The sequence below is a fragment of the Rattus rattus genome, chromosome 12 (genome assembly GCF_011064425.1).
Source record: "Rattus rattus isolate New Zealand chromosome 12, Rrattus_CSIRO_v1, whole genome shotgun sequence".
Classification (NCBI taxonomy): Eukaryota; Metazoa; Chordata; class Mammalia; order Rodentia; family Muridae; genus Rattus; species Rattus rattus.
Genome location: NC_046165.1, coordinates 55,834,701 through 55,906,789, shown reverse-complemented (window position 1 = coordinate 55,906,789; position 72,089 = coordinate 55,834,701). Strand labels below are relative to the sequence as shown.

Below are 72,089 nucleotides of genomic sequence, written 5' to 3'. Positions count from 1 at the left end.
TCATTCCTAGTGTATTTTATCACAGCAATAGTGAACATAAGGAAGATAATCTCACAGTTTCCAGAAACAATGCCTTTATTTTGTAACTTCTCAGTAAACAACACCTTGTGTTTTAAGATGTAGCCTTCTGAAAGTGCGTGGATTTGTTTGTTATAGACATGGCATTATACTGGGGAATCAGAGGACACGGCTCTTTCTCTTTGATCATGCATTTTTTTTTGCCTTCACTGTCTGTCTCCTGCTCTGCACTGGTCAATTTCAGGATTCATGGATGCCTTGAAAAATGTCACCAAAAAAGAATAAAAAGGAAAGAGTCGAGCTAAAGAAGGTCCTTTTAGCATGATAAAATTACTAACTTGTTGTTCCAGGCTCTACCATAATTGCTAAGGGATGGCTTAATGGTTAGAGGTACTTGACGACAAGCTTGATAACCTGAGTTCAATCTCCAGGGTCCTACATGTTAGAAGGAGAGAACTGACTCTTGAAAAATGTCCTCCGACCTACACACACACACACGCGCACGCGCACACACACAGACACACACCACACAACACATCACACCACAGCCCTCAGAGGCACTCATATATGCAATTACACACACATACACAAATAAATAAATACCTGTAATAATATAGCAATTATTGGCAATTTAGGACATGGGTCCTAGTGTTACAATTTACTTTTGAGGAAAATGAAGCACAGAGAACTTACTGAGCTTAACCTTATTTATGTAAATAGCATAGCTGAGAGCCATTTGCTGGCTTTCTCATCCTCAGCTACCCACTGAGCTACCCCCAGTGCCCCTTAATGACCTATAAATAATGCAGGTAATGAAAGACTACATCCCAATTTCCTCTTTCTATAAATTATATGCTCCTCTGCACTAGTTCTGATAAATAAATGGCCTAAAGTGCAGATGCAAAAGTTAAGTATTCAAGATTAAATATCCAAGACTTCAGAGTTGGCATGGAGGGAGGAGTGTGCTCAAGCATGCGTACCATGCAGCTAAGAGCTTAATGCAGCCCCTCAGCCATGCACATACATTATTGCTGCAACTTTCCCCAGTTTATGTGTTCAGTTCCTTTGTTGCTACTCCATGTCTTATTTCTATTCTGCTCATGGTCTGAAGAGATCCCACACTCAACCCATTTGTTTCGTAGCTGGAGGTGGATGAGAAGACCAACTCCCCATTCTAGACATCCTGCAGAATCTCATTTTGCTTACATATCATCCCCAAATTTCGATTCAGTGAATTCCAAGGCAGAAATCTCTAGAAATCTCAATAGATTGTGCTAGCTCAAAGTCAATACAGTAAAAATCAGAACTACAGTCACGCTGCATTTATGCCAATGAAGGCACACAATCAATGAAACCAAAGAAATGAATGAGAAATATACATTGTGTTGGAATTTAGGACCAACTCCTGCTCAGTGGGTTTTTCATCCAATGTGTAATATCAGGAGGCTTAAGGCTGAAGATCCATTAGCCTGTGTGTTGACATTGACATTTTAGTGATGCTAATGATATTTCACTCACCACAAATATTGGTTTCTAGGACTCCTAGACCTATCTTTGTAATAGTATTCATTTTGCTCCTTAGCATGTAGACTAGTTCTCCAGGACTATAGTAATACTGGAGTGAGATGCATGTGTTTATCAATCTAGGATATTAATAGTGTTTGGAAAGCTTTAATTCTTGTTGTCAGTCCCTGCCTCTGTAGTGATGATGACTTGCAAAATCATTTTAATGATCTCATTGAATAAGCAATAACAAGAAATACAAACGACTTGGCAAATGCAGAACACAATCACAATTTAGACGGGGGTCTACTAATTGGAAACCACAAAATATGCACATTTGATTTGCCTGTACGGAAACAAATTTTGATTGTTTGATTTAGGGACGGAGTTGGGGCATGTGATGAGCGACCTTATGTGGTTTAGGATTTGGGTTCTGGGGCCAGGGCTCATTTTCAGCTTTGTCACTTATTAGGTAAGTGTCCTGGAGTGATGACCTCTGACAGCCCCACATTCCTATGTTATAAAATGAAGATAAATCCTCCCCCGATGTCTCTTCCCCTTTTCTCCTCTTGTAGATGAACTTGTAAGGGCTGAATGAGATAACCTAGGTAAAGTGTCCAGCACTTCTGTTCCTCCTACTGTTCTAAGTCTGTAGGATAAATTGCTTAGAGAGGCTTGTTCAATGTAAGAGACAGACAACTGGTCCATTATGCTAAAAGTGCTATAAAGGAGAAGCCCCTCTGGTGCCAGTCCTTCTCATCTGGCTGCTGTGTTTAGAATAAAATGTGCCTAGAATAGCACGAGCACATCAGTCAGGCTCACTTTGGAACCTGCTTCATATCAAGCCATTGCACGCTCATGGTAATAGGGAAATTTAACTGCAACAAGCATGAAAACGTATTGTACTGGAAGCAACACGGGGTAAATATCAGTTCTTTAGTGCTGAGCTCTCTGTCTATTTGCTCTCCAGCAAGTCATGGAACATCTCCCAGTGTTTGTGTCCTTGTCTACAAATGAGGAATATGGTTCAGTGACTTCCCCAGTTGGATCCACTGTTTAACTATGAAGTCAAATTCCTGCATGGAAGAGGAATTTCTGTCATGCAGCAGATGAGACTGCTGCCCTGGGAGAATCGTACATAAGCTTTTACAAGAGGTGGCCACTTGGTCTCTACCATTTCCTAAATGAGTATTTAGTTTAGACAGTTACTGGGATCCCATGCAGATGGTAGCATGGTGGAGGGTTGCCCAGTGAACTATTTCCAAACAGGACTGTTCTACATATCCAGCCCTATTTCTCTTCCAGCCCCATTTTTCTTACAGTATTATTAATGTTCAAGATCTTGCAACCTTAGTAATAATTCTTTACTTGAAATGGTTTACTCGGTATCTATGCACACTCAAATCTATTTCACAACACATTTTAAAATCTCTCCTTCACAACACATTTTAAAATCTCTCATTACAATCTTTAAATCTAAATGCGTTAACAAATGAGTGGGTTTTCTTTTCATCCTGTGCCACATTAATGATATTCTTTTAGGACCCTGACTGAGTGGGTCCTGAAAGCCTCCAACTATCAGTTATTATAATAATTAGTGATGACAAAGACCACTGGAAACACTGCTGTGTGAGTCCATAGAGTCACAGATAGTGAGCAGACAGTCAGTCCACTGACATGTAGGAGGGAATCTAACAGTACAGAGTAGTGATATATGACCTAGTGACATCAGGGATGGGATTTCTCCTCTCTCTGTACTTGAACTATCTCCTCTTCAAGTGAGGTCAGTAACAGCATGAAAACAGGTAACTTAAAGGACATATTTTTCAGTTCTAAATTCTGTGGTTTTAGTCAATTTGTGTATTGGGATTATAATACTCTCTCAAAGTTATGCTTCGAAACTATGCAGATTTTAGTAACACTAAAATGATTTCTTTGCTCAAAAATAGAACATGATTTATGTATTTCGGTCTCCTCAAATCTGGTGTTCAAATTCTGCACAACATATAATAATCTACCATCAATGTAATACATCTTGTAGTCACTTTTGAAATATAATATTAAATATACAGTGCAGAACTTTAGAGGGTTGGCGAAATTTCTTGTCACATTTATCCACTCTTACTTCTGGCCCTCATCTGTAATCCTAGCACTCTAGAAACTTGAGGCAGGAGAACTGCTCTGAGTTCAAGGCCAGCCTAAATGTGATATCTTGCTATTGGTTGTCAACTTGACAACATCTGGAATTTTCTAAAACCTAAGCAGTTGGGTATATCTATGAGAGATTTTTAATTGAATTATTTGAAATGGAAAGACTCACCCTAAATCCCTATCTTTTGAGATAGGAAGAGCCACTTTGTATCTGAGCCACACATTCTGGTTGCAGCCTATATAAAGGATGTGGAAGAAGGAAGTATTTTACTCTTTTCCTGGTTGTCCTTAATCTCGCTTCACTGGCATTAAAGCCTATTTCTTCAGGATTCCAATGAGTACTGAAGATCAGCTGAGATATCAGCCTTGTGGACTGAACAATGTCTAGATTCTCTGGCTCTCCATTGAACTAATTTAATTACAGCCTGTAAGCTTCTCATCTATCTATCTATCTATCATCTATCTATCTATCTATCTATCTATCTATCTATCTATCTATCTATCACCTATTTATCTATCATCTATCATCTATCTATCTATCTATCTATCTATCTATCTATCTATCTATCTATCTATCTATCTATCTATCGAGATAAATAAATACAGAGAAACAGAAAAAAACAAAGAAACAGAAAGGGAGACAGACAGACAAAGAGACAGACACACACAGAAAGACACATACACAGAGACACAGAGACAAACACAGAGACAAACACACAGAGACAGAGAGAAATACAGAGAGATAGACACAGAGAGATAGACACACACACACACACACACACAGAGAGAGAGAGAGAGAGAGAGAGAGAGAGAGAGAGAGAGAGAGAGAGAGAGAGAGGCGGGGTAGTTTCTCTATAGAGAAACTTTGACTAATACATCAAGCTACATAGTAAGACCCTGTCCTTGAGATGAACACAACTGTTCATTTTCTTGCTTTAGTTTTATGTTATGTGTACAGTTTATGAGATGTATGTGTTATTTATTATTTTTCTATTGCTTTAATTTTGTAATTTTCAAAATTGTTAGAGAGGCTTACAATAAAATATGACCTTATCAACCTACCATTCCTGCCTTCAGTTCTCTTCATATGCACCCCAGTATGTCCTCCTCCCTACTAGATGTCAGTTTTGGTGAAGGAGATCACTCATTCCATCCATAGATCCAACAGTTTGACCAATTAGGGTCTTTCAATTAATTTGCTAATGTTATAGTTAAGTAATTAGTGGCTAATAACTTTGCTGCTAATTCCAGGTAAGATGAAGCTTCTCTGAACAGGGATGAGAGCATTTGAGGTCTATGGGTATAAGCATAGCTATTTAGAAGGCTTTTGACAGCATGACCATTTAGCAACACAACTATGACAGGCTCTACCCTAAGGCATATGGCTCCTTGAGCCATGGGCTTTTGATCAGGATTACAGTATGAGACACAGAATTCTCCTACTGTGAAGCAAACCTTAAATTCAACCTGAAAGCAGTTATTTACCCCCATAACCTTCATACCACTATTGCACAAGTAGGAATGAATACACATCTCGCCTGGCAGGTTGATTCTGTAATATGTAGGGATCAGCACTGGGAAAACCATTGGTGTGTTTTCATCCTGCAGAATCTGTACAGCATTGTGAGAGTCAGCCAGGACAGAGGAGCACTGTGAGAACTAGCCAGTGTAGAGGAGCATTGTGAGAGCCAGCCAGCATGGAGGAGCATTGTGAGAGCCAGCCAATGTGGAGGAGCACTGTGAGAGCCAGCCAGCATGGAAGAGCACTGTGAGAGCCAGCCAGTGTCAAGGAGCACTGTGAGGGCTAGCCAGTACAGAGGAGCACTGTGAGAGCCAACCAGTGTCGAGGAGCACTGTGAGGGCTAGCCAGTACAGAGGAGCACTGTGAGGGCCAGCCAGTGTCGAGGAGCACTGTGAGGGCTAGCCAGTACAGAGGAGCACTGTGAGGGCCAGCCAGTGTCGAGGAGCACTGTGAGGGCTAGCCAGTACAGAGGAGCACTGTGAGGGCCAGCCAGTGTCAAGGAGCACTGTGAGGGCTAGCCAGTACAGAGGAGCACTGTGAGAGCCAACCAGTGTCGAGGAGCACTGTGAGGGCTAGCCAGTATAGAGGAGCACTGTGAGGGCCAGCCAGTGTCGAGGAGCACTGTGAGGGCTAGCCAGTACAGAGGAGCCCTGTGAGGGCCAGCCAGTGTCGAGGAGCACTGTGAAGGCTAGCCAGTACAGAGGAGCACTGAGAGAGCCAGCCAGCATGGAAGAAGCTTCTGGTTTTGTTTGAAAATGACTTCTCTATATTTTGTGGCCAAAATGTACTATTTTGTTCCTATCACCATAAATAAAGCACGGTAGCTTACCTTGTAGTTTGCATCAACATATTAAATATAGATGACAAAATATATGAAAATTTAAATTAAAAATATAAAGTCATATTTTTTTGAAATACACACATCAAAAGAGTTTTCAAAACCAATGGAAAAAAAGAGTCATAAGGCGGGGTTCCTTTCACTAAAGACTTCATCTAGATCAGAGAGCTAGAACATTGATTGCAAGTGAGAAGGAGTTTAGCTTTGAAAAGTCTTAGATGAAAGCTCAGATGTTTTGGGCTAAACTCATGGTGTAGGTCAAATGTCCTTTGACTGTCCTCTCAGAGGCTCAGGTGCTTAGCCATGGTTCTCAGTATGGTGGTGTTAAGACTGTATGACTCTTAAAATGACGAGACTAGCAGAAACAGGTTAGGTCATTGGAGTCTATGCACACAGACGGGATTGACGTGATCTGCTTGGGCCTGGGTCAGTTTTCTTTAAAGTAAGTTTATATCAGAAGCTTGACTCTTTACCCTCTCTGGCTTCCTTTCTTAACATTTGATTTCCATCTCTCCCACCCATGTTTTCCTCATGATTTCATCTGCCATGTGCATACCACTGGATGGCCGTTGTCAGAGCTGATGGTGCTGATTCCATGTTCTTGAATGTATAGAGCTGTGGGTTAAACAATCCTGTGTCCAGACTGGGATATTTTATGATAGCTGTAGAAAACAGACTAAAAGTGACAAATTTGTACAGCATATAGAAGGCATCAATTAGGAGAGAGTGAGTGCCCTGATATAAAACTTTCTGGTGTTGCCCTATGCAAACTGGACAACACTCCTGGTCTGAGCAAATTTATTAAATGAGGAAATGGACAGAAAATAGCACCAAGCTTGGTCATTTTAAAGAACTCCCAACCTGTTAGTTTGGTTTTTGTCCTTTAAGATTGTGCAATTTGTGGCACATAGAAAATGCATCTTCTATGGCAATAAAAGTGTTGTCTGCACACAGTTTAATGCTTAGAAGACTGTGATAACTCTGTAACTTCTAGTCTCATGGGATTCCATGCCAGGTAGAATATCTGCACAGTCACTTCTAACTGTTTTCATATCTTTATCCTTCTTTCTGTGCTTCTTTTAGACTGAAAATCAAAAAATGTTTCATTACTAAGAATTATTATCCTCTCAATTTTTGAGACATAAAAATTAGGAAACTCTTTTGTAAGGCAGTCTGGACACATTGACAGACCTGTGGTTTTCAAGGGCACAAAGTAAACAAGGCCTGTTCATCAGTCATCTCTCCTCCTCCCAGCAGTCAACAGAGTGCCATGATTCTTGTAGGGCCCCTTTAAATAAAGATTTAAAGATATCCACATGTGTTGTTGTAGAAGAATTGGCCCGGCTCATGTTGTTCATGCATCATCCTAAAAGTTCAATATGGCCCTTCTGAAAGACAACTCATAATATTCTAAGGTCTTGCTAAATTAACGAGAATTTCCAGAGTAGATTTTCTGGTAAAGGTTTGTCACTAGTCTTCTTATGTCAGTTTTAGAACTTGGTGTTTTCTAGTGGTGGATTACACAGAATCTAGATACTTCTAGGTGACATGTAAGGTCTTGAGGGGAGTTGTTCCCTTTCCTCATTCAGCCTCATCTCCTCCATGTCCACCAGATCTATTCTTCACAATGCTATTGACCTCTCTGGCTGTCTTTGCACAAATGTTACTCTTCCCTAAGACAGCTCCTGACCTTTGTCATATTTCTAATCTGACAAGGTGACATCAGTCTCATCTTACCCATGAACTCTTTTCTGGTTTTTCTAATCATTGTAAATTATAAGTTTCTTTTTCTTTTTGTATCTGTTACTGAAACTAGGATATGCTGTTTGGATGTGCAAATGCCTATGAGTAGCATGAAATACTCCCTTCGTCACCACAGATGCCAACCCTAAGATTTGGGAGGCATGTACAAGAATACACAGAGCTCCCAGAAACAAAAGGATTAAATTTAAACAGAATGTAATATCCCTAAGTGCCAAATATGGGGAAACCTCAAAAGAACAAGTAATGGCCAAAAAAATTCAGTGGTACAAGTCAGAGACAGAAGTCTTCCTCTCCTGAGGACTCAGCAATCTTAACAATTTACCTCTCTTACTTCTAATCTGAAGTCACAGGAAGTGAATCCTTTGAACATGTTGGGTATATGGCCCTTGTTGTGTAACTTTTCCTCCAAATTGAACCATTTCCTTCTGCAGGGAGAAAGCAGTTTTGAAAGATGCAGGAAGTACATGAAACTCACATGGCTGAGGAAGACTCGAAAATTACAAGATTCACAGGGCATCTCCCTAAGGTTATAAAAGCAGTGAACAGATGCTGGGGAGGACTCATGGCCAGTTGGGCTGCTTGCCAGTCATGCAGGAATGCAGAGAGGCAGGGATGCAGGGCCTTTGAGTCATCCATGCTATTCTTGTAGCCCTTTACCATACTCCAGGATGTAATCCCAATGACTCCACTGATTCACCCATCTAGATATGAATGGATTTATGTCTTTGAGATGTCATTGTAGCCCTATCTAAAGTGAATAGATGTCTATTTGTGTCTCTCTTGGAAAAAATCACACAACAGCTCTTTATATTCTGTGCCCTAATGTCCAGCCATGAATGGCATGTCCTTATGCACTGGCAAATCTTTTCATACTCCAAATAGAAGATAAGAAACCTCTTTTCTCTTAATAGACATGATGTGAATTTAAGAGGTTTAAAATCTACACAAAAAGTAGATATCAATTAAATATTTATTGATGGCTTATTAGCTTCCAAAACTAGAATTTGAGGGCCAGAAAGATGACTCATCAGTTAATTCATACTTCTCCTTCAGAGGACCCAAGTTTGGTTCTCTGCACCCATGTGGGGCAGTTCAAAATTGCCAGTACCTTCAGCTCTAGAGGATCTGAAATCCACTTCTGACTTCTGAGGGTACCCACACACATGTGGCATACACTCACACATACAATAAAAATTTTAAAATAAACTAGAATTTTATAAAATAACTGTTTGGCTCTGTTTTCCTATGTACCTCTTCTAATGACTGATGTACAAGGGTGGCAATGGGTGTAGTTACGGGGAGCTGAATACTGTGCCTCAATTTCTAAGTACGCAGATATCCAACATGGCAGCCTAATACTGATTTTACATATTCTGGGTCTGGTACACATGCTCACAGGCATGGGTGAGATTATTCTCGTGGTTATGTGTAAAATGCTTTAAAGGGAAAGTGAAACAGTGTGAACTGATCATCCATACGATGCACACACCTACACATGAATAGATGTACATGCGTCCTCTGTAAATAAACATCTGTATGGGGTTCCCATCTGAATAGGCTGTTATCATTCAGAGTTGGATGGTGAAACACAGAACAAATAAAATAGCCCCAAACTGCACCCCAATGAGATGCAGACACCTCTCCAATACACTTGGTGATGCTTCAAATTTCCCTTCAAACTGGGTTCTCTTTCTTACCTAGTATAGAAGACAAAGGCCACATTTTCACACACCACAATGAAGTGTCTTCCTCTGCAAGTCTCCTTACAGTAACTAAGGTATGTTGGGAACCCCTCAGAGCTTTTTATGTAGAAGAGAGACAGGTAATGTGGTTGAAACACATTTGATAAACCTGCCATGGCAGTGGGTTTAGAAGGCAAACCCACACCATGCAAACTCGTTTCTTGTACTTCTGACTGTCCAAGGCCCTCAGACAGTATTCTTAAAATGGTCAACAGTCACTTGGTTTTCGATCTTAGAAAATGAAACACTTATTTTAATTATAAAAAGGTGTTCAACTAAATAACTATAAGCTTAAAAAATAAAAATTTAAAATATCTTTAAAAATTGCATTTGGTTATTTGAGTTTGGGTGTGGGAATGGAAGTCAGGGAAGTCAGGGAAGTCAGGGAAGTCAGGGAAGTCAGAGGACAACTCCCAAGAGTCAAATCTGTTTCCATTATGTGGGTCCTGGGAATCAGCCTTAGCTGAGAGTGCCTTTATTCACCGAACCATTGTTATCCCAGGATGAAATTTCAAAAATCTTCATAGTTTTGTTTATTTTTCTCTTCCTTGTGAAAATCAGTATAAAATGGATTCACGTTCAAACACAGGAGAAACATAGTTCTCTCTGTTGCTAGTCTACAACAGGACAGTCTGCACATGTGTCACTTGTGCTACTTGGGTTTTTTTCCCTTCTGTGTAGGTCTGTATTTCCAGGTAGGAGTGCTCTGAGGACAAGGGTGGATTTGAACATCTCTCTGTTTCCCTTCACAAGCCAAGCAGAACTCAGCCAGCATCAAGGTGAACTTCTACCATTTCAACCCTCACTTCAGTGACCCACTGGGAATACGGACATATCCTTGGCCATCATTAGTTTCATATATGGAAAGAATAGGAACAGTACCTGGCATGGTGAGACATGCCTGTAATCCCATCACTCAAGAGGCTGAGGCCTGAGGGTAGTGAGTTAGAGGTCAGCTTGAGTTACACAGTGGGAGTCAGTCTCAAAATGACAGCAACAAAAACAACAGCAGTACACAGACTGAGACAGAAAGGCAAAGAGAAAAGGGTGGACAGACACACACAGTGAGAGAAAGAGAGAGAGAGAGAGAGAGAGAGAGAGAGAGAGAGAGAGAGAGAGAGAGCGCTGAGAGCTTGCATCACTTTTATTTCTAGTAGCTTGCCAAATGCAGCTGCTTCAACAAAAAATTTTGTACCTCCAGTAACCAAGGATAAAAAAAAATACATAAAAAATAATAATGTGTCCTGGAGAAATTAATTACAAATAAAGAAAGACTTCTAACCAAATGGAACTGTTATGTATCATTAGCTTAGAATATCTTCTAGTTTTCATTATGACATAAACATTCTTTAAAAAGTCTGAATTCTCTTACACATGACGCATCTTTGGAATCCACTGAGAGTATTAAGATGGCAGCACATGAAGCCAAACTGCACAGTCATTATTTAAGTACTCCAGTGTCGTCCAAGATAAAATCCTAAGGAGTGTGGCTAATTAAAAGAGCAAATCATTTAGAGCATCCTTGGATTATTACAGAAACCTTGATTCTAGCGGCCTTCTGTTAGCAGTGTTCCTTAAAGCAACAGGGGCATCTCATCAATCCTCTATCACCGAGAAAAGAGACCTTCCCTACTAGATGCCAGTCAGAATCAGGCTGCAGATACCTCGTCATGAACAAACTAACAAGTCTGTAATCAAGTTATGTTGTCTTATTGTGGAGAAGAACACACAGAAAGAGAGAGAGAGAGACAGAGATAGAGAGTCGGAGAAAGACATAGGCAGACTAGACAGAGAAGCAGAGAAAAAAGAGACAGACAGACAGGCATGTACACACACACACACACACACACACAGACACACACACACAGACACACGCACATACACACATGCACATACACACACACATACACACACACAGACACACACGCACACACACACACACACACACACACACACACACACACACACACACACACACACAGTTTGTCCTCATTCCTGGCAGACAGCTTACTTTTCATTGCATTTATTGTCATGTATCACAGAAGACATCCCTGAACAGTTGCCCTTCATCTGTCTGTGTGCTGTATGCATATGTATTTGTTGCACTGCTGAGCCCTCTCATCCTCTGACATATGAAATCTTTCTTAGACCCCCATTTCCTAAAGCTGGATGGACTTACACATGCAAATAAATCAATATACATACAAAAATCCACAGGAGCAAGTTGACATGGCAGACATTTGCTTGCACCTCCAGGACGACTCCTGACTGCTTTATTCAGCCCATTCACCTCAGCCAATTCTTATCAAATTGCCTAGCTACCCAGTTCTGACTGTGTGTGGGTCTTGATGTTTCCTCTGTGGCAGGTTTCAGAGCTCATGCTGCACCAGTTTCTCTCCCACAGCCTCTGCTTTGTTTCAGTCACAATTTTATGTTGGTCTCTGGCACCACATAGTGTTCATAAAAGTCTGAGAGCTGGCAGTGACCTCAGGGACACAGCCCCTCAGTCTTCTCTCCTGAATTCTCCATTAGGGAAATTCAACTTTAAGTAACAGGGAAATAAATTTTAATGAGGGCTAGAAATATTGCCTTGTTTGTAGTTTCAATCTGAAAATAATGACATTCAACATATCAAAATTGGTCATTACTCAAAGCAACACATTTCATTTGTATCTAAACCAATATTAGTAATCTACTTTATATTTATAAGGTTTTAGATAATTATTACTATGACATCTAAGTAAGACTGAATATATTCATATATTATGTCATACATATAACATATGTGTGTTCTATCATATGATATATATTGTTACATATATAAAATATAAAATGTATGTGTGACATATGTGTGCTATATTACACACACACTCACATATGTGTGTGTGTGTGTGTGTGTGTGTGTGTGTGCTAGGTTTTACATTTATTGAGTCCTTCTGCCCAGTTGATGACAGTTTTAGCATCAGTGAGATACTACTGATGGACATATGGACTCATTTGTCTTCTGCATTGCATGAAAGTGCCTCAGTATGGAGGAATCAAATGTGTTCATTATATTGTATTTGAAGTTCTTTCTTTATTTCTACCTGGTTCATCAATTAGTAGACTGAAGCTAGGATGAGGGTTACATTAGTCTTAGGGTTATGTTTAAGATTAGGGTTAAGTTTAGGGTTAGGTTTTGGGTTAGATTTGGATTTGAGTTATGGTTAGAGTTATATTAGTTAGGGTTAGGATTAAGGTTGGAACTCAGGGTTAGAGTTGAGATTAAGGATGGACTATATTTCAAGGTTAGTATTTGGGTTAGGTTAGGGATAAGATAGGGTTAATGTCATATGACTTCTGGAACTAAAGATTAGGATTAGAGTTAAGTTTAGTAGTGAGAGTTAAGGTTAAGATTAGATGAGTTCTGGAAGTCAAGATTAGGATTAAGGTTAGAGTTAGGTCTAGCATTATGGTGTCGTTAAAGATAGGGTTAAGTGACCTTGGAATTAAGGGTTATGTTTTGTGTTAGGATTTTGGTTAGGTTTGTGCTTTATTGTGTTTAGGGTTAGAGTTTTAAGAATTATGTGAGTTCTGGAAAGCATGGTTAAGTGAGATCTGTAACTCACGGTGATTGGTAGGTTTACTGTTAGTGTTAGAGTTGTAGTTAGGCTTAGAATGGGGTTATGGTTAGTACTTGGTGATTTCTGGAACCGAATTTGATGTTTAGAGTTAGGTTTAGGTAAGTTTTGTAACTCAGATAGGTTTAGTGCTATGGTCAAGTGACACCTATAAATTAAGGCTATGGTTAGGGTTAGTATTAATTTGGTGGTTAGGGTTGAGTTGGCATTAGGGCTAGGGTTAGTGTTAGGTGACTTCTGGAACTGTGGATGATCGTTAGAGTTAGGGTTCAGTCAGCTGATTTCTGTAGCCCAGGCTTAGGGTTAGGGTTAGGGTTAGGGTTGGGGTTAGGTTAGTGGCGCGCCCACCTCGGCCGGTAAGGAAGATGCAACACGGTTGGATTCTTCTCAACAGCCTTTACTGCAGGACACTTTCATTGCTGATACGGGGACGATGAGTGGCAAAGTCGCTCGCCTTATATACACAACAGTATGCTAATATTCTTTCAGGGATTGGAGGGGCACGAGTCACCCCACTATCACCCCACTGTCATCCCAGCTACTTGTCCTCCAGAGATTGGTGCAGCACGAACCACCCCATTAGCATAGTACCGCCCCAGCCAGACTGACGCCAGGTACAAAACCCCTCGCATGCGCAGAAATGTTGTTCACCACAGGAGGGCGCCGGATCACCTCATTATCATACAGCTGCCCTAGCAAGGGGACAAGCCTGCGCATGCCATGCGCAGTAAGTTGTTTACATTCAGATGGGGCTGGATGTCGGTGCCATCTTTGCTTTACCGCGCCGCTCCCTACAGGTTAGGGTTAGGGTTAGGGTTAGGCTTAGGGTTAGGTGTAGGCTTAGGGTTGGGGTTAGGTTACTTCTATCACTCAGGTTATAGCTTAAGTTTAGGGTTGAGATTGGTGTTAGGATTAGGTTTAGATTTTGGGTAAAATTAGGGTCAGAGGTCTTCTGGAACTGAGGTTTAGGGTTAAGGTTAAGGTTAGGTTAGTTATAGGGTTGTCATAGGCTTATGGGTTGTAGTTACAGTAAGGGTAGGGTTGAAATAAGGGTCAGGGTTAACATTGGGATTAAGTTGGGTTATTTCAGAACTTGGTAATATCTTCTTAGAGTAAACATGAGAGACCTTTCAGAGACGTTTGAATTAATGTTCAATCACCTTTTCTGGTGAATGTGGTGTTCTGCAGTCCTAAGTCAAGTCTTTCAAGATGAGTAACTGCAGACTCTGGATGTTGCTTACTTGTTCCCTCTGATCCTTGGCTTTGGCATCCAGATGCTAGATGACAATGTGATTCATCTCAAATCATTTATTTACCTTTTCCATGAGATAAGCAGTGATTTTTGTTTTTTGAAGTCCTGCCCAAGTGACAGTTGGCTATTGACATTTATCTTACCTCTGGGCTTGGCTCTATCAAGCTAGAGGAAATTTGAAGATAAAATTGTTCTTTCTCCTTACTACAGGTGGAGTAAAGGAAAGCTGCGATGTGCTGTCTCCTGGATATCTCTTTTTAGGGTCAAAGCTTCTCTTCCCAGGGTACCACTCCTAAGGCATTTCATTGCCTGGGGAATCTGTGGTCACATCAGTCAGCTCAGGAATAGGATAGGTAATGGTTGCAACCATGACTTACATTTGAGTTTTGTCCAGATTTCTGTTTTCCCATTTGTCATCTATAAGATTGCATTTCATACCTGTCATCACATGGGGCTAGGAAGTTTGGTGGATAAGAAATGAGGATGAAAATGATGTATATTAATTTTACTTGCACAAGTCAGAATTTGGTTTTGTGTGCACATACATGTGAGCATGTGTGTGTGTGCGCACTACATGCACACACGTGTGTGTGTGTGCACATGCATGTGCATTTTGTCTCATCAAAATTGTATTTCAGTATCAGAGGACTGATACAAAGCATGTTCCTTAGGGCTAGAACTGATAAGTAACTTTTTGGCATACTGTCTGATTTGGTTTGTTATCAATTTTCTTAAGCCATCATTAGAAAATAATAGCTCAACTTTAAGCTATCAATTGAAAATAATAGTCATAGAGTTGTTTTATGTTACACAAAATAATGCAAATGAAGTCTTTGGAGTAATGCCCTGCTTTCAGCACATGCTAGGTAAATATGTTTTTCTTAAGGCAAATCCCTGATATCCTTAAATAAGCAGTTCTGGCTTTTGAATTTACTTAGGTGAGATTTTATAAGACAGTTCTTATATGGTTTATGTCCCCAGCTAGCAACCCTGTATTCCTAAGAACCCTTCCATATCTTTTGTCCCTGAAGATCCCTGAAGCCTTAAAGTTATCTATATCTTCTTTGCTTAGCAATCAATATCCATTACACATAGCTCAGGATTACAGATGTCCTGTGAAAGACATTAATGGATACTGTCAAGCCCACAGCACAGCCATTTCCTTATAGAAAGGCTCTTGAGTCTTTTAAAAGCTTGACCTTCTGTTGGAAAGTGATCGGAAAGCTCCAATATGCCTGAGAATCTGATCAATATTTCTCATTCTTTGACCATAATTAGCAGAGGGACATCAGTTGTCACCAACAGTGTACCACAAGTCAGATGAATCACCCAAGTGTCCAGTTTTTTCTCCCATTGACCATTTATTGCATATCCTTGGGATGAGTACAAAAGGGCTCTTCAGGTTTCCATGGCAGCAGAGGGCTATGCTGACTTGCTGACCTTCATAAAAATAAATGAGCAAACAGTACACATATAACAAATGAACGAACAAACAAACAAACAAACAACATCTCCCTTTAGCATTTAGAAGTCTGGATTATTGGGTTCTATTGTGTTCCAGTGTCAAGAGCTTCAGAGTTGAGAACAAAACCCCTTGCTTTTCTGGTTGGAAGTCTCCATTCAAAGGTGTCAAACTGGCAACTATTTCTCCCTTTGTTTGACTTCAGTGTATATCTTCCCTTTGAGACATAACCAAGAGAAAGAAATGAAAGCTGGAAAAATTTCCACTAATTTTTATTTCCAAGAGTTAAGAGCAAACTTTCTTAGTAAGTTTATTTCAAGTCATCATTTTTGAGAGTCTGGTAAAAACCCATTCTCCCAAAATTTAGCTGGCTATGTCGCCATCTTGTGTTCCTTCGGTGAACTTCATTGCCAGAAACAGTTCTCTGTTCAGAATGTTGAGAAGGTAGCTTTTCGATTTCAGCACATTTGTGTTCTGTAATCATTGGCAGGATAGAAATGGAGAGAGGCCCACCATGACATGTATGCTTATCATATGTTCGGGATCCTGGTGGGGGGGCACACAAACGTGCATTTTGGTTGTATTAGAGTCATCAAGGTATCTACACCAATCATTTCTATAATTGGTTTTTGTAGCACTACACTTCATTGCTGCCAAAATTGACATAAAAGCATATTTGAGATTTCCTAGCACCACAACCTTTGGAAAATACCATAAATGTAGATTCTTCCTTATGTGTCTGATTGGTTGAGAGGTGCTGGAGCACTCCTCATGATCCCCTCTGTGACCACATGTTTCCTCAGTGAACAGCTACTGGTGTGTCTGATCGTGTTTCAACTCACTATATTTCATCCCAATTTTCTATGAGTCGCTCCATGTCTGCATAGTTTAGAGGTCAGTGATTTGGACAGTGTTTTACCTAAACCCTAGGAACCAGTGACATGTATGCAGTGACATGGTCACTACTCGGCTGGTTTTCAGTCCTTACTCTCTCCATGCTCTGGCTCCTGACCACACACTGAAGAATACATGGATGGCTGACGGAGGTACCAATACTTGGATTGATTCTCAGAGTTTCACTGTATCTAGTAGCCTCAGGTTGGTCCACTCTTGGCCTCACTTCAACCTACAAGCTCAATTTCCCCCAGGCACATTTTTGTTCACTTTTCTGCTACAGGGTTTGACGCTTGTGCGTGCAATGGTCTTGTTTTTCTCCTAGAGCATGTTGAAGGCTAGTTAAAACCATAGGGCTGGGGGTGAAGCTTCAGTAGAATGTGTATCTTGCATACACTAAGACCTGAATTAGACGCCCAGACAAGAGGAAGAAATAGCAGTAAACATAGAGAAGAAATTAGTTGAAAACTCAGACTTTGCAAGAGATGAGGCTCATGAGAGACCCAGAAGCTTCAGCTTTCTCTACTTCCCAATAAATGTGTCTCTTTTCAGGACAAACAGAATATGACTTATCAACAGAGGACAGTGTAGTATCCGTAAGCACAACATCCCACAGGGCAGCATTTGGAAGACTAGATGAAGTCACTGAGACACGAGATGATCCACTAGGGTAGGCCTGGAGGACTATAGGCAAAATCTAAAAGGACTTGCCTTTGAGAAGGCTCCAAGAGTATCTGAAGAAAGAGTAAGCAGGTTAGAAGTCTAGAGAGATTGTCTAGTGGGGAAATCATGAAGCTGGAGCTTGGAGAAAGGTCAGACATAATTATAATTAGAGGAAGAAGAAATTTGGGGGACAAATAGCCAGATGTAGAAAATTGAAGGTGGAGACCAAGATAGAATAACAGTTGTGGTAAGGTCTGTAGAAGAGTTACTGTATAGATACCAAAGAAAAATAGAAAAATCCAGGAAGGTGACTCTTTTATAAGGAATTCAGATAATACTAAAATGTGTGTACTGTTCCACATGGGTCATTTTCAGGAGAATCTGAAAGTGTGCCTTTACCTTAATTTTGTATATCAGACTATTGCTGGTGTAGTGGGACTAAGGAGAACGGTCTGGGTCTATTCTGAGCTACTCTGTGATATAGGAGATATCTGCTCAGGCTGTACCTAGTCTAACAGACACCATTTTATAAATTCATAGGCTTTACCCTAAGTTACTTCATTTTGAGAATAAGAAAGAGTTACTCTACATTCAGTTTACAGATGTAATGACCAGTCACAGCAGCACACCAGGAGGCACAGGCTAATCATTTGTGCTAAGGACACCTGAAAATGTTTCATATTATGTTGAACATGGTTCCTGCGTTTCTCAGCCATACCAGAGAAAACCTCCTTATCTTAGGCCATACTGGAACAGGCCAAGACCAAAGCATTGCAGGTAAACTGTCTGGATACCCAGTTACTTGTCATGAGCCTCATTCAAGAAAAGGGCTCTTGCTCCGACAACCAAGATTGAGTTCAGATTCTTCTACTCATGACATTCAGTCCACTTCAAGATGACCTTTGAGGCCTTCTGTCATTACCTGCCTTTGACATCTGACTTGAACAGCCTTGCACCCATGCTTAGCTCTCCTTTTCCTCTGGCCCCTACGTACTGTTCCTAGACACTTGTGTCAGCTCCCTGCTTCTGTTCTCTGCAGCCTCACTAACCCTTTCTTAGTCATTGTGTAAAACACATAACAGGGCATTATTGTATATGATCTACACGTTAATATTAGTAATTAATATACAATGAAAGAGCCTGTGACTGTCAATGGCCAGGCCAGCTATCAAGCAAAATTACAGCCAATGAAACTGAAGTAGCACATGGATTTGCTGTTATTCCATGAATTCTGAAATTGGGGAAAGAGACAGATATGTTTATACTTTTCACACAACACACTCAGAGCTCTACTACTGAGTTACATTGAACAGCCAGTCATTTTTCAAGACAAAATCTCCCTATGTAGCTGAGACTGCTTTGAGCTCACTACCCAGAACAGCCTGACTTCAACCTTTCTATTTCCGTGTCTCTTTCTCCCAGGATCTAGAATCTCCTCCTCCTCCTCTCCTCCTCCTCCTCCTCCTCCTCTTCTTCTCCTCCCTCCTCCTCCTCCTCCTGCTCCTCTTCCTCCTCTTCCTCCTCCTCCTCTTCCTCCTTCTCCTCTTCCTTCTCCTCTTCTCCTCCTTCTTTGCCTCCCCCTTCTCATTCTCTCCCTATCTGGTCTGTCCTTTCCTTCCCCTAGATCATTCCTTCTCCTATTGCTCCCCCCAGCCCACATAAGCTACATCCCCAAGCCAGTATCCTTTCTTAAAGAGGCAGCTTTGGTTAAAACTACTGGTGAGATGCTCTGGAAAGGTGAAGTGTGTGATGTGCTGTCACCAGGGTTCTCCCTGGCTCCTTCAGGAGAATAAACTGCACCAGTGCAGCCTCAGAAGCATCACCGAGGCCAGTATACTCTGTTCCTTTCTAGCTTTTATTTTATTGAATCAGAAAATTTTCATTTAGTGTTTGAGATCTTTATTTAAGGATGGGGGAAAATTATCTATAGATTTAAAAGACTTAACAGCTCCCATTAAGAAAACAGAGTCAGTGAGAGAGAGTGCTTCCACCCACAGACATCTGTATAAGGAAACAACCCAATGCAAGGCAACAAATCCATGGGAATGCAGTGTTCTGCAGTAAAGAAAATGAACACTAAGCACACCCCCATCTGTGTTTCCTGAGGACTCACAAGGAGGTGGAGTGAACTTTTTAAAAGCCCTGTCATTTTCTTGGCTTATTATAGAAATCTAGAAAGGCAGGCCTAGGAACCCAAAGCTTGCACAGGCCCCTACACCCTGGGCAATGGATGAGATGCTTTGTGACAATGCTGGTGCTGTAGTCTAGGAGGCCATTCTTTTGTTCCTCCCTCTTCTAATCAGCTACTATAACTCTCTGCCCTGCCCTAACCTCCTTGGCCCTTCCATAGAAGATAATTTCGTTGAAAGCAGACTTCAGTGATGTAGTTTGCAAATCAAAGTAGGCACACTGTCATCTGTTTTGATATTTCTGTTTTGTTTGTTTGCTTTGTTTTGTTTTGTTTTGTTTTGTTTTTAATTCTCGGGGTTGAACCCAGGATGTCTCCCATTCTGCTCCACCAACAGCTGTTCCTTAACATTTCTGGTGCAATTTTAAATTTTATGATTTTTTTAAAAGAGTTCTCACCAAGTTGTCCAGTCTTGACATGATCTTTCTCTGCAGCCCATGTAGACCCTGAACCTGTGATCCTCCTATCTCAACCTCTAGGGATTACAGGTCTGGGACACAACATCTGACCTGAAAGTAAGTGCTTTTAAAATGATCTTAACAAAGTATCCAACCACTAGCCTTATCTGTTCCTTGTATGTGAAACTCTAAATGATCACAAGCTTTGATTATTATAAAATTACAAGATTAATATTACATAGGAAATTACTAGAGCAGAGAGACTTCCTATTTGGGCATTAAATTAAAGCCCATTGGAAATTTCATATTCATTTTTTCTGGGGATTATGTGTGTGCTATAGATTGTGGGTTCTATGTCTTAATATTGACAGGAAGAAACTATTTCTCTTGAACATTTTCTATCCAGGTAAGGGATATTTGGCAAACAACTGAAATCTGTTTAGCAGACATCAAGGCAGTGATGATCTGCATGGAGGATCTTTAGCCCAGTCTTGTGCAGTCGCTTTGGATATCCAGGTTCAAATTCTAAAAGAAAGCAGATGGGTAAAAATGAGTTGCTTTCTGTAAAATCTGTAAACACCTATTTCAGTCCTTCATTTATACCTACAAATTGGAATTATTAGCTTTGTGGATTCTGTTTTACTCCTTTAAAATTATTTATTTACGTGTGTGTGTGTGTGTGTGTGTGTGTGTGTGTGTGGGAGGGAGAGAGAGAGAGAGAGAGGGGGGGGGAGAGAGAGAGAGAGAGAGAGAGAGAAAGAGAGAGAGAGAGAAAGAGAGAGAGAAAGAGAAAGAGAGAGAGAATGTGTGTGCCACTGTATGGGAGACTTGGCTGTCTGCTTCCATGTGCTCTCCTTCTTGGGATTAAACTTAGGTGGTTGGATTTGCACAGTAAACACCTCACCTGCTGAACCCTTTCACTAGCCTCATCCCCCTTCGATAGTAGCCTTGGTTATTTATGCTCTAAAGTGAATATGCCCATCACAACAGAAAGACAGTGATAGTTATTCATTCTATGCCAAGATGCTAAATAGCATGCTTGCCGGACGGAGTGTTGCCACTGCCACTGTCTACCCTCCTTTGTCACAGGTGAGTGGAGGGATCATTAATAAATACCCTGCTTTGTTCATCCTAGCTTGTGTCTGCACTAGCCTGGATTCTCTTCCAAAAAAATAATCTGTCGTGCAAAGTACAGTGACCAATACACTGCAGAAACTTCACACAAACAAGTGAAAGAGGGGAAGCAGAAGCTCAGAAATATAGGCAAGAAATAGTTGTTTGTTTCTTTGACCCTTTTCTCTTTTTTAGTTTTTTTCCAATATAAAAGTAGTCAATCAAATGGGGGGCAGTACCCCTCACCTGCAGTTGTCTGTTGGTTCAGTTAGAAAAGTCCTTTAAAAGGAGAAATTTCATAAACAGAGCTCCTTTGCAACGCTAACCAGTCCATCATGCCCTATATATTAAGGAACTCCACCTTGTGGTTATGGTCAATAAAATCTGAGAGAAAATTTTGTTTTCATTATTCCTGGAACAACTTGTGAGTCTCACATTGTTAATTTTTAGCTTGCTCCTTTCACAAAGTTTAAAAGTCTTAGTGTAAATGTGCACTGTAGTGCATTCTCTAGAAATTTCAGAGTCTGTGAACACAATTTTACTCATTCTACCTTCTGGTAAATGCAGAGGATGTCTCCAGTCAGTGGATGGGTTCAGTGAACACTAAAGAATGCCAGCATTTGAAAATTTAAACAGGAAGGTACTTCCTGTCAGAGAAACCTACCATGTTATCATTTTGCTTAGGGTCTGCAATTCCTCTTGGGTCCTTGCTGACAGATTTCTGTAACACATAAAGTATGCTTCATCAGGTATGGAATGAGCTACTGCTAGCATCACACATCCACAATGCATCCACATGGATACAGACATGGCAGGCCACTTCTGCTCCATGAGAAATCATCTAAGACAATTCACTAATAGAAGGGGAGGCTGAGGACACATCTGCTTATGAAAAATCTCAGGAGAAGCCACCAGTTCTAGTAACATGTGTGACTGGCCTAGAATATGTCATATAAGAGACTTTTCATATATGTCTAGTGAACCCCAATAGAACCATCCTAGATATGGATCACACAGGTTCTGCAGGGAGTGCAGCCTGAAATTTGCATGCACAGCTTCTCTGAGGCACAATATGAGGTCCTTTTTGGTGAGAGTGAATAATCCCAGACAAAACTCCTCTGATCACAGCCTCTCATTCATCCTTTTAGATTGCACTGCAGATTTGAGAATCTTGATGTCTCCATCCATCTCCTAGCTCCAAGTATGAAGTTTCTTCCTGTGAGACTTTGAAGATGCACTTGGAATTGGATCATTACTAGAGAATCTGTACGAATACTTTGTTTTCACTGTCTTGGTTAACTAAGAGTCTAGGGCCCTGAAGCTGACCAAGACCTCCATGAAAAGTGTCATTGTGTTTCTGCCCCTCAAAACTGGGATCAGAACTGGGGTGACATGAGTCACTTAAGAAACAGAATGTAAATAATAAAAACAAACAATAATTACAGTGATGAATACCAGTGAGACCACTTCTGGACAGACACCCAAATGACTCTAAAGTGTACAATGGAGGGTCCCAGACATCCACATTCAATGTTTACTATTCCCAATAACAAGAAAGTGGAATCAACCTACATGTCTTTCAATAGACAAATGAGGTAACAAAAACATCATACTATATATACACAATGGAATTTTATTCAGCCATAGAGAAAAATAAAATCATGAAATTGGCAAGAAGGTGGGAAATTACTCTGTGAAGTGAGTTAACCCAGACTCGGCAGGACAAATATCTCATGTATGTCACCCATGTGGACCTTGGCTTTTAACTTTGCATTTTGGATGTGGCTATAGATCACAAAACTAGAAAGAGTATTTGAGTCAGGAAAAGTCTGTTTTGAGGAAAGCAGTGGGAGGAGATGGTAATGGAATATGTATGACACAATAGCAGAGAAGAAACTACTAGGGGTAAAAGGGTACAAGAGAAATGGGAGGAATGAGGATGAGAAGCAAGGAAGAAGGATAAACAAACAAGGTATGCATGAAGATGCCATACTGAAACCCGTAACTATGCATTTTAAATAAAAGTTGTTTTTTTAAAATCAGTTAATCAACAACAGCTTATGACCAAATATGAACATTTTAAACAAAGGGTGTCCCCAGGAGTACAGGCTCATTACATTCTCTCCTGCTCAGTCAGGCCAAGCACAGGTTCATGCTAGAATGTGTTAGTTATATTTCAACACAATATCTGGGCAATATTCCTGGGCCTTTTCAAGGAACTAATAGTTAAGTAACAACAGAATGAGTTGTACAAAAATGGACACAACCAACCAAGAGACTAGACATACCAGGGTGATGTAGTGAGGACTTGAAAAGGTGGAAGGAACTCTTTCCAATGATTCTGCTGTATTCTGTGACGAAAAGATGTTATTAATCTCCAATTAGTACTTGAGAAAGGATCACTCTTTCTAAGACCACTGAATACCCTTTCTAACCCAGGACGAAGACCTAGTAAATAGACAAACAATAAGAGAAGTAGAGATAGTAATTTTCCTTTGGATTGCTCTCTTAAAAATGAATATATCTAAGATTTTCTATTAAGAACATGCATGGGAGAAGATGGGACTTCTTAGTATGCTGCTGTATGAGAAACACCAGGTGGGTCTGCTAGTCTCTGAATCTTAAATGTGTTGGCATTGTGAAAGGCATGGTCACTTACATTGTTTTGGACCTCGAAGCTCTTTGGGTGATCCCAAATGTCCTATGAATATACAGATGTGCTTGACTGGTGCCCCTTTCTGCTAACTCCCCAGGAGACAGTGACATAAATAGAAGGCATGGCCCAGCTGAAGCAAGACCTTAGTCTAACACTTCTTCCAAAGAGAAAAATCCTGGCATCATTCATTATATATACATATATATTAAATGTATATTATTCACTTACATTATTATGTATGTGTATTATATATACACATAAAATGAATATATTTTTCAATTATATATGTACAATAAATATTTATAATTAATTATATATTTTTATGAATTACATGAGTATATATAATTCACATATAGGTATATATACATACATAATTCATACATATTCATGTACAACTCATTATATATAATAACTATAATGAGACAGGATCTCGTATAGCTGAGGCTGGTCTTGAAATCTAGATTCTCCCTCCTGTCTCTCAAAGGATGAGATCCCAGGAAAGTAAAATGGTGCCCATCCTTGACTTGCAGCCTTGACAAATAACAAATATGTCCAAGCTCCATGTAAATTCTTGGCTGGCATCTTTAACAGTTCCTCAACTTCCACCAAGTGTTTTAGAGAACTTTGACTTGACTCTTAGCTCATAAAATGTACCTATCTTAAGGAAATTATAACTAGGAAAGCAACTGCAAAGCACATAAGATATAGTAGATAACTGACATATAGTAAATGCTAAGTCTACACCAAACACTTTGGTGTACACTGACTTTGTTATTTAAACCCAGGACCAACTGGGTTTGATGTGAAATTGATACTAACATCACATAGTTTTATGCCAGAAAATCCTCCATGTACATTTGGAAATTTTTCATACATTATTTTCTGTTCATAAAAACAGACATCAAGATTTGTATTTAACTATCTCAGGGTTAACAATGGCATAGCGAAAGGAATGAATTGATACAGAAGATGATAAACTATCATTTAGTGAAGGAAAAATGAATCACTCCCTCTAAATGTTCTGAAGTTTTTGTTTCTTTGTTTTGTTTTTCTCTGTTGCCTATGTATGCTGTGAGGGTGAAGAGATGCTCTCCAGATATTAGACAGAACTCCAAACATTTGGAAGCAAAAGTGTTCAAAATATCTAGTCCTGTGCAATCAGGCATCCACCGAAAGCCTCAATGTTTTGAATTTTAAGACACTAGCATCGTAGCCTGGAGTGATGGCTCAGTAGTTAGAAGTGCTTGCTGCTCTTGTAGAGGGCTTGGTTCCTAGTATTGACTACAACTGCATGTAGCTCCAACTTCAGGGCCTCTAATGCCCTCTTCTGGGGCACAAGCACACTTGTGGTGTCTATACATACAGGCAAAACACACTTATAAAATAAAATCATATAATAAAGATTTATCACTCCATTTTGTAGTCCATTTTTATTGTCAGTATATCTAAAGACAGTTGACTATTGTAAAAACTGACGCTTTCTATCCCTTGCTCAAGACTTGGGTCCTAACAGACATTTTATCATATTGTTAGGGTAAAGGTAGCATGTGCCTTTCAGCTCTTAGGAGTCTCAGGAATAAGAACAGCCTTGAATTTGAGGTTAGCCTGGGCTATGTTTCATTTGATTCAGGAATTACTTAGAGTTTCTGACAGAAGTTCCAACTGATTTTTTTCTAGTCCCTGTTTTTTAATTTCTAATACAATATTATTTGAGAACATAGTTTATACCATTTCAATTGTCTTAAATTTATACTTTAAAAAAACAATTTATGGGGTTGGGGATTTAGCTCAGTGGTAGAGTGCTTACCTAGCAAGCGCAAGGCCCTGGGTTCGGTCCCCAGCTCCGAAAAAAAGAAAAAAAAATTACAATACTGAACTCTTTCATTAGTACCCAAGGCACTATTTTGTTTAATCAGTACCTTCTTCTCTGAAATAAGTGTTGGTTATTGTTCAATGTTTATTTGATCTTGACTTCCTCCCTCCCCTTACTTACTGATACAATGAAAGGTTCACTTATGTGGGACAGCTTGTTAAATGCCTGATAAGCATCTTTCACTTAACTTAAGGTTAGTTCCACATTGAAAACATATTTGTCAGAGAGGTGAAGCCAGTGAGATTACTCAGTGCAAATATACTTAGGCTAACACGAGCCTTAAAACCTGAATTCAAGCCCACAAACCCACTTAAAGATGAAAGAAGAGAACTGACTCCATAACGTCGACCTCTGACTGCTCTCTCTCCACACACACCCCATTATATATATATATATATATATATATATATATGAATAAATATAACACCCCAATAAGAAAAATATATGGACATGCATGTGACAGTTTATCAGCTGACACATGTGAAAGCATCTCACATGTAGGGGATAGATATCTGTGAAGATTGGCTCACTCCTCGTCTGATGCTCATCAGGAAAGTATACTTTATTCTCTATGCCCCGTATTTCTCTAGAAGAGCTGTAAAGAGAGGAAACAAAGCATTGGCATATGCCCTGGGAATAGACAAGAGAGTATAATTAAGCTGCACACAAGAGTTTTCAGTGGTGTGTAGCTTGTACCTTGTAACAGCTCAATCACAATATCTCAGAGATAAACCAATATTCATTTTTTTAATGAAAGAATTGTACAAGTTTTCACCACGTAACAAAGTTTGGGAACCATGGAGAGAAGAATTTGGATATGAACATGTATGCAAACGTATGATCAGGTATTCTTCTCTGATCTTTAGTACTAGACTCAGACCTCCCCGCATTGATAATGCTCTGTGGCTACGAGGTTAATAAGTACTTAGTGATGACTCCTTTTACACTGAATATGCAGACACACCTTTGAACTTGCTTCATCTTAATGCATTTCTGGTAACGGATTAGTAATATGACAAGTCCAACACCAATAATAACCATGACAAGCACAACGACCATGATGGAGACACCTACAACAAAAGACAAACAAATTTCTGATGGGCGTCATCTTTAGGACAGCAGAATGCTAACTATGGTTGCAACTTCATCTCTTCCCTAAAGGACTTTCACTCTCCTTCCTCCAACATGACACAAATTACAATTTGTATTAAAAATTAATAATCAACTTCAAGATTCCATGATGCTTAAGGAAAGTCATTCTTAGCATGAAAATGCCAGCGTGTTAGTTATTAACCAACTATAGAAAAAGCTCCATTGTGGTTTGGGTTGCAGAACCCATAAGCCACAGATGGCTAGCAAATACACTAATTCTAAAAGGCAAATTTAGTAAATTTATTTTGGATCTCCAAACATGTAAAATAGTAAGGTGGACCATAAAAATCCATGTAGAAACACAACAACTATACAGCAGAGGGAAAAAGGTTTTTCTTGGTGTGAGACTTTGGATATATGTGAGTGTTGTGTTCCAGACTGCTTACTGGTAAGGTTTAAGGCTTCTCCCCACTCTGTAATTATTGGTCCTTCTTCACACTGGCACTCAGGTTCATTGTCATCCACCTGGAAGAGCAGTCAATCATATATTGTTATTGTTATTGAATGACTGATAGAAGCTATGTTTTATACTTCATCTATCTTAGTGTTAGTTTTAGTGTTAGTTTTATATCAGGCCCATTTATCTATATATACATACATGGAAATACCTAGTATTGAAAGAGTAATATATATATTTATAAACTTTAAGGGACCAACTCGGTTAAGGGAAAAGAGTTTCACCCAAATATAAACTGATAGTATTGAACTGAAAATAAATTTAGAATTTGCGTGTCTTTTTAAAGGCTTTGAGCTAATATTGATACTGGTGTAGTTTAACCGTAAATGATATTAGGAAAAAGTAAACCTTAAACTTCATGTTTAAGATATACATATATATATATATATGTATATATATGTGTGTATGTGTGTGTGTTTCTAAATTATCAATCTGATAATACATTTTTACTTGCAATCTTAGTGATGTCTATGTGTAATAGTATCTTGGTTTGCTCTTTGCACTAATTTTATTGTCTATATGCACAATGTAAATGAAATGTATTTGCTCTTTAAAAGAATCAACATACTTGGGAGAGAGAGCTCACCTCCGAGACAGGTGGGCACTCCTGAGATTGCAGAGCAGAAGAGACCACCAACACTGCCCACCCCTGCCCACATCCCTGGCCCAAGAGGAAACTGTATACGGTCTCTGGGTTCCCTTGGATAAGGGCACAGGAGCAGGAAAACCGCTGTATCTGAGACACCGCCGGAACCTGAAGGGACGGACTGGATAAACAGTTCTCTGCACCCAAATCCCGTGGAAGGGAGAGCTAAACCTTCAGAGAGGCAGACATGCCTGGGAAACCAGAAGAGTCTACACTCGGCCCACATCTCTGACTCCAGAGGAAAACACCAAATGCCATCTGGAACCCTGGTGAACAGAAGCTCCCGGAAAGGGCAGCGCAGATCTTCCTGGTTGCTGCCGCCGTGGAGAGCTCATAAGCAACACCCCATGAGAAAACTTGAGCCTCGGGACCACAGGTAAGACAAACCTTCCAGCTCCAAGCGACCTGCCTGGTGAACTCAAGACACAGGTCCACAGGAACAGCTGAAGACCTGTAGATAGGAAAAACTACATGCCTGAAAGCAGAACACTCTGTCACCATAACTGGCTGAAAGAAAACAGGAAAACAGGTCTACAGCACTCCTGACACACAGGCTTATAGGACAGTCTAGCCACTGTCAGAAATAGCAGAACACACTAACACTAGAGATAATCTGATGGCGAGAGGCAAGCGCAGGAACCCAAGCAACAGAAACCAAGACTACATGGCATCATCGGAGCCCAATTCTCCCACCACAGCAAACACAAAATATCCAAACATACCAGAAAAGCAAGATCTAGTTTCAAAATCATATTTGATCATGATGCTGGAGGACTTCAAGAAAGACATGAAGAACTCCCTTAGAGAAACACAGGAAAACATAAATAAACAAGTTGAAACCTACAGAGAGGAATCACAAAGATCCCTGAAAGAATTCAAGGAAAACATAAATAAACAAGTAGAAGCCTATAGAGAGGAATCACAAAAATCCCTGAAAGAATTCCAGGAAAACACAATCAAACAGGTGAAGGAATTAAAAATGGAAATAGAAGCAATCAAGAAAGAACACATGGAAACAACCCTGGATATAGAAACCAAAGGAAGAGATAAGGAGCCGTAGATACAAGCATCACCAACAGAATACAAGAGAAAGAAGAGAGAATCTCAGGAGCAGAAGATTCCATAGAAATCATCGACTCAACAGTCAAAGATAATGTAAAGCGGAAAAAGCTACTGGTCCAAAACATACAGGAAATCCAGGACTCGATGAGAAGATCAAACGTAAGGATAATAGGTATAGAAGAGAGTGAAGACTCCCAGCTCAAAGGACCAGTAAATATCTTCAACAAAATCATAGAAGAAAACTTCTCTAACCTAAAAAAAAGAGATACCCATAGGCATACAAGAAGCCTACAGAACACCAAATAGATTGGACCAGAAAAGAAACACCTCCCGACACATAATAGTCAAAACACCAAATGCACAAAATAAAGAAAGAGTATTAAAAGCAGTAAGGGAAAAAGGTCAAGTAACATATAAAGGCAGACATATCAGAATCACACCAGACTTTTCGCCAGAGACTATGAAAGCCAGAAGATCCTGGACAGATGTCATACAGACCCTAAGAGAACACAAATGCCAGCCCAGGTTACTGTATCCTGCAAAACTCTCAATTAACATAGATGGAGAAACCAAGATATTCCATGATAAATCCAAATTTACACAATATCTTTCTACAAATCCAGTGCTACAAAGAATAATAAATGGTAAAGCCCAACATAAAGAGGCAAGCTACACCCTAGAAAAAGCAAGAAACTAATTGTCTTGGCAACAAAACAAAGAGAAGAAAAGCACATAAACATAACCTCACATCCAAATATGAATATAACAGGAAGCAATAATCACTATTCCTTAATATCTCTCAACATCAATGGCCTCAACTCCTAAATAAAAAGACATAGATTAACAAACTGGATACACAATGAGGACCCTGCATTCTGCTGCCTACAGGAAACACACCTCAGAGACAAAGACAGACACTACCTCAGAGTGAAAGGCTGGTAATCAATTTTCCAAGCAAATGGTCAGAAGAAGCAAGCTGGAGTAGTCATTCCAATATCAAATAAAATCAATTTTCAACTAAAAGTCATCAAAAAAGATAAGGAAGGACACTTCATATTCATCAAAGGAAAAATCCACCAAGATGAACTCTCAATCCTAAATATCTATGCCCCAAATACAAGGGCACCTACAGACGTAAAAGAAACCTTACTAAAGCTCAAAACACACATTGCACCTCACACAATAATAGTAGGAGATTTCAACACCCCACTCTCATCAATGGACAGATCATGGAAACAGAAATTAAACAGAGACGTAGACAGACTAAGAGAAGTCATGAACCAAATGGACTTAATACATATTTATAGAACATTCTATCTTAAGCAGAGGGATATACCTTCTTCTCAGGTCCTCATGGTACTTTCTGCAAAATTGACCATATAATTGGTCAAAAAACGGGCCTCAACAGGTACAGAAAGATAGAAATAATCCCATGTGTGCTATTAGACCACCACGGCCTAAAGCTGGTCTTCAATAACAATAAGGGAAGAACACCCACATATACGTGGAAGTTGAACAATGCTCTACTCAACGATAACCTGGTCAAGGAAGAAATAAAGAAAGAAATTAAAGACTTTTTAGAATTTAATGAAAATGAAGGTACAACATACCCAAAGTTATGGGACACAATGAAAGCTGTGCTAAGAGGAAAACTCATAGCTCTGAGTGCCTGAAGAAAGAAACAGGAGAGAGCATATGTCAGCAGCTTGACAGCACACCTAAGAGCTCTAGAGCAAAAAGAAGCAAATACACCCAGGAGGAGTAGAAGACAGGAAATCATCAAACTCAGACCTGAAATCAGCCAAGTAGAAACAAAAAGGACCATAGAAAGAATCAACAGAACCAAAAGTTGGTTCTTTGAGAAAATCAACAAGATAGATAAACCCTTAGCCAGACTAATGAGAGGACACAGAGAGTATTTCCAAATTAACAAAATCAGAAATGAAAGGGAGACATAACTACAGATTCAGAGGAAATTCAAAAAATCATCAGATCTTACTATAAAAGCCTATATTCAACAAAACTTGAAACTCTGCAGGAAATGGACAACTTCCTAGACAGATACCAGGTACCGAAGTTAAATCAGGAACAGATAAACCAGTTAAACAACCCCATAACTCCTAAGGAAATGGAAGCAGTCATTAAAGGTCTCCCAACCAAAAAGAGCCCAGGTCCAGACGGGTTCAGTGCAGAATTCTATCAGACCTTCATAGAAGACCTCATACCAATATTATCCAAACTATTCCACAAAATTGAAACAGATGGAGCACTACCGAATTCCTTCTATGAAGCCACAATTACTCTTATACCTAAATCACACAAAGACACAACAAAGAAAGAGAACTTCAGACCAATTTACCTTATGAATATCGACGTAAAAATACTCAATAAAATTCTGGCAAATCGAATCCAAGAACACATCAAAACAATCACCCACCATGATCAAGTAGGCTTCATCCCAGGCATGCAGGGATGGTTTAAATATGGAAAACCATCAACGTGATCCATTATATAAACAAACTGAAAGAACAAAACCACATGATCATTTCATTAGATGCTGAGAAAGCATTTGACAAAATTCAACACCCCTTCATGATAAAAGTCCTGGAAAGAATAGGAATTCAAGGCCCATACCTAAACATAGTAAAAAAGCCATATACAGTAAACCAGTTGCTAACATTAAACTAAATGGAGAGAAACTTGAAGCAATCCCACTAAAATCAGGGACTAGACAAGGCTGTCCACTCTCTCCCTACTTATTCAATATAGTTCTTGAAGTTCTAGCCAGAGCAATCAGACAACAAAAGGAAATCAAGGGGATACAGATTGGTAAAGAAGAAGTCAAAATATCACTATTTGCAGATGATATGATAGTATATTTAAGTGATCCCAAAAGTTCCACCAGAGAACTACTAAAGCTGATAAACAACTTCAGCAAAGTGGCTGGGTATAAAATTAACTCAAAAAATCAGTAGTCTTCCTCTATACAAAAGAGAAACAAGCCGAGAAAGAAATTAGGCAAACGACACCCTCCATAATAGACCCAAACAATATAAAGTACCTCGGTGTGACTTTAACCAAGCAAGCAAAAGATCTGTACAATAAGAACTTCAAGACTCTGAAGAAAGATATTGAAGAAGACCTCAGAATATGGAAAGATCTCTCATGCTCATGGATTGGCAGGATTAATATAGTAAAAATGGCCATTTTACCAAAAGCGATCTACAGATTCAATGCAATCCGCATCAAAATACCAATCCAATTCTTCAAAGAGTTAGACAGAACAATTTGCAAATTCATCTGGAATAACAAATCACCCAGGATAGCTAAAACTATTCTCAACAATAAAAGGTCTTCAGGGGGAATCACTATCCCTGAACTCAAGCAATATTACAGAGCAATAGTGATAAAAACTGCATGGTATTGGTACAGAGACAGACAGATAGAACAATGGAACAGAATTGAAGACCCAGAAATGAACCCACACACCAATGGGCACCTGATTTTTGACAAAGGAGCCAAAACCATTCAATGGAAAAAAGATAGCATTTTCAGCAAATGGTGCTGGTTCAACTGGAGGTCAACATGTAGAAGAATGCAAATCGATCTATGCTTATCACCCTGTACAAAGCTTAAGTCCAAGTGGATCAAGGACCTCCACATCAAACCAGATACACTCAAACTAATAGAAGAAAAACTAGGGCAGCATCTGGAACACATGGGCACTGCAAAAAATTTCCTTAACAAAACACGAATGGCTTATGCTTTAAGATCAAGAATTGACAAATGGGATCTCATAAAACTGCAAAGCTTCTGTAAGGCAAAGGACACTGTGGTTAGGACAAAACGGCAGCCAACAGATTGGGAAAAGATCTTTACCAATCCTACAACAGATAGAGGGCTTATATCCAAAATATACAAAGAACTCAAGAAGGTAGACCGCAAGGAGTCAAATAACCCTATCAAAAATGGGGTTCAGAACTAAACAAAGAATTCACAGCTGAGGAATGCCGAATGGCTGAGAAACACCTAAAGAAATGTTCAACATCTTTAGTCATAAGGGAAATGCAAATCAAAACAACCCTGAGATTTCACCTCACACCAGTGAGAGTGGCTAAGATCAAAATCTCAGGTGACAACAAATGCTGGCGAGGATGTGGAGAAAGAGGAACACTCCTCCATTGTTGGTGGGATTGCAGACTGGTAAAACCATTCTGGAAATCAGTCTGGAGGTTCATCAGAAAATTGGATATTGAACTACCTGAGGATCCAGCTATACCTCTCTTGGGCATATACCCACAAGATGCCCCAACATATAAAAAAGACACGTGCTCCACTATGTTCATCGCAGCCTTATTTATAATAGCCAGAAGCTGGAAAGAACCCAGATGCCCTTCAACAGAGGAATGGATACAGAAAATGTGGTACATCTACACAATGGAATATTACTCAGCTATCAAAAACAATGCTTTCATGAAATTCATAGGCAAATGGTTGGAACTGGAAAATATCATCCTGAGTGAGGTAACCCAATCACAGAAAAACACACATGGTGTGCACTGATTGATAAGTGGCTATTAGCCCAAATGCTTGAATTATCCTAGATGCATAGAACACATGAAACTCAAGACGGATGATCAAAATGTGAATGCTTCACTCCTTCTTTAAAAGGGGAACAAGAATACCCTTGGCAGGGAATAGAGAGGCAAAGATTAAAACAGACACAGAAGGGACACTCATCCAGAGCCTGCCCCACATGTGGCCCATACATATACAGCCACCCAATTAGACAAGATGGATGAAGCAAAGAAGTGCAGCCCGACAGGAGCCGGATGCAGATCTCTCCTGAGAGACACAGCCAGAATACAGCAAATACAGAGGCGAATGCCAGCAGCCAACCACTGAACTGAGAATAGGACCCCCGTTGAAGGAATCAGAGAAAGAACTGCAAGAGCCTGAAGGGGCTCGAGACCCCTTATGAACAACAATGCCAAGCAACTAGAGCTTCCAGGGACTAAGCCACTACCTAAAGACTATACATGGACTGACCCTGGACTCTGACCTCATAGGTAGCAATGAATATCCTAGTAAGATCACCAGTGGAAGGGGAAGCCCTTGGTCCTGCTAAGACTGAACCCCGAGTGAACGAGATTGTTGGGGGGAGGGTGGCAATGGGGGAAAGGTGAGGAGGGGAACACCCATAAAGAAGGGGAGGCGGAGGGATTAGGGGGATGTTTGCCCGGAAACCAGGAAAGGGAATAACATTCGAAATGTAAATAAGAAATACTCAAGTTAATAAAAATAAATAAAAAAACCACTAAACTGAAAAAAAAAAGAATCAGCATACTTCTACACAGGCTCAAGAGTAAAGGTGAAGGTAAAAATATCAGCAAGACACTATTGCAAGAGGCAACGAAACCTTACATCATTTTCATCACACAGGGAAGAGCAGATGGTTGAGTTGTAGGCCGTCTCCATTTCTATACATTCGCCATTGCTGCAAACCTAGAAAGGAAGAAAGTGGTGTGAGCAATGCAGCTCATGAGACATGGGGTTTGACACAGTCACTTATGAAATTACACATTCCTTCTCACATGGCTTAATTGCATGTTCAATGTAGCAATAGGGCAGGTTGTTTCCATAACTGTGACCCCCCTGCCAATCTCTGCTCTCAAGCTCAACTCAGGTATAATGCTAAGAAATGTCTTGCTTTGATTTCACCATCTGTGTTTAGCCAAAAGGTAGCACCACAGTTCCTCTAAGTCAATGCATGGAATGATCCTCTTCTCCTCACTCTCTTGTTCTTCCTCCTCTCCTCTTCTCATTCTCCAGTGTTCCACCATTCCTATCATCTCTTCTCTTCTCTTGGGCCTTATTTTTGTTTGTTAGTGCTGTATTCCAACCAAGCAGATGGGAACCAAGGAGCCCTGAGTTGTCTTTAGGTAGAACTTTCCTTCTAAAAAAGACTTCTCTGTACACTTATGTTTGTTGAGGAATTATTCATACTAATGAAGATACTGAATCAATCTAAGTATCCATTAATAGATGGATGGACAAAAAAGTGTGACAAACATACTATGGAGTATAACTTAGCTGAAAAATGAATCGAAGTCTGACATATGTGCATTTGTGGCATCTTGAGTAAGTGTGGGAGGCAGGATATGTGAGCTAAGGCAGGCACAGAGATGGGGAATTCTCCATCATGTGTGAGACATAAAATCCTTAATCTTAAAGGAGCAGAAAACTGAATTTTGCCTTCCAGAGGCTGGCAGGGTAGCCAGAGAAAGGGGAAAGTGGCACTATTTAACAGGTTTAAAATTTTCAATTAACCAGGAAGAGTAATTTTTAGTCGTTCATGGTATAGCAAAATGATTGCAATTAATAATAATTTACAGAATATTTTAACATAGTTAATAGAAAGGATTTTTTTTCTTTTTTTTTTTTGGAGCTAGGGACCGAACCCAGGGCCTTGTGCTTGCTAGGCAAGTGCTCTACCACTGAGCTAAATCCCCAACCAATAGAAAGGATTTTGGATGTACCCAACATAACGAAATGGGCACAGATTAAAGTGGTGTCTGTCCTAATCTCTCAGTTTTGGTTATTCTCGCTCTACATCTGTATTAAAAGATTATACTGTATTCAACAAGTTTGTATAATAATTAACTATAGATCACAATAATTGTTAAAAACCAGAAAATAGAGTAAAAAGCCTATACTAAAAGATTATACTGTACTCGACAAATTTCCATGATAGTTAATTATAGATCATAATTGCTAAAAGCTAGAAGATAGAGCAAAAAGCTAATCATGCTTTTTCTCTGTTAAAAATTAAGTATAACAAGTCAAGCTGCAATCTCAGTAGTCACAATTTGCTGTGGGTAGCCAGCTCTCTTCCCTTAAATCAAGTATACACTGGCTTCTATACCACCAGGAGAGCATTTCTGTTGGGAATGCTCTGTGTAAGACATTCTCAAGTACACTGGTCTGTGGACCATGGGGATCCAGCCCAATTACTGAAAGCCTAGTACTTAGCCAGTAAATATGGTTGTCTGAACAAGATAAATGAGGATGCTTGTCGACATCAGTAACAATAATTAGTATAGAAGCCATGTGTGATTTCATTCAATGCCTATTTTAAGATACAATTTAAACAAATTTACAGCAATTACATACAGTTTAGTATAACTACAATTAAGCAAGAATAATATTACCATATTATTTCTACCCTCTCCCTTAATAATTTACAGGAAAAGTTGCCATTACTTTTACTGTTTCTCCATACAGAAACAACCCCGCCTTGAAACCAATGACAGTAACCGACAATGTTAATAAGCCCCTGAACCAAGAAATTCAGATCAAATACATAGCTGTCCTCTTACCATTCCCTCACCACATTTTGTTCCAGAATTTACCAGGCCCATGTCTCTAGAATTGTGGTATAAAAACATGGCTTTGCATTTGATGGAGATATTCTGCTTCACATTCTTAAGGTTATAGGTTTTATCTTCTCCAAGGTGTGCTGAGCGCCGGCCTCCGGTGCAGTAGATCTTTCCACATTTGAGATCTCTGAAGGAAAAGCAAAACATTCTCAGATTTAGGACCAGTAACCAAAGCAACTGTGAAAACCTAGACAATCAGCTCAGTCGTTTTCCTCTAAACCTGGTTTGCTGGCAGATTCATGGTGAAGTAGGCTGAGAAAGCTCTCAAACATTTAAAGCTCCAACTCTAAGAACCAGCATGAATAAAGGATGCAGAATAATTGTGGAACGATTTCTTCGTTCTCAAAACTCAGTGTTCCAGTACACAAAGAATATTTATTAGTAAATTGGATTAGGACAACTTGGATGGGAGCAATGAGAAGTGCTCTTATGTTTGGACATCAGCTATGACATCTGGCAAGCCTGGGAGTTTCTGTTCTCGAAACATTTCATGTATAGTTGGATGACAGCAGAGAGTTACTGAGCCGGAAGCGAAGGGCACTCCTTCCCCGCTTAGTGTGCATGGAAACAAAGGTGAACTTGACTGAAAGTTTGGGGGTTTCCTTTTCAATCCACCTCCTATTTTGTCACATGTGAAAGGCTGTGCAGAATGCCACCATTCAGACCTGGAAGGAACCTTAACCATGTAGCTTAGTCTCCTTTCCAACCTTCCCTCTATATAGCACCTGTTTTGTTTTGTTTTTTTTTTATTCAGTGAATATTTAATGACTTCTCAGTTCTTTATCAGCCTGCTTGAACATTTTACCTTCTTTTTTTATTTTTATTAACTTGAATATTTCTTATATACATTTCGAGTGTTATTCCCTTTCCCGGTTTCCGGGCAAACATCCCCTCCCACCTCCCCTTCCTTATGGGTGTTCCCATCCCCACCCTCCCCCCATTGCCGCCCTCCCCCCAACAGTCTAGTTCACTGGGGGTTCAGTCTTAGCAGGACCCAGGGCTTCCCCTTCCACTGGTGCTCTTACTAGGATATTCATTGCTACCTATGAGGTCAGAGTCCAGGGTCAGTCCATGTATAGTCTTTAGGTAGTGGCTTAGTCCCTGGAAGCTCTGGTTGCTTGGCATTGTTGTACATATGGGGTCTCGAGCCCCTTCAAGCTCTTGCAGTTCTTTCTCTGATTCCTTCAACGGGGGTCCTATTCTCAGTTCAGTGGTTGGCTGCTGGCATTCGCCTCTGTATTTGCTGTATTCAGGCTGTGTCTCTCAGGAGCGATCTACACTTCTGCACTTCTTTCCTTCATCCATCTTGTCTAATTGGGTGGCTGTATATATATGGGCCACATATGGGGCAGGCTCTGAATGGGTGTCCCTTCAGTCTCTGTTTTAATCTTTGCCTCTCTCTTCCCTGCCAAGGGTATTCTTGTTCCCCTTTTAAAGAAGGAGTGAAGCATTCACATTTTGATCATCCATCTTGAGTTTCATTTGTTCTAGGCATCTAGGGTAATTCAAGCATTTGGGCTAATAGCCACCTATCAATGAGTGCATACCATGTATGTCTTTCTGTGATTGGGTTAGCTCACTCAGGATGATATTTTCCAGTTCCAACCATTTGCCTCAATGGCCTAATTTCATAAAAGTCGTTGTTTTTGATAGCTGAGTAATATTCCATTGTGTAGATGTACCACATTTTCTGTATCTATTCCTCTGTTGAAGGGCATCTGGGTTCTTTCCAGCTTCTGGCTATTATAAATAAGGCTGCTATGAACATAGTGGAGCACGTGCCTTTGTTATATGTTGGGGCATCTTTTTTGGGTATATGCCCAAGAGAGGTATAGCTGGATCCTCAGGCAGTTCAATGTCCAATTTTCTGAGGAACCTCCAGACTGATTTCCAGAATGGTTGTACCAGTCTGCAACCCCACCAACAATGGAGGAGTGTTCCTCTTTCTCCACATCCTCGCCAGCATTTGCTGTCACCTGAGTTTTTGATCTTAGCCATTCTCACTGGTGTGAGGTGAAATCTCAGGGTTGTTTTGATTTGCATTTCCCTTATGACTAAAGATGTTGAACATTTCTTTAGGTGTTTCTCAGCCATTCGGCATTCCTCAGCTGTGAATTCTTTGTTTAGCTCTGAACCCCATTATTTAATAGGGTTATTTGTCTCCCTGCGGTCTAACTTTTTGAGTCCTTTGTGTATTTTGGATATAAGGCCTCTATCTGTTGTAGGATTGGTAAAGATCTTTTCCCAATCTGTTGGTTGCCGTTTTGTCCTAACCACAGTGTCCTTTGCCTTACAGAAGCTTTGCAGTTTTATGAGATCCCATTTGTCAATTCTTGATCTTAGAGCATAAGCCATTGGTGTTTTGTTCAGGAAATTTTTTCCAGTGCTCATGTGTTCCAGATGCTTCCCTAGTTTTTCTTCTATTAGTTTGAGTGTGTCTGGTTTGATGTGGAGGTCCTTGATCCACTTGGACTTAAGCTTTGTACAGGGTGATAAGCATGGATCGATCTGCATTCTTCTACATGTTGACCTCCAGTTGAACCAGCACCATTTGCTGAAAATGCTATCTTTTTTCCATTGGATGGATTTGGCTCCTTTGTCAAAAATCAAGTGACCATAACACCTGTTTTTAAATACCTTCACTGCTTTCCTTCACTCTTTTACTTTTTTCCCTTTAAAACCCATTTTTCCATTCCTATTTTCCCTGGTTTGGTAGCATTTTTTCTCCCTTGCTTTCCTCCAGTCTTACTCCATCCTTGTTCTTTATACTCCCAAACCCCAGCTAATAAACACAGAGAGGAAATTTAGCCAACGACGGGAACTAGGGGCTTGTATTCTCCACTCTCATCCTAATTCTCAGCAAATTAGGGTAAAATCTGTCAGAACAAAAGCTGTTTGTGGGTTTTCAATGCACTTCTGTAGAGGTCTATTTCTGTTGGGCACTTACTTCTCTTCACAGGGAACAAATGTGTTGCCCTTATTTTTGCAGTATCCAAATCTGTTTCCCTTTTGATTCATCCTGTAGCAGAGGCTGTGACTCTCTTCAGCTCCTTGGGTTCAAATTTACAAGATAAAATAAAAATATGAAAACATGAATATTGAGAATGATAGAGCACTTCCATTTCCTCACACAGTTAAGCTTTCTGAATCACACCACAAAAATGGTGCAGTGGAATGGAATCAATAAATCACAGAGAACTGATGTATTGAGTCAGAGAGTGTTTTATGTAGGGATAGAGATACGTAAAAGCAGCATATGAACACTAGCTCTAATACAGATCTAATCAATTACACTGGAGGTACAATTAGAATCAGGGGTTGCAACCAAGAGATGCTAGGTGAAACCTTGAAAGAATGTCACAAGTTATATTATCTCCAACTATACCCTAAATTCTTAGAAGATAGTAAGAGAGAAATGTGAACTATTGTTTTGGTCATTCATTCCCATGACTGCGTCTCACCACCACTGAACAACTCTGAGCACTGGTCATCCCGAGTGGGACACAGCCCCATAAAGCAGTAGCCTTCTCCATTCTTGCAAGGAAACCCGTTGGCTTGGGACTCGTCTTTAGGACACTCAGGGGAGTAGCCAGTACACACTTCCGAAATATCACATTCATTCTTTGCTGGTCTGCATATAACCCCTTCCTTCTTCATCTGTTGAAGAGAAAAAAAATGTGGGAATCTTTGACGCATGAGTTGGCAGAACCAAGCACAGGTGGCAAGCTGATTTACTTAACTTACCCACAAGAGACTGATTCATAGCCTTCTTCTCGGTGCTAAGAATTATTATCACTTTTATATGCTATGACTTTTATGGGACTTTAAGATAAGAAGATGGTGGGGTATTTTTAAAAGCTTTAGTTGTTTCACATATGTGTTTTGCCTGCCTGTATTCATGCCTGGTGCCTACAGAGGTCAGAAGAGGGCGCCACATGCCTGGAGCTAGAGTTGTAGGCAGTCAAGAACTGCCACGTGGGTGCTGGGAACCTAACCTGGGTCCTCTGCAAGAAGAGACGGTGCTTTTAACTGCTGAACCTATTCTCTAGCTCAAGATGATGGTTTTGAATTTGGTATTATGCAAGCCTTAGGCAAAGTAGACATAGGCACAAAATGGTAAAAAAGGATATACTCATTTACCTTACTTTTTCTTCAATCCTTGCTCTGCTGTATTGCTCCAATGAATCCCTACCCATCTAATGCATAGCACGGATCAGATACAGAGCACAGAATCTCTGTCACCCACAGATCAGATTTCACAACACAAACTGTAACAATCCCCTGCCCCTCATTGCTCAGAGGATTACACAAACACATTCTTTGAAATGTGTGGGGTGCCTAGAAAGAGTTGAAGATATATCAGGTGACTCTTTGTGAGCTTGCAAAACAGAGGAGCAAAATAAGTGTCAGTAAATCATTGGAGCTATCTGAATTTCTGGTCTTTTCTTCTTGCTCCAATCTCCGGTCATCTAGTGTCTAGTATCTGTTCCCCTTTACATGAACTATTGTTGGGAGATCAATTTCTCTCCCCATGCTCTTAAGGTTAAATAGACTGGTACTGATCTACACATGGGCAAGAATGGTGTTGGTGATGTGATTTCATCCCTAAAAACATGCCCAGCATCTTCTCTATTCCCCAGATCAGAGCACCACCTGGTTCAAACACCAGAACAATTCAGAATAAACATTTCATGGTGTATACAAGGAACACTCCCTTGTGGAATTAGTACTGCGGGGCCACCCAAGGCCAGATAGTGCTTTGTTATTCTATGCAGCTAAACCAAGAACACAGAAATCCTTGGGAGCCAAGGGTCTCACCTGACATGATTCACAGCACTCTCCTTCTACACAAGTGAATCCTGGCTTCAGAACACATTTGTGTGCATCACAGCAAGGATTGGTGCATTCCTGGCAAAAATGAAAAAGTAGATATCACAAAGTGGTATGTGTGTGAATTGGATCCTGTTTCATGGTCTAATTAATTTGTACTCCTTCAAGATTTCCATGTAATGTAGGATCCCTGGCTTTGGTCTATGAATCAGATTACTGTGAGCTGCTGGCATTTGGGGACTCAAACTATGTTGCCTTTTTTCATGTTCCTTCATTACCTCCCAGTTTATGAACTGTCATTGGTGGAAACAGAATCCAAAAGCAGTGCTTTCCTGTGATGTCCATCCTTTATTGCTTTCCTGTGCTAAAGTCTGATGTGAGGCAATACACTTTCTAAAATCCGATCACACATCTCTGGCTTGGAATGCCATGAATTTCAACCTGAACTTATATTCTCTCTCTTTTCCCCCTCGATGTATTATTATATCATAAGACAGCCCCTTAGGTGTCTACTTGGACAAAATTAAAACTTCAGAGACAGATATTTGTCTGCAATAGCTAAGGATCCATACATTAGAATAGAGCTGTGAAACATTCCAAAATATGCATAGGGAAATGGATCTGTGTCCAAAGTCAGCAACCTTTTCTCAATGATCTTAGATATTGAAGACTGGTTCTCAAGCTCTCTGAATAGATCAGCCCCACCCTCATTATAGAGTTTCTTGATTGCTGTCCTATTAGAACACTTTGAACTGTGCAGTGTCTAGGGTTAACACAGAAAATGTTGTTCTCAGAACATAGTCTCAGCAGGTTTTTTGGAATTTAAATTGCAGCCACACTGGAGACCTAGTATGCTTCATATTTTAACACATCCCCAGAGGTTTACATACCCTTGTTGATTTGAGACATAAGTAGTGGAGGGTGCATAGTTATTTGATGAACTTCTCAAAAGACATAGCTTCTAAAATCAGACTAAGAAATAACTTGAAAATTTGCCTTCAAAGCTTTTATAAAATACTCGACACTTGAATAACTATATGAAAAATTTGAAGGCTATTTGTCTATTAAAAGAGACTTTTCTAAAATTACAACTGCCCAGCTATGATCTAGGAAGTGTCCCATGGCCCTACATAAGATTTGACTGACTAGGAGTTGTTTTGTAAGATGGTTACAACTTACTGCTTGTGGCTGAGGAGTCAGATTTAGGTGTTAAGTCAAGATGTTAAGGTGTAGTAAGCCAGGCAAATGGAATGTTGCCAATTTCTAGCAAGATTACCACAATGAGTTGGGATTTCCTAAGAAAGCTTGAAATGAGGGCTGCTCCAGAGCTGGGGTCGGAATAGATAATAAAACAGCTTCCTCTAGCTTCACTGAGGGTATGGTCCTTTACTGAGATTCCAGCTGAGCACAAACTTAGTCAAAGAAGACATCACTTGCAAATACCTGAACTGGCCCACAGTCACACTCTTCTCCCTCATCCACCTTCTTGTTCCCACAGAAGGGATAATCATTGAATTCTTCCGGAAGTGGGTTGTTGAGTATGCATGCTGGTTTCTGATTCTTCAGAAATTGCTGGTATTGGGTTTGGCTGCATTTGCTGAATTTTATTGCAGGGATGCTAGAGATGAGATGAGGTGAAAATAAAGACTTGCAACATGAATGATTCTGTAAATATTTAATACAGAATTGGAAATGAAATACAGTTGCTAACTACTGGGGTAGAGCCATGGTCAGGTTTATTATTACTTATTAGTTGTGTTCCAAAACTAAAACTACCAAAAGCCATTTCATTGAAAAACTCTGGTTATGTGTCTTCCAACAATCCCTTCCTGAAGACAGCAGTTAGTTGGTTGTCTAGGCTTCCTGCTCCTATTTACCCCCTAATGTGTCCCACTTATTTAAAAAGTTATATTTGATGTTATAGGTGTTTTGCTTGTATGTATATCTATGTACCAAGTGTGTAATGCACTCAAAGTCTAGAAGAGGGATCCCCTGGAGCTAGAGTTAAAGATGGTTGAAAAACTTCATGGAGATTCAGGCAATTGAACCACAATCCTCTGGAAGAGCATCAAATGCTCTTAATAACTGAACCATCTCTCTACTCCGTAATGTGCCCCTCTTAACATAACCATGTAATAATATAAAACTGATTTAGTATCTCTGAAAGATTATAAACATCTCAACCAAGTCAAGGATGGCATTGTGTTTAGTTCTTTAAGAATAATTATGAGTTAACACAGTGTCTGGTATGAAGTGGTTCTATATTATATTATATTATATTATATTATATTATATTATATTATATTATATTATTATAATATATTAATTTATAATATATTACTTATATATGATACTTATATATTATAATATAATGTATTATGTTATCTATATAATAAAAATATTTATTTATTACATATTAATATAGGTTTTTGTAGAAATAAATTCAGCAGTAATATTAAAAACATCATCAGTACTTCTAAGTGCCTCCTTTTAAACTAACACTCTACTCCCTTCTCTCTTCCTTTGGTTTGATTCCCTTCAATGATTGAATATGGAAAGACTTTTAGAGTTTGCATCCATTAAACAGGTTGATATGACCCTGAAAATATTTCTAGTTTGATATCAGTTGCTGAGTTCTACTCTGTGAGAGTCACTGCATTTTGAACTTTAGCAATTTTTCATCGTTTTAAAAATATTTATTTTTAAATGACATGTATTTGTGAGTGTTGATGTGGAGATTTGTGTACAGATACCCACGCAGGCCAGAAGAGGGTATCAGATCCCTTGAAGCTGAAATTGCAGGTGTTTGTGAGCTTTCCAATGTGGATGCTCCTAAGCTTAGGTCTTTGGCAATAGCAGCATGTGCTCTGAGCTACTGAGCCATCTCTCCAGCATTGTGTCATTTAATCAATCACCACACAGAAGAAACCACTAACACTAACATTATTCTTACTCTTCCTGCCACAGAAGAGTCCAAAGATGCACAGGACTGAGGCCTGACAACAAGGTAAAGCACTCAGTATGTATTGTGGAGCAATCTCTAATTGACATCTGCTTGCAAAGGAAAATGACTTTTCTCTAAAGGAGTCTCACTGGATACATTAACCTCACTTAGGAGTAGACAGTAAGTCCAGCAGTCAGTGGACAACAGAAAACAAACTAAATGCTATTTTTATAGACTGTTGGCTATACTTGAACATTTCTTTTTTAATTTTACTAGTCATTTCCTTGTACATTATAGTTTTCAGCTTCGTCTTTTTATAGGTCTTAAGAGTTGTGTGTGTTTGTTGTGTTTTTACTTTATTTGTTTATTTATTTATTGCCTGTTTATTTTCTAAAGAGAGAGAAAAATGGGTAGATTTGTGTGAGTAGGGAGGAGATGGGAGGAATTGGACCTGTGATTAAAATGTATTATGTGAAAAAAATTTTTATAAAGTATACGAAAGACAAATCTTCACATACATTATCAGAGCCTCACCTTCCAGCACCCATCACACATTTCCCCAAAGGACAGGTGCATGGAAAGTCATCATGCCGCATGCCCAGGCTGTGTCCCAGCTGATGTGCCATCCTGTTGCCAATTATATTTACATCTGGCAGAAGATCCTGATTAGAAAAAGCAGCAATAAGAGACGTCTATAGGAGATCTCTAAGTAGTATATAGGTTTCACTTTGAGTGTCTGAGAGGCCTGATTCCTAAGTCTTAGTTTGTATGGATTTGGGAAATGATAGACTTTATTACATCTCATCTATACTTAAGTCTATGACTATAATTTATAATGAAGTTGGGAAATGACATTCTTACAGATTTCTAACTTTATAATTCTGTGTACAGCACACTCTGGTTTGTTGTATTGGTAGCTTTGCTTTCCAAATAGTTAGAATCTAATAACTAATGTTATAACCCCAACTGCGGCGTCCCTCCAAAACTTATATTTTGAAGTCCTCAAGGACTACTATACTTAGGCCAGGGGGACAGGGTTTCCAGCAGTGGTATCAGTATCCTATTCAAATAGACTAGGAGAAACCTCTCTACAACAGGAGACAGTGAGAAGCTGTCAACATGAAGTCAGGAAGTGGAGTGCTATCAAATACAAATGAATCAGGTTCTTGGACTTCTCAGCTTTCAGTTTTATGAGAAATACATTTGTGTGGTTTACAACCTGCTCAGTTTCTGGTATTTTGTTGCAGAAGCCCATATGGACTTAATGCAAGCATCCCACACAATTTTATAAAGGGTGCTGCTGTCTTTTCTGTGCTAGATATTCCAGGGACCTCAACAGAGAAGTTTTCTATATTCAATCTACCATGTCATATTGAGCTATATAATCTTGTGGAGGGAGTTTGTGTTATGAGAAAACTCTGAAAGTCAGAATCATAAAACTCACGGCAGAATTATTGCTGCCTTGCCTCATAGATCTACTTCTTGCTTTAGCAAATCCAAAGGGGAATACGCCACACAGTCATGATAATGCTAATAGAATTTTATTTTAGTTTGTTCATATAAAGCTTCAAGTGCTTCTATGTCTGGCTAAAGTATGATCATTGAAATCGTAATAGCTTCGATTGGGGTAACTAGCCTTTGTATGCAGGTCTTATGCCATTCACATAGTAAGGCAAACTGACAGTCACAAAAGTGATTGTGAAGTAATCAATTGGTGACATTATATGAACAAGCACTAGCTTTTAAGCTTTTAAGTCTTAATGAGACTAAGCTGGGGGCAGAGCAACCAGGAAAGGATAGCAAGCAGATAAATACAGACCTTCATACTTTCAACCAGGTCTCGAACAGAGTTGGATGAATAGTATTTACTGGGAGCTTTGGGACTTGGAGAAAGGTCATCCAATCAATATGAGACAATGATTCATAGGCTCTCTACTTTTTTAAAGGCTGTCCTGATATGGCACATTAAGTGGCCTTTGTACTTATTTATTTAGTTCAAAAGCAATTATGATGATTAAATAATCCAAAAATACCATGGGACTTACTTGTCCTTATAAATGGCTATATTTAACACACGAATGAGTTTTATACACTGTTATATTTAATACATGGATAAATTTTACAACTATGGAATACACTGTGGTGGTCTCATATCTGTCCTGAGGTTTGAACTGCAGTTTTTCCTTACTGTTATCCACAGTTTTTCACAACTCATTGTTTTTTTCAACTACTATAGGACATATAGGTCTCTTCAAGACATACCTTGGAAATATAGGTCAAATACAGATTATATACAGTTTTCAATGTGATTCAGATAAATACAAAAACTCAAACACTGCGATTAAATGGTACAATGTTAAGCAACCAACCCACCTTAACAACACTGCATGAGCGAAAGGTCTGGCATATCCCTCCTGGGTAAGCAATTCCTTGCATAGATGTGTAGAGCCACTTCCCACTGAAACAAGATACAAGAATACTTATTCTTAATTTAACTGAACAATTAATTAACCCCAAATTCAAACTGCACTGAAGTACCACAGTGGTAATCCCTGTGCTATTGGAACAATCCTCTGAGCTCCACACTTAACGGACATGTGGATGACCCAAGTTGATATTGGGCTCAATTTAAACATAGAGGTACAGAGAAATACAATTGTGGTTTTGGGGTGAAATTGGAAAACACAGGATGTAATTTTTTTCTAAGGGAAACAAAATGAGTGAAGAATATCATTTTTTTTCTGGATTCTTGTATACCTTGTGCTCTACTCTGGATAAAACAATTCAAATGACAAAAACAAACATTGACTACAATGAAGTAATCAGTTAAACTTTAAAGTATTTGGGAGGGAAATGCAGGAGTGGAAATATAGTGAGGAAATATAGCACTAAGAATCAGGTGGTTGATGAAACTGAAAGTTATTTATCAATCATAGAAAGTTAAAGGAACAATGATAGCTCTAATCTGACACTTAAATGAAACCTTGTGTAAAGAAAAGTCTGTTCCCACAATCCCTAAAGGAACAAATATCTACACTGTAGGCAATCTAACTTTCACTTGACTTGGGTGCAGCTCTTAGACTTGGGCCTTTGAAAACAGAGCTATAATGAACTAGAAGACAACACTTAGAATATTAGAAAATTCAAATACAAGAAAGAAGACAATCTAAAGGGATCCTTTCAGTCTTTTGTTTTTAATTAAGAAGATGCACTTTGTTTCTATATTAATGTTCTATGTGTCAGTGTTTGCTGGTAATTCTTAGAGGAGCTTAGCAGTCTGGGCTTGCCGAGCATTGGAACTCTTGGAAGAGCGTAAGATATGTGAGGAACTGGAGAAGGACAGATGAGAGGCTGATTTTCTTCCAAAGTCATCTGAGTTTAAACATTACACAACAATGTCATATGCATTGTCTTTCTGCTTCTAAATCTATGGGACTATAGATGGAAGATACCTCATAACTCAATGCATAAGAAATCCCAGACATGATGCGTGGGTGGGCACTGAGCAGCTATTCACTTTAAGTCCCTGTTTGCAAACAACTTATTGATCTGAAGTTACCCATTGAATAAGAAAAATTTTATTAAAGTAAAATATTGTTCATTATACCTATTTAGATAGTGATACATATCCTAAAATTTACATATGAATTTGTGAAATAGACCAGTGGATATAGGTGCTAGCCACCAAGCCTGACAATGCGAGTTCAATTCCAGGACCCACTTGCTAAAAGGAGGAAACTTAACTCTTGCAAGTTGTCCTTTGATATTCACAAATGCTCTGTGATGCACACACACACATACACACACACAATCACAAATAACAAATACATAGTGGTCTCCATCTTGTCCACAGTGAAGTTTATGGTGATATTTACTATGCTTTACCCTCCAAAATTTTTGGTCCTGACAGTGTATGAGTGTCTAAGTCCAAGACAGGCACAGTTACACTTCTGAAGAGAAATGCTACGGATCTCTCAGATGAAAACTGATAGACTGGCTCACTCTTACTAATCCACTAAGTAACTAGACTGGGCTCGTCACAGGCTTTAGAAATTGCTTACTTCTGAGCTCAGCCTGAATGTTGTACTCTAGGTAATCCTGGAATGAGGATCTGCAGACTGGATTTACAGAACTCTGGAGACATATAGGCATTATAGGCAGAGAAGTAGGTAGAACAGGCACGTCTCTAACACAGTGATGTTACCAGCATCCAAAGAGATGCTTGAAAGCTGCTTTTGTTCTCAAGTAGAAGGTGCTATGAATTTCATTCCTATATCTATCATTTTTCTCTGGGCTAAGTATAATGCTAGGCATTTTTGAGCAGAGGAATTGATAATTAAATGGCTCCTCTCAAACTTTTATGCAGGAATATTGAGGCTATTGAAGGCTAAGCTTATCAGAGCAGATTATCTAGAAAGCTTGGTTTTGGTGATATATTCGAGAGGGCTTGGCCATGGATGATGATGATAAGAAATGTCAATGGATCCTCAACCTTGCTTTGGCATATTTTCAACTCTGCATATATATATATATATATATATATTCAATCTTATAAAATATTAAATATTCTACCTTGGAATTTTTCTATACCCATAATTAATATTTTGTTTTCATATAATATCCAAAGTAAATAATTTTAAATGCTTTTGTGTTTTATATTTTTCTACTTTCTTTTTCCTTTTACTTTTGTGTGTGAATGTGTCTGATTTGCTTACACATGTATGTACACATGTATGTGCCCATGTGTGGACATCACAGGCCAGAAGAGGATGTCGGGTGTCCAGCTCTATCATGCCATGCCTCAGTCCTTTAAAACAGAATCTTCCACTGAGCCTGGAGCTAGGGATGATGGATAACATGGTGATGGAAGACATGGTGATCTTCCTGTCTCTGCCTGACTCATCCTGCTGGGATCACAGACCCATGCATGGCCACACCTAACTTTCACATTATAGGTACTTTGGATTCAAATCTAAGCCTTCATATTTTCACTGGAAGCATTCTTACCTACCAAAAACCATTTCCTGGGTCCTATTTTGTCATTCAATAGTCTGTCCAATATGTAAAGGAAAGTGGAATAATTACATACCTCAGTAAAATCACATGATCAAAGTCCTTCCTCTTTTTGAGAACTGTTTCTTGCCAAGTCGAAAAATGCAATAAGGTACTTTCTAGATTGGACACTATTTCTATCTCATCTCCAGCCGACCATATTTCTATGCCAGTCAAAGTCACACGAATGTTCAAGGCTTTATAAATCTGTTCAAAGAGGAAATAATTTTCCCAGAATCAAATTGTTAGAAGTTTCTTTAATTATTACCTGTATTCCCTTGTATTAAAAAACAATTTTAACTTGTTATGTACTTTTTATATAGCACAGCCCTTGTTTTATAAATTGACGTATTGAACTACAACGCAGAGTATCATTAGATTGTAGAGTACTGTTTGACTTTCCATGAATTTCGATAAAGAAACTAGTATGGTAAAACGATGTTTGAAAATACCTTAATTTCATCATAGAGATAGGAATGATAAGCGTGAAAGAAAATACTAGAAAAAATTATAGTCTTTCATGAGCACATTAGAAAGCTATGAATAATTAGGGGGAAACCTTGCTGACTCAACAGTAATTACCCAAATTGAATACAAAGCATTGAAAATATGAAACAAGGACAGGATTTTATGCTGTAGGGAGGAGCTAAAATAATATGCATTTTAGATATGACCTAGCATTTCAATTTCTTCATTACTTATATAAAATACATGAACATTTATTTTTGTACCTATGAGTGTGCACAGATGTTTAAAGTAGTTAGCAAAAATGCAAATAGAAAAATGTCCTTCAACTATTGAATGAGCCACCATAAATCTAGGTGGGCTATTCCTTCAGTGTCTTTCTCTGCATCTCTTTTACCCAAGTAATAGACCCAGGATGTGTTAGAATGATTTGTCAAAGGAAGATATATGCAACTCACAATTTGTTTTAGTAACATTGCTCATTCTTTAATGTTTAGATAATCTAATAATAGATTATAATGAAGTTGTCCTGATTCGAATGACAAAGTACAGGCAATAAATCACAGCATGACTTCTTTTAATTACAGACTAGCATAGAGCACTGAGTTTAAAGTAGTGTGGCCAAATAGTTACATGCTTGGTTCTCAAATTGTCTATCTGTTGTTTCAAAATTTTTGTGCTAACAGAATTTTAAAATTTTTATTACTTATTGTTATTGTGGTATGTGCATGTGCGTGTGCGTGTGTGTGTGTGTGTGTGTGTGTGTGTGTGTGTGTGTGTGTGTATGTTGTATTGTGGGAGCAGATGCATATGGCAACTATAATTGTGAAAGTCTGAGGACAACTTAATGGCATCTCTCCTGTCTTGCCACACTCATGGAGATTCCAGGAATTGAGTTCAGACACCACCCTTGCATGGTGTGCACCAAACACCTTTCTCTATCCACTGAGGCATCTCACTGGTCCTCATCAATGACCAAGTTTTGAAATTTATTTAGATATTAAGTGTACTTTACTTAGTAAAGCAAAAGTTCAGTGCTATGGTTTATTGGTATGATTATTTTGAAGAGACCTTTACTTACTAGTTTACATGTTAGATCTGTGGTTTGTGTTAGGTCAATATCAAAACACCACAGTCCTTTCAGAGACCTTCCCTAAAGAGTCTGTTATAATTACACTTTCAGATTGATTTAAATATATCATAACTTACCATGTTGACAAAATTGACCATCCCCCAAATTCGTTTTCTTAACTTGTTTTGGGGTTTACTGTTCCTGCGGTACTAGAAACATAAATATGACATTTGTTCCTTAATAGTGTTGAGGAAAAAGCCAGCAAAATACTTCACTTACTCTAAAATACTATAAAACAAAAACAAAACAAACAAACCAAAAATGCAGGCAAAACCAAACCAAAACAAAAGAGATCTCTACAGCAATGGGAAAGAATTCTATTTCCACTGTGCTAAAGACTGATCAAATTAGGAAGACCTGATAGTTTTTGAAATAAAATAACTAGACATAGTGGTCTCTGAAGATGTGCTTTAACTTAGCACTCTCTAAGGTTTTCCTTTCAATTTTCGATATCTCCCTTTCCATTCTTATTAAGTCTATTTTTTTAAAGCAACTGCTTAGCTGGTGTCCTTTAGAGTACATTTTTATTTCCAGGCCACTGTTAAAGATGCAGCCATAGCATTGCAAGCATCATCAAGTTTTCTTCCCCTGACCCCTGAGTGCCTGAGAGTAACAAATCAGAAGACACAAAGTCAAAACAGATCCCGCTGAGCCATATACTACAGAAGGACAGGAATCTGTTTATCCCATCTCTCCAGGACAAAGCTCAGAAGGCTCTAACTTTGATTCTGCTCTTTTAACTGTATTTCTTTTCCTAGTCATTAATGAAATGTATTGAACAATAGAGAAAAACTCTCTGTAGGAACACACATAGTCAATTTTTTCATGCTAAAAGCAAGTCAGGTAGTCCTTTCCTAAATCCTGCCGGAAGTCTCTGAAATTTTTCTCTACAGTCAACAAGCGTCTTCCTTATAACTGTACAAATGACTTGTTCTTCATCTTTTGGGCATCTTGTCCATATTTTACTGAGCAGTTTCTCTTTTAATATATTGTGGTTTTTTCATGTTGCTTTCTATTACTATTTATGGCTGTTTCCTTTTCTCCAACACTACCCTTAAATTCTAGAGGGAAAACATGAATCTTATTAGAGGCTGCCTAAAGTTACCCTGGAGAGAAAGAGTCAGGGCTGTCTGGGAGACCACACAGTTAAGGTTTGCCACTGAAGGAAAGTAGGGGGGGATGGATGTGGGTATGAGCCTTATACCTTTACTCCCAACACTTTGTTCAGTGTTTGGTGTTACCCAGAACTCATACATGTGTGTTCTTCTTCCTCTTTGAAGTTGTTGGGTCTGTGGTCATACCTATATTGTAAGCATAATTTCTCTCAATCATTTAACCATCACTGCCAGATATATTTTTGGCCAAATCTGAGCATAATAATATTTTCATTGATGTTTTAAATGTGTTATTCTTGATATAAACAAAATCTTCTACTGTTTACAGCATGTGGCATACAAATTGCACAGGACCAACCTAGCTCTTTTTTTTTTTCAAATGATTTGAAATATATATTCTCATACCTTTCTTCACTGTTCTGAAACTTCCTTCTATTTATATCTGGTTGAAGATCTCTTCATTTCTGGAAAACTCCTAAGGATTGCTTCTCAAATATTATCAAATGCCTTGGATTGCCTGCATGCAGTCACCACTGTTTTTTAACCCAGGTTTTAAATGTTCATTACCTCTTTCATAGTTTGAACTCTTTACTTCTCAGTACTCTGAGTGATTTCCCTGCTTCAGGGTTACTTTCATGGCTAGAGACACCACTGGGAAGTATTACCCCTTACTTTGTTAGAATAGTGGCAACATTAATTCTGTCTTCCTATATGCTTCAAAGAAAGGTAACACAACCTCTAAATTTTCCTTCTCATTCTGATGAAAACTTGCTTCTTAAGTTTTAGCATTTAGAAGCTTTCAATTATCATCTATATTCAAGCTTTTATAAATTATTCAAAGAAGGGAGGTTTTATTTTTGATTAATTTGATAGATTATGAAGAGACTCAAGAGTTTTTTATATACCTCTGTTTTGAGGAGTTGAAAGCAGAAGTGTAAATTCAGAATGGAATTTCTTTCTTTTTAAATGAGAACAATAACCGTAGTTTTAAAGAGAATAAAAAGCACAATGTACATCTGAGAACTTACCACAAATTCATCAGCAACAACAAACAATTCAATGAACTTTTCTTTGTGATAGTCCTGAAAATATACAGACAATTTAGTGAAACTCATAACCAATTTAATAGAAAAAAACAATATTTTCATGATAAGAAATGTATTCGAAGATAAAGTGTAGATTGTTGTCTTTATGCAGGTGAAGGCAAACACAAGATAAGGCAAGGCCTGTGATGGGGCAGTGAAAAAGTAAGGCAGGGACAGAGTTTTGAAGGAAGGAGAGAAGAGAAGGAGGGAGAAGAACCAAGATGGAGGAGGAGAAGGACCACCCAGATCTGTGTGGCCTTAAGGGGCCACAGGTACTAATGAATATTTCATAAGGGATGGAATTTTATAGGACAATTTGTCTTATCTAGGTGGGCAGTTTATATCATTATCAATTGATTGTGAGTTTATTGTGTGGACATTTTGGGGAATGAGAATTTAAAATATAAATCTGATTGCTAAATTACAAGCTTATTGAGTTTTGATTTTAATGGGTTACTGGGAGTTGTGACTATAACCACTGGGGGCAGATGCTCAGAAGGTGAGCAGAGTCCACAGCATTTTGAGAGTTGCAAGAGGGCAGCTGCTGCCTGGCTCAGGGAGTAGCCATAGGCAGTATGGGATGAAGATTGGGAGCTTAGCAGTTGAGATGCTTTGCTGATTGAGATGAAATACCCAGCAGATGCCATGTGGTCCACCGGAGCCAGCACTAGCGTGGGATGGTGTATTTTTGTAATATTTACCTCTACAGTGAAGTAAATGAATGTATCTGATACAATGATGAACTATTGTTATTAAAACACCTGAATCTACACATTAACATTTTAATGAACCTTGAGTACTATTCCACATTTGACTGTCTTGTCTTTTTATTTAGACTTAAAGTTCAAAATAAGAGTTATAAATTATTACAAATTAAGCATTTTTATATTTGAAGTTTCCTTTTTCAATTAAAGACAAAACAGCTTGCAACTAGGCTTGTTTGCAACTAGCTTATATATTTGAATAATAATATTAATATCTATACATACACTCATATATTTGCATACAAACATGTATAACTGTGAAATAACTGCCCAGAATACCCACATTTCCTTTACTTTTCCTAGTAGCCCCTACCCTTTCTAAGGACATTTATAAGCCTTTCCTTCATAGGAAAAACAAATATCAGGAAAATTGGAAATTTTCAGCTCTATGGGACAAGCGCTTTTTTTTTTCAGCAGTCTCCAAGGCCTCTTTTCATAGATTTAACTATGTAATTATTTATTCATCGGGTTACTCAGCCAAGAAAGCATATACTGTTGTAGATACCCCTTATGTAGACTATGAACATGAGGAGCGAAACAAGCCTGCAGCCTTCCAGCTACCATCAAGGGGAGAGTCAAGAAGATAGCCTCTGATTCTATGGAAGCCTGAAATCACTGAAAATCTCATAACCTTGGTTGTCCTTTACCATATGACTGGGGCTGCTGGGGCTGATGTAAGAGGTAAGCTTGCTATGTCATCAACAATATCCCACCAAAATGGTAAGGAAGACAAAGAAAGCCCACATCAAAGATAGGATTCGGGATATGGCAAATTTTCCTGTTCATTTCACTATTGCTTACAGACTTAACACTCTTATTCTGTAGGGATGGTGGAAGGCTTTTTTCTTTATTGAGACTTTGGATCATCATAATGGAAATCAGAAATGTTTTCTTCCTGAGGTAAAGAGGAATTAGAATACTCACTTCTACTTTATGCTCTTCTATATTCTTAGCATCTATCACAGTAGACTTCTTGGTAAAATTCAGCCCTTCACAGGAGTAATTGGTTGCATAAGGTGCCTTGACATTGTATTTGAACACCAAATGATCTCCCTCATCTGAGTATTTTACTGGTTCAATGAGGTACCGCTGGTCATTTACCCTGAAGAAGCCTCTGTGGAAAGAGCAACATAACATTATTATGATTTGTAGCTATACCACTCTATTTTATTAACATTAACTTTTTCAAGAAAGGGAAACTACTAGAATTAAGACATCCTCAGCATGTAGCTGGGTGATTTGGGCAATAAACATGTAACACAGCATTGTGGCCTTTCAGTGAGTCAGTAATTCTAGGAGCCAATTTAACCTTTGTCTTCAGAAGCATAATTTTTGCTTGGAGCATAGGCAGAAAACCCGATTTTACCTATAGTAACATCAAAGTTTCTGCACAAATTTACTCCATCCACCAGGCACTAACTGTAGAGTAAGTATCTAACACTACAAATTCTGTTGTATAGTTTTGTCATAAAAGAGGTTCTCACTCATGCAAATCCTGGGAGCTACTCAAGGAAAGTCAAGACGAATGAACACAGAACTTTTTTCTTTCTTCTGCCTTCCATCTCTCCTCACATCTTCCACTTTATCTTTACGTCTAAGACTTACAGAAAAATTATGAGCTTTATTTCTGACGTTATATTTTTCTAGACCAGAATGGATCTGCCATTGTAGACAGAAAAGTGACCAAAACAGTAGCATCAGAGGAACCCTAGAGCTCAGAGTCAGGAGACTGGCACTGCTGAATCAATTGAATATTCACAAGATTGGCGTGCTTAAGCAATTGTGTAATTTCAGCATCCTGGCCTCTACTACGAGAAAACATGGTAGACAGTGTCCAAGAATCTTCCATCTTTTAACCCTTACATCCTGTGCTGAAGACCCACTTTGTGGAAAGTTATCTGTTAGGTTCCTTGTTGGTGAACATGAGCATAAACACAGGCTATAGTACACAGTCACTACTGAGAGTATATAGCGCCCCCTTTTCCATTAACTTTTATATTTATGAAGCTTGGTGAATAGAAACCACTCAAGTGGTTGTCGTTAAAATCTATAGGAAATGAATTAGAAAGCTACTTTACCTTACCTCAGACCATTACAAGTGCTGATGCTTGCAGCAGAATCAAATTCATGTATAATGGAGCCTTGGTAAAAACAGTGATCCTAAGACAGAAGAGTCAATTAAATCAGGTATAAATATTGAGACTGTATGAATATTGACAATTGACTAATTTTGTCAAGAATAAATCAGCATTTGCTAGGTGACATTTGCCCTGAATTTATTTGTGGCATTCATTTAAGACATGTGAATCTACTTTACAGACTTTTTATCCTAACTGAATGACTACTTTGTGTATAAATGCTTATATAAATTCTTTCTTCATGAACTTGTCTATTGGGACATGGAATCCTTTCAGATGTGACCCTTCTCTTATAACTTTGACTTTGATCCCTTCCATCTGCCTTCTGATCCTTGAAGAAATATTGTTATCCCCTCACTGCCTGTTAAACCAAGGCAAGTTTGGATGTTTCTAGAATTAGACCTTGCTCTCAAACCACCTCCCATTTTCTCTGTCTCTACTGTTTCTCTGTGTTAATCCAGCTGACATCTATCTCTGCTATCTATTACAATGGCACACTGCTCATTGTAATTCCATCAGGCAAACATTCTTCTCATTTCTTCTGTCTGCTAATGAGCCCAGAGGCAACACTTGTATGGCCTTCTAAGATCTCACACTTGTTCTTTTCCTCTATCTTTAGACTACATAGTGATTTACATCGTAGAGACACTTAAGTCATTTTAAATGGAGGAAATAGAGTTTTAAAGAATACTGTTGTTCAGAAGGAGTGCTTTTATTCAATGGCTGTAGAAACAAGTTCTACAAAGGTGAAGGAAAAGATATTCTATATCTCCAGAATACCAGTAATGCAGAGCTTCCTCTGCAGAATGAAGAATAATATCCTTAATGTAAGGGTATCAGAATGGTGTACAGAGCTCATACATTATGTAAGAGCCAGTTCATTGTAGATCTTGAAAGTTGTTTCATATATTTAGAATTTATCCCTTTCACTTAAGTACAACTCCATCAAGATATAGTGTGTTTGTTTGGGCTCCTGTTTCATGCTCCCTTCACTTACCACTGTAGTGAAGAAAGAGGAGCCAACTTAGCAAAAAAAAAATATGATGCAATCTTTGATCTGCTCATTAGGAAATGATCAGCTCTCATTAGGGCTCAAAAGGTACTGTTTTCCATCCTACCACATTTAGTTTGACTAGTCAACTGAGAGCTAGTTCTTTTAGAAAAGTTTTGAAATAGGTTGTTTCATTTTGAATTTGCTATGATCTTTATTTCTGCTGCTTTAGATATTTAGTCAATACAAAAATTTCCCAACAGAATTTTACATGTCAATCACACAGTCTCAAGAGAAGGAAGAGATGACTGTGTAAAGGTTTGAAAACAACATATTATAAAATCGTTCTCAGGAAGACACACCTAGGTGCTTTGTAGCATCTTTCCTCCTCACTCTCAACCCCCAGCGCAACATCCTTTTAATCTCCTTCTTTTAATTCACTATGTGCCTAGTGATTGAGCCACCACTTGGTTGCCAACCCATTGACACAACTTTCTGTTCTGTTCACATTAAAATCTGGGCATGCATGAGAACCTACATGCTACATGGCTACATGCACATGACATTCTTTCCTCCCAGCATGTCTTTATCTCTTTGCCAACTTTCTCCCCTCTTTTCCTCTGCTCCAGCTGCACAAACTCTTTTGTTCCCTCTGAAGAGCTCATTAGTAAGGTTTCATCACCTTGCCTTATCTCTTGCTGGACCTGCTTGCTGCTTTCCTTGCAACAACGACAAACAAGCTATTGAGGGGTAAATGGTTGGGCCCCTCCTTCCCATGACTTCTGTTTTTTCATTGCCTTTACCTATATTTGAAGTGATATATCTTGTACTTATTGAAATAACTTGTAAATCTGGCAATAAGGTTTAAATTCATACCAGGAAATACAAGTTTCAGAAAAAAGACAAAGTAAGATTTTGTAAGATACCAAGATCTGTGGATGCCTGGTGACCATTTCTCTCTTTATGTTGTAGTATGTCTCACTGTAATTTAGAGCGAGGAATTCCCTGAAAGAGAGAGGAGAGCCAATGAGATGACCCACTTTAAACCTCTTCCCCCACACAAAACCAGTTATATTATTGAGGAGCCTTGAAGATGTCCTAAATATCAGTAGTCCCATCATTCTTTAAAAAAAGAAAAACAATGCCAACCATTCTGACTATAAACTCTCCCCAAACTGAATCTCATACTATTACACATACTGTAGAACAGTCAGCAAACATTATGGCAATTTTAGCAGGTGGTATTTAAAAAAAAACTTTCTGTAAAACAATTTATAAAGTACATTTAGAGTTTTGACCTAGACATGTAAGGATAGTTTATAGTTTATATCCAATAAGTGTAAATCAAACTATACGTTTTTCCAAGAATATCTGCTCCAGATATGCCCTATTATTTACAAATGTGACTCCTTCAATCCCTTCAATCCATCTTTAAATTTTTGCCACATTGATCCACTTGTGTTAAGTCAAAGAAGTCCCAAAACATTTCTCAATGGACTTTCTTAATCTGATAAAGTAATTCCAGAACACATCATAGGATATTAAATAAGTGGAGTCATAATAAGAAACCTATTGGCTTGCCAAGCAGATATTTCCAAATTAATTTCTATATTTAATAAAATCCCAACTAAAATGTCAGTAGGTGTTATCTTCAATTGACAAATTGACTTAAATGTACACAGAACTCCATCATGACCTAAGGCTTGTTTTTGTTGCATTATTTTGCTTTAATGCACACACTATATATGTATATAGTGAAAAGTGAGAAACAATACTGTAGAAAGACAAGTAGAAATTTTTCTGTTAATATTAGCCTCCCTTTTACAGAGGATGAGTGCTGACTCAGAGAAGTATCAGTGTACGAGTATTCTACTTAGAGGGACTAGATGGCTCTCAAATGTTCCCAAGAATCAGAATAGGAAAAGTAAATTAGTAACTGGAGAACAGAATCAACACTCTTCTTGCTTCTGATATGGGATAGGTTTATATTTGAAGAGAAAAAATTCATTAAGACTTGAGGAATTCACATTACTGGCAGTCTATATACAATCATGAGTATCATATGCACCTAACCCTATAAGATATGCAGCCTCAATTGTACTCAATTGTTGGGCATGGTGGTAGACACCTGTGATACTATAACTAGGGAGGCAGAAGCAGGAGGAGAAGTTCAAGACCATCCTCATTTGAGGATAGTTTGAGCTATGGGAGACCCTGTTAAAACAAAGTAAAACAAACAAAGCACATTACCTTGCTTTCAGAAGGTGAAGGGTTAAAGTTTTTCTGCCCAATTTTATTTCATACAACAATTCTTCTTCATATTCCTCCTGAAAAACAAGACCCTCTCTGTGAATTCTAAATCTACTTAGAGGAAGAGAATGTCTTGGGAAAGGGGCATTATTCCCATATAGTTCCCCACATTAAGTTCAGGGTGGAAACCTTGAAAAAGGTGAACTTTAAGGGACAGCATTATAAGAATGATTTACCAGTTATATCTCAGTTAAAAAGACATTTCTACTAGTGAAACAATAAGGATAATGTATATTTGTCTCTCAGTCAGGAATGTGCAAGTCACTTAATGTTCAGTTAAACATTTTTCAGACCCTCAGATCTTCCCTAATGTGTTTATTCTCCATATTCTTCCCCTCTCCTTTCTCAATCATTACTACTTCCAATCAAAAATAGTCTTATCTAGAAGGTGTTTTATGTGTGACAGACACAATACGAAAAGATCTTAGTTTACTTAATCTACATTGATTATCTGAAATTTAGTTGGGGATACTCATTGTAGCTAAAGCTGCCTTGTGTACAGCATGGGCAAAATAAGTAAGGTTTTGATACACACTAGCAAGATACTAAGAAGAAAGGAACAAAGATTTAGAAATTCCACCAGCACAATGGTGGCTCCAGTTGGATAAACCAACAGTAGTGTTTATCAGTTGTGGATGCTGTCAGTAATGAATGATGAAATTCTAACTTTTTCTCTTTTTTTGATGACTATTGGCATAGCTATTTTCCTCAGGTTTAGTTATTAGTGATTTGATGAGCTTCTGATTCATCATGTTCCTTTGTTTGTTGAGAATTCTTTATAATGCTGGTTCATAGTTTTTCATATGTGTTGCCCATTTTTAAGTGAATTCTTCATCTGTTTGAAAAAATTGTTACTTCAGAAATATTAATAATAAAATCAATAAGAGTAGATTTTAAAACCATTTGAGAAGAGAGTATTGAGTTACCATCCAAATGTCCTATTATTGATATGTCAACAAAAACCACTAAAGACAGTGCCACTGTGTCATAGTAAGACACTTCTGGTTGCCACCCTCATGGAGAGATGAAGTGCAGCACCCCCGGGAGTAACTTCAGGCCCGGGACCAGAGGTAAGGCCAACTTTTCTGCTCCAAATGACCTGCATGGTGGACTCAGGACACACAGAGGCAAAATTCCTCTGGGACTAGACACTTCCAGTTTTTAGCTGGTGCCCAAACCTTGCTGATCCCTGCCCACAGCTCCCTGCTCCCAAACCCCATGCGAGAGAGAGCTCACCAACCAGACAGGTGGGCACTCCTGAGACTGCAGGGCTGGAGAGATTTCCAATACTGCCCACACTTGCCCACATCCCTGGCCCAAAAGGAAACTGTATAGGACCTCTGGGAACAGGAAGATAGGGGCACTCAAGAGGCAGGTTCCCTGTGGTCCAGACACCAACCAGATCTGAAGGGACCCAGTCAACAGCTCCCTGCACAAATATCCCATGGGAGGGAGAGCTAAACCTTCAGAGGGGCAGACACGCCTGGGAAGCCAGAAGAAACTACACTCTGCCCACATTTCTGACTCTGGAGGAAAACACCTAATGCCATCAGGGACCCCTGTGCACAGTGAGCTGAAACGCAGCCCCCAAGGAGTGACTTCAGGCCTGAGAGATAAGACCAAGTTTTCTGCTCCAAGTGACCTGCCTGGTGGACTCAGGACACACACCCACAGAAACAGCTGAAAACCAGTAGACAGGAAAGACTACACACCTGAAAGCAGAACACTCTGTTCTGTTAAAAGAAATCAGGAAAACAGGTCTACAGGACTCCTGAAACATAGGCCTATAAGATGGTCTAGCCACTGTCAGAAATAGAAGAACAAGATAACAACATAGACAAACTGATGGTAAGAGGCAAGCACAGGAATCCAGGTAAAAGAAACTAAGACTACATGGCATCATCGGAGCCCAGTTCTCCTACCAAAGCAAACAATGAATATCCAAACACCAGAAAAGCAAGATCTTGATTTTAAATCACATTTGATCATGATGATGGAGGACTTCAAGAAAGACATAAAGAACTCCCTTAGAGAAACATGGGAAAACATAAATAAACAAGTAGAAGCCTATATAGAGGTATCACAAAAATCCCTGAAAGAATTACAGGAAAAGACAATCAAACAGGTAAAGGAATTAAAAATGGAAACATACACAATAAAGAAAGCACAAAGGAAGACAACACTGGATATAGAAAACCAAAGGAAGAGACAAGGAGCCATAGATACAAGCATCACCAACAGAATATAAAGATAGAAGAGAGAGAATCTCAGGAGCAGAAGACTCCATAGAATTTATCGACACAACTGTTAAAGATAATGTACAGAAAAAGTTACTAGTCCAAAATATACAGGAAATCGAGGACACAATGAGACGATCAAACATAAGGATAATAGGTATAGAAGAGAGTGAAGACTCTCAGGTCAAAGGTCCAGTAAATATCTTCTACAAAATCATAGAAGAAAACTTCCCTAACCTAAAGAAAGAGATGCCCATAAACATACAAGAAGCCTACAGAACTCCAAATAGATTGGAGCAGAAAAGAAACTCCTCCTGTCACATAATAGTCGAAATACCAAATGCACAAAACAAACAAAGAATATTAAAAGCAGTAAGGGGAAAGGTCAAGCAACATATAAAGGCAGACCTATCAGAATTACACCAGACTTCTCACCAGAGACTAAGAAAGCCAGAAGATTGTGGACAGATGTCGTACAGACCCTAAGAGAAAATAAATGCCAGCCCAGGTTACTGTATCCAGCTAAACTCTGAATGGAGAAACCAAGATATTCCATGACAAAACCAAATTTACACAATATCTTTCTACAAATCCAGCCCTACAAAGGATAATAAATGGTAAAGCCCAAAAGAAGGAGGCAAGCTACACCCTAGAAAAAGCAAGAAACTAATCGTCTTGCAAAAAAACAAAGAGAAGAAAAGCACACAAACATAATCTCACATGTAAATATGAATATAACAGGAAGCAACAATCACTATTCCTTAATATCTCTCAACATCAATGGAATCAATTCCCCAATAAAAAGACACAGATTAACAAACTGGATACGCAATGAGGACCCTGCATTCTGCTGCCTACAGGAAACACACCTAAGAGAAAAAGACAGACACTACCTCAGAGTGAAAGGCTGAAAAACAATTTTCCAAGCAAATGGAGTAGCCATTCTAATATCGAATATAGTTGATTTTCAACCAAAAGTCATCAAAAAAGATAAGGAAGGACACTTCATATTCATCAAAGTTAAATCCACCAAGATGAACTCTCAATCCTAAATATCTATGCTCCAAATACAAGAGCACCTACATACATAAAAGAAACCTTACTAAAGTTCAAAACACACATTGCACCTCACACAATAATAGTGGGAGAATTCAACACTCCACTCTCATCAATGGACAGATCATGGAAACAGAAATTAAACAGAGACATAGACAGACTAAGAGAAGTCGTGAACCAAATGGACTTAATACATATTTATAGAACATTCTATGCTAAAAGAAAAGGATATACCTTCTTCTCACCACCTCATGGTACTTTCTCCAAAATTGACCATACAATTGGTCATAAAACAGGCCTCAACAGATACCGAAAGATAGAAATAATCCCATGCGTCCTATCAGACCACCACAGGCTAAAGTTGGTCTACAATAACAATAATGGAAGAACGCCCACATATACGTGGAAGTTGAATAATGCTCTACTCCATGATAACCTGGTCAAGGAAGAAATAAAGAAAGAAATTAAAGACTTCTTAGAATTTAATGAAAATGAAGGTAAAACATACCCAAACTTATGGGACACAATGGAAGCTATGCTAAGAGGAAAACTCATAGCTCTGAGAGCCTGCAGAAAGAAACAGGAGAGAGCACTTGTCAGCAGCTTGACAGCACACCTAAGAGCTCTAGAACAAAAAGAAGCAAATACACCCAGGAGGAGTAGAAGCCAAGAAATAATCAAACTCAAAGCTGAAATCAACCAAGTAGAAACAAAAAGAACCATAGAAAGAATCAACAGAACCAAAATTTGGTTCTTTGAGAAAATCAACAAGATAGATAAACCCTTAGCCAGACTAACGAGAGGACACAGAGAGTGTGTCCAAATTAACAAAATCAGAAATGAAAAGGGAGACATGACTACAGATTCAGAGGAAATTCAAAAAATCATCAGATCTTACTATAAAAGCCTATATTGAACAAAACTTGAAAATCTGCAGGAAATGGACAATTTCCTAGACAGATACCAGGCACCGAAGTTAAATCAGGAATAGATAAACCATTTAAACTACTCCATAACTCCTAAATAAATAGAAGCAGTCATTAAAGGTCTCCCAACCAAAAAGAGCCCAGGTCCAGATGAGTTCAGTGCAGAATTCTATCAGACCTTCATAGAAGACCTCATGCCAATACTATCCAAACTAATCCACAAAATTGAAACAGATGGAGCACTACCGAATTCCTTCTATGAAGCTACAATTACTCTTTTACCTAAACCACACAAAGACCCAACAAAGAAAGAGAACTTCAGACCAATTTCCCTTATGAATATCAACGCAAAAATACTCAATAAAATTCTTGCAAACCGAATCCAAGAGCCCTTCAAAACAATCAATCACCATGATCAAGTAGGCTTCATCCCAGGCATGCAGGGTTGGTTTCAGATATAGAAAACCATCAATGTAATCCATTATGTAAACAAACTGAAAGAACAAAAGCACATGATCATTTCATTAGATGCTGAGAAAGCATTTGACAAAATTCAACACCCCTTCATCATAAAAGTCCTGGAAAGAATAGGAATTCAAGGCCCATACTTAAACATAGTAAAAGCCATATACAGCAAACCAGTAGCTAACATTAAACTAAAAGGAGAGAAACTTGAAGCAATCCCACTAAAATCAGGGACCAGACAAGGCTGCCCACTCTCTCCCTACTTATTCAATATAGTTCTTAAAGTTCTAGCCAGAGCAATCAGACAACAAAAGGAAATCAAAGGGATACAGATTGGAAAAAGAAAAGTCAAAATATCACTATTTGCAGATGAAATGATAGTATATTTAAGTGATCCCAAAAGTTCCACCAGAGAACTACTAAACCTGATAAACACCTTTAGCAAAGTGGCTGGGTATAAAATTAACTCAAATAAATCAGTAGCCTTCCTCTACACAAAAGAAAAACAAACCGAGAAAGAAATTAGGGAAATGACACCCTTCATAATAGGCCCAAATAATATAAAATACCTTGGTGTGACTTTAACCAAGTGAGTAAAAGATCTGTATGATAAGAACTTCAATCCCCTGAAGAAAGAAATTGAGGAAGACCTCAGAAGATAGAAAGATCTCCCATGCTCATGGCTTGACAGGATTAACATAGTAAAAATGGCCATTTTACCAAAAGCGATCTACAGATTCAATGCAATCCCGATCAAAATATCAATCCAATCCTTCAAAGAGTTAGACAGAACAAATTGCAAATTCATCTGGAATAACAAAAAACCCAGCATAGCTAAAACTATCCTCAAAAATGAAAGTACTTCTGGGGGAATCACTATCCCTGAACTCAAGCAGTATTACAGAGCAATAGTGATAAAAACTGTATGGTATTGGTACAGAGACAGACAGATAGACCAGTGGAATAGAATTGAAGACCCAGAAATGACCCCACACACCTATATGGTCACTTGATTTTTGACAAAGGAGCCAAAACCATCTAATGGTAAAAAGAGCATTTTCAGCAAATGGTGCTGGTTCAAGTGGAGGTCAGCATGTAGAAGAATGCAGATCGATCCATGCTTATCACCCTGTACAAAGCTTAAGTCCAAGTGGATCAAAGACCTCCACATCAAACCAGATACACTCAAACTAATAGAAGAAAAAGTGGGGAAGCATCTTGAACACATGGGCACTGGAGATAATTTCCTGAACAAAACACCAATGACCTATGCTCTAAGATCAAGAATCGACAAATGGGATCTCATAAGACTGCAAAGCTTCTGTAAGGCAAAGGACACTGTTGTTAGGAGAAAACAGCAACCAATAGATTGGGAAAAGATATTTACCAATCCTCCAACTGATAGAGGGGTTATATCCAAAATATACAAAGAACTCAAGAAGGTAGAGCACAGGGAGACAAATAACCCTACTAAAAATGGGGTTCAGAGCTAAACAAAGAATTCAGAGTTGAGGAATGCCAAATGGCTGAGAAACACCTAAAGAAATGTTCAACATCTTTAGTCATAAGGGAAATGCAAATCAAAACAACCCTGAGATTCCACCTCACACCACTGAGAGCGGCTGAGATAAAAAACTCAGGTGACTGCAGATGCTGGCGAGGATGTGGAGAAAGAGGAAAACTCCTTCATTGTTGGTGGGATTGCAGACTGATACAACCATTCTGGAAATCAGTCTGGAGGTTCCTCAGAAAATTGGACATTGAACTACCTGAGGACCCAGCTATACATCTCTTGTGCATATACCCAAAAGAGGCTCTATAATATAACAAAGACACATGCTCCACTATTTTCATAGCAGCCTTATTTATAACAGTCAGGAGCTGGAAAGAACTCAGATGCCCTTCAACAGAGGAATGGATATAGAAAATGTGGTACATCTACACAATGGAATACTACTCAGCTATCAAAAATAATGACTATATGAAATTCATAGGGAAATTGTGTGGAACTGGAAAATATCATCCTGAGTGAGGTAACCCAATCACAAGAAAACACAGATAATATGCATTCATTGTTAAGTGGATATTAGCCCAAATGCTCCAATTACCCTAGATGCATAGAACACATGAAACTCAAGAAGAATGACCAAAATGAGAATGCTTCACTCCTCTTTAAAAGGGAAACAAGAATACCCTTGGCAGGGAATAGGGAGGCAAAGTTTAGAACAGAGGCAGAAGGAATACCCATTTAGAGCCTGCCCCATATGTGGCCCATACATATACAGCCACTAAACTAGATAAGATGGATGAAGCAGGGGTTGGAGATTTAGCTCAGTGGTAGAGTGCTTGCCTAGCAATCGCAAGGCCCTGGGTTCGGTCCCCAGCTCTGAAAAAAAAAAAAGATGGATGAAGCAAAGAAGTACAGGCTGACAGGAACCGGATATAGATCTCTCCTGAGACACATCCAGAATATGGCAAATACTTAGGCGAATGCCAGCAGCAAATCACTGAACTGAGAACAGGACCCTAATTGAAGGAATCAGAGACTGAAAGAGCTTGAAGGGGCTTGAGACCCCATATGAACAACAATGCCAACTAATCAGAGTTTCCAAGGACTAAGCCATTACCCAAGGACTATTCGTGGATTGACCCTGGACTCCAACTTTATAGGTAGCAATGAATAGCCTAGTAAGAGCACCAGTGGACGTGGAAGCCTTTGGTCCTGCCAAGACTGAACCCCCAGTGAAAGTGATTGTTGGGGGGAGGGCGGTAATGGCGGGGGAGGATGGGGAGGGGAAGTCCATATAGAAGGGGAGGGGAAGGGGGTAGGGGGATGTTGGCCTGGAAACCAGGATAGGGAATAACAATCGAAATGTAAATAAGATATAGTCAAGTTAATAAAGATGAGAAAAAAAGAGTCCATATTGTCACCCATCCTTTTCATGGATCAGACTGACCTTAGTCAACAGTTAGACATCTTACTTATTTACAATTTTCTCTGTATAAAGTGACTTTTTCACCTTATGCTTCACTCTTTGGAACAAAATTATAATGAGAAACCCATGGTTAAGAAATGGGGACCTACACTATATCTCCTAAAGATAAGAGGATGCACAGAAAAAGCATCAGTTCTCTGTGGAACACTGGTATAGTTTCCCACATGTGTTTATTCATTCCTTTATTTATTTGCATCTGCAAAGCCTCATGGATCCTACTGGTTCACTTATATTGCACCGAAAACTTGTCATTTATCTTAATATTCATATGGTGCTTTATTTTCTCTTGGGGGTTTTGTAAGTTGAGTCCTAACCTCTTTTGATATGTACCCACCCATACGGATATGGATTTAGGTCTTTTTGTTGCAGTTGTGGCATTTTTCAGTTCTAGGCTCATCCCTTGTATTCTCCCTGGCCCAAGCTAATCTCACTCAGTTATAATAGACTTTCTGATATTAAAGTTGGCTAGCATAAGACAAATGTTTTCATCCATGGACTGTAGGAAGCTGATTTCTCCATTGGTCATATATCAACCTTTTAATTAGATGAAAACTTGAGAAGATAAAAGAAAGACTTGGAAATCAAATATTTGAGAAGAACCTTATTAGAGAAAAAGAGCCCAGGGTGGACACCAGAAGGAAGAGAGTAGAGAGCTGTTTCTGTTTTATCATGGCATGAGACAATTAGAGAAGCTGAAATCTTGCTTTATAATTACTGAGAAACCTATAAGTGATGGTATAGAAAGCAGGCAGCCACCATGAGAAGAGTAAGAAACTCCATGACTCTAAAAGTATTTGTATATTGTTGTCAGGGCAGAAGACTAAGTATTTTTGGTGAAGCCAAGTTAAAACGTAGGTGGTAAAATGTGAATACCTAAATATACCTCTCTAAGGATACCTATCTAAGATCTTCTTAATCCTGAAAGCTGAATAAAGTATAGTGGTTCACTTATGCCTATTGTCTATTACCTACTGTAAATATTCTTTTGAAAATAACATAGTAGGTATTTTTAAATGGTAATGCTTGAATGGAAACCTTTGTAAGGCCAAGCATTTTTTGTCTCCATGGAAGTTGTCTTATTGGGCATTACATGTAAAGCAAGTAATCCTGTGCACTGAAAATTGACAAAAGCCAAATAAAGGCTCAAGGTTGTGCTCTAGGGTCACCAGCTCAGAAAATGGGGTGGGGGAGGACATTACATGAGTCTGCAAGGACTTAGAAGAACTCCTCACCCAAACTGGAAGATAGGAAATAGCTCCCCCAAAGCTTGAGCAGTCCTTTTTGTGCTTTGCTAGCCGATTGAGGGTCAGTTATCCCTTAGCATACACTGTGAACCAAATGGGAGGGGGGTTTCCTACAAAAATGAAGCCCATATTTGCTTCATGTTTACTCCTTCTTGGAGCCAGGGGCAGCTTTCTATACAGCCATGAAAGCCACCGAGTCATATATACTAAGTCAAAGTGTATACCGGTGTATCAGAGTCATGGATGCGTTCAAGATCCCGTTTCTGTAGCAGGGATAGCTTTTTAGGATGAACCAGTTCTTGACCCTCTACTCCAACAATCCCTCTTCCTAGAAGAAAACATAAAATGAACATGCATGTGTTATTACAAGCCACCTTCCAGAGAGGGACAAATGGGTTTACATTCCTCTAGTCCATATGCTTGCAATGACCAACCATGCACTCATATCACACTTAGCTGGTAGTGTGAGGATTATTTACAGATCAGTGAGACAGAAGGAAGGAGGCAGACAAAGACACAGTGTCCTTAGGCTATTTCCACCTTGCTCTGAATTACCACCTTTGTTATTTCTGTTCTCCACTGCTACCTCCAGATGCTCCCTTCTGCCAAATCTTGTACAGAAGTGACCTATTTCAACATTAAATAGTTCTTTTTTCTCTCAGTAAATTTGCCTTTGTAGTTTTAACTCCCATAGGTAAAGCTCAAAGCTTCCAGTGTTTAGATAAGCTTGGGGGGCCCATGTCAATACAAAATATTTTCTTTTTATCATGTCCTGTCACACTGACAGTTAGCTATAAGTTTATTCTGGAGCATCTATAACAATACAGATAAAATAATGTGGATTTGGGGGATGGACTCAGATTTGTATCAAGGATTCACTGGTTTATGGACCGTGTGAGCATTCATATCATACCTGTCCTCTCTGATCTGCAAAGGGTACTTTCATATTCTTTATCACTAAAATGTATAATAGTAAAGGACTTTAAACCTTCTGACATACAAAGTAGCTAATGGCTAGCACAGTGTCTACAGGTGTTTATATAAATGCCCATCTCTTCCCCTTTCTCATTATTGTTAGAGTTTAAGGGGTCTATAGGTTTTCATAGACTCATCAAACCTCATGGTCAGTTACAACCCAATCTAAGCCTGACATTGATATACTCAGAGAAATCACCAATGCAAGTTAGAGTTTTTGTAACCTAAAGTTTAAATATTGGAGCTAAAGAGATAATGCCTCAAGTGTAGTAAATAAACATTGCAGAAAATAATATCACATACCTTGCATCTGAGAAATAAGGACACTCATCAAAAATATACCTGTGGGTAACATTCTGAAGGGTTATCTGAGAAAAGCTTCACCCTACTCTTGTTCTTGCTTCCACCGCAAGGATGCCCAGCTTTACTAAGACAAGCAGTTTTGATCTAACACAGGAAACAATCCCAGATGCAGTTTCACAACCTGTGCACTGCTTGAGGCTAAAACACAGGGGTGGACATCATGTACTAGTTAAAGACAACAGTGGAGATAGTGGGGGTGGAAATGAACTTGGCACAGACTGTAGTCTGTGCCTAATGTGATTATAGATGGATTAAAACTTCTGAGGTGAAAAAAGTCAAGTATGTTTTAGGAAAAAAGATCACCGAAGTCTGCTACATGCATTTTGGTTGAAGTAGATGAAATATAGAACCACAAACAGAAACCACTTGAGAACACTGGAAAAACAAACAGAAATGCTAAAACATGTATACATGTTACAAATCACGTGTCAAATAAAATAAAAGATATATTGAAAAGAGAAGAAAGATGCTTTGTAATATAACACTGTTTCCAAACTAACACTAAAAAGAAATCACAGATAGAGAAAAGTACAAAGGGTCATTGATAAGCTCCTACACATTTGCATTGTCTTGAATACTGCAGCTGCATTTTTCAGCCACTTTCAGTTTTCTCTGACAGCTTATATCTCATCCATGAGTAAAACCGGTTCGTCCTGAAGAGACAGTTGATAATCTCACACATATCCTTCTCCTGTGCTATTCCATGACATCACTATGTCTACCATAGTTTAATGAAATATCCTCTTAGTTTACATGACTGTTTTTCCTCTCGATCTCTTGCCACATATTACGTACTTATATGGGATTATTTCATCAATATATACCATACTGCATGACTCTCTGGCCACATCTTTTGAAGGACTTTTCATCTCAGAGTCAATGTCTGTGATAACTTTCAGGCTTTCCATGATCTCTTTGTCTCTACATTGTACTATTCTTTTTCTCTGAGTCAACTGCCATGCATTCTTGAGTATTCAGGGACCGTGTTTCTGCTTCAAGAGTATTGGCTGCTTGCTCTTCTGCTTGGGACATTCTCTTTAAAGATAGTCACGTGACATGCTTTCCCTTTCTTTTCATTTATCCAAATAAATATCCTATTAGTGGGATCTTCTCTAAATGTCTTACACAAAACTGACCTTAGTGGCCCTGAGTTAATCATCCCCTCAAATGCCAAACATTTCAATAATCCATTTTGGTCTTCTAATTACCTGACTTCACCTGTTAAAATGAAAATTTCTGAAGAAAAAATATTTCATTGGTTTAGTTTATAGGTTAATCTTCAGTGCTTTGAGTAGTATGTCATCAAAACACATTTATTGAATCAACACAGATTAAGCATAAGTGAAGCTGTTGGGGCCTGGTAAATAGTTCAACAGTTAAAAGTGCACGTTGCTTTTGAAGAGGACCTGAGTTTGGTTCCCAGCACCCAAATTGGATTGCTCATAGCTGCCTATAACTCCAGCTTTAAGGAATCAGATGCCCTCTTCTGGCCTCCATGCTCACTGCACTCACATACCCTCCCCACCAACACACAACACATAATTTAAAAATTAAAATAGAAAATTATAAGGTGATCTATTCTTAGTTTAGTAACGAGTCATTAGGGAGTTAAGCAGTGAAGTGGGTAAGCACATTCTCAGAGCCCTATCCCAGGATCAATTTTCAACACTTCAAATTTCAGCACCATGTTCTGCTGTTCTCTTCCCTCTATGAACTCTAGGGTCTCTTAGCATTTCTTCACTTTAACACACTACCGAAGGACCTCTCATTATATTTGTCTTTCTATCTCTACCAGGTATTTAGTAAAGTAGGCAGTGTTTTCATTTGCTCTTTGATTAAATTTGCTCTTTAACAATTCCATACATGTATATAAAATATTCTGGTTACTTTCTAACAACCCCCTGTTCTCTTACTTCCCTCCCACCACTATGAAGCCGGCTTCATTTCCACTTGTTCCTTTCCCAGACTCAGGTCTTTATGTTTTAATTTGTGACACATTTAGTTTAACCAGGGCCTTATACAATATTCAAAACAATCTATAGTTTTGACAAAATTCCTATCAGAGTGCCAATGATGTTTTTCATAGAAAACAGAAAAATAATTCTAAAATTCATGCAGAACTATAAAATATTAGAAAAATCTAGTTTAATGAAAAGAACAAAGCAGAGGGTCTAAGATTATTTGATTTTAAAATATTCTACAATTTAATGTATTCTACTCATAATGATGTGGTATTAGCATAAAATCAGATAGCCAGGCTATAGTACAAACATAAACTTCACAACCAATACAGACATTCACAGCCACACTGGGACACATACTGGGCAAAGGCATTTATTTCAGTAAATAGTGCAGAGAAAATGGGCCATCTATGTACAGAAGAAAGAAAGGAGGCTACTATTCATCATTATTTAGAAAAACATCAACCTAAACTGGATCAAAGCTTAAATCTGTGGCCTGAAACCATGAAAGCAGCAGAAGAAAAGAAATGGCAAGAGTCTAGAGCATTGGGATGAGATGAACTCTCCATGAGTAAGTCCTCACAAATGCTGAAGAGAAAGGATAGTGGAGAAAAAAGATTCTATAAA

General features: G+C 38.8%; 1 protein-coding gene across 1 annotated transcript; it reads right to left on the bottom strand.

The window, feature by feature from the left end:
- Positions 1 to 19,317: 19,317 nt before the first annotated feature.
- Positions 19,318 to 69,538, bottom strand: Adam7 (ADAM metallopeptidase domain 7). Its single transcript, XM_032918097.1, has 23 exons — positions 69,442 to 69,538; positions 68,388 to 68,491; positions 59,180 to 59,256; positions 57,856 to 57,934; positions 55,884 to 55,960; positions 54,725 to 54,914; positions 52,980 to 53,033; positions 50,914 to 50,985; positions 49,277 to 49,446; positions 46,561 to 46,645; positions 44,722 to 44,849; positions 42,687 to 42,861; positions 41,232 to 41,321; positions 39,875 to 40,070; positions 39,361 to 39,463; positions 36,354 to 36,540; positions 34,399 to 34,479; positions 27,196 to 27,274; positions 26,622 to 26,727; positions 26,153 to 26,252; positions 23,417 to 23,479; positions 21,793 to 21,849; positions 19,318 to 20,540 (listed from the first exon to the last, which is right to left on the bottom strand). The coding sequence occupies exons 1-23, from the start codon at positions 69,491 to 69,493 to the stop codon at positions 20,496 to 20,498; spliced, it is 2,370 nt and encodes a 789-aa protein (XP_032773988.1). The 5' UTR covers positions 69,494 to 69,538; the 3' UTR covers positions 19,318 to 20,495.
- Positions 69,539 to 72,089: the final 2,551 nt, after the last annotated feature.

What these genes read in the sequence shown, in the direction of transcription:
- Adam7 (XM_032918097.1), bottom strand. Translation starts at nt 69,493, where the DNA reads ATGTTACCCACAGGTATATTTTTGATGAGTGTCCTTATTTCTCAGATG. An exon ending in CCAGGCATCCACAGATCTTG is followed by an intron (nt 55,961 to 57,855) that starts GTATCTTACAAA and finishes CTTCTGTCTTAG; the next exon opens with GATCACTGTTTTTACCAAGG. An exon ending in GCTCATGCAGTGTTGTTAAG is followed by an intron (nt 44,850 to 46,560) that starts GTGGGTTGGTTG and finishes TTTTCTAATCAG; the next exon opens with GATCTTCTGCCAGATGTAAA.